This window comes from Sinohyriopsis cumingii, chromosome 1, assembly GCF_028554795.1.
Source record: "Sinohyriopsis cumingii isolate HCF-2022 chromosome 1, ASM2855479v2, whole genome shotgun sequence".
NCBI classification, from domain to species: domain Eukaryota; kingdom Metazoa; phylum Mollusca; class Bivalvia; order Unionida; family Unionidae; genus Sinohyriopsis; species Sinohyriopsis cumingii.
This window is the reverse complement of record NC_142961.1, coordinates 87,494,845-87,566,933: the sequence shown is the minus strand read 5'-3', so window position 1 is coordinate 87,566,933 and position 72,089 is coordinate 87,494,845. Positions and strand designations below refer to the sequence as shown.

Below are 72,089 nucleotides of genomic sequence, written 5' to 3'. Positions count from 1 at the left end.
GTAGAAGATAGGTGCGGCATACCGAGTGCCGATATAGTCAAAAATGGTTTCAAAGCTGGCGAACTGACCTTTACAGATGCGTTGATGTTATTAAAGCCTTAATTTTATTAATTTCTGCATCCAGAGATGCGTGTAAAAAGGATGACCGTTACAGTTATAGACTGTTCTGTTAGCAAACACTGATGCAAGTCATTTATTTCCTCTTCAAAAGATTAACATGTAATGTTAGAGTTTGCAGTAGCATGTTCAGAAATCGGGGGTCTTAACTTTTTTTGTTTCTAAACGTGTTCACGACACAAACATACCATCCCTAAAGATGCTTAGGACATTAAACATTTCCAGGTAAAAACATTATCTTGTCCTATTTCTTGGCTCTACTTTTAAACAGTTTGAGAATCCTTCTCTCCATACATTGTTTTAAAAGCCTCATTTCATAGAAGATCTGCATGTGTAAGTTGGTCAGTCCACAGCGACGCATATGATGATATGACTTAGAAGAAACTTAGCGACGTCATGAATGTATTAGCGTTCTAACCTACCAAACCATATCAGTTTTATTGGGAATGTAAACAAAGCATTGCACCACTTTAGATATACAGTCCCGATTTGTCACGACTTCGTTCCAGTTAGTGTAATCAAAAACGCCTTTGAGAGTAAATTTCCAAGATGGCTACAAAATTCTTTGAAATTGGATACATTCCATAAGACTAATATCAGCCGTTTGTTGTGCTTATAAATGCCTATTAAATGGTGACCTAACCTTAGTTTTATTCAGTGCAACCCACTTGTTTGTTCTTTATGGAAACATAAATTGCAAGTGTTCTGGTTTTAAGAAATTGATTATGTGTGTCATTTTGGGAACTTTTGCATTATTTATTGTAGGAAGCCGGATTCATGCTATCTTCTTCCAAAACTGCGAATTAGATTCTACTGAGTGCGCAAATATTTTCAAGTCCTGTCATTTCCTTGTTAAATACTATATTTAGTTAAGATATGCCGCCTGGCCAACCGCTTTGTATTTTGCAATTCATGTTTTATTCACGTATTATTTTTAATACTTGTTATTTATGCGATTTTTTATTTTCCATAATCGTATTTTTTTGTGTGTGTGCTTCTCGGGACATAAAAGAATCACCATATAGAAAATATAATGGGAATAGTGTCCACGCAACGTATGTTTCTGTAAGGAACTCTCAGGGCAAATTGGGAAAAGAAACGACTAAAATATTTTGGTGACCAGAAGAATCAGACTAGACAATATCATTTTCGTTCAATTCTGTTCGTCAGTATATACTACATAAATGGAACGGAAATTAATTTCTTGAAAATATATCAACTACTTATATATTACACGTAATGTTAACATTTCGTGTAGGGTTCTGCGATTGTTTATGTATGAAGCACCCGTTTAAGTAATAAATTTTAAGACTGCTGATGTACATTTTACCTGGACTTAAATGTCCAAATTTTGGTTTAATTTTCTATTGACGAATAAGCAGCCGATGAAATGAAATGTAACTATTAAGATTATAAAACTGGAAATTACATTCTTGGTTCAACTGTTATAACCAAGATAATTATTGCTTGCATGAAAAATACAAAAAATCGTCAATAATGGTTATTGGTAGAAGAATAAAATAAACTTGTAATTTCACCGTGTTCTTGATATATTAATTATACGCTCTTGAAGTATAAATGCTTTCCGATAAGGTCACTAGCAGCCCATTTTACCTGGACGATGGTCAACCTGGCAGTTTTTACCACAAGGGCTCGTATCATTGCTCACAATTTAATATATTTATGACTGACAGTTAAATTGTAAGCAAAGATACGAGTCCCCGTGTCATGGTCCGCCCCTCAGTTCGCTGCAGACCAGTTGGTCCCGAAGCTTTTGTCCCTCACCACGAGAAAGCCACTACCTTCTGAGTCGACGTCATCACCGACACCAGCCAACAGGTTATTTTAATGACTCCGCATCAAAGATGTCAGCTCTACGGCTGGTGGACATAGGACACAATGTTACTATATGTTCTCTACATTTGTTTCTCAGTACTGACCTTTCCACTGTGTGACAATCAATACAAACCATTGGTTAATCTAAAATACCTTCAAAGATGACTTCACGGTGAAGTTCTCGTCAAAGGTTGACCTGCTCTTTTTTTAGATGCTGGACTGTCAACATAGCAGCATGTAAACAGAACACAGATTTCACTTCAGGATCATCACGAAGGCCTTATTACTCACTGTGCACTGTCGGCTAAATACACAGACAACAACACCCTGAGCTCATTATCAAGAATAAACAGTTACCTTTAAATCCCTACCAAAAATGCATAAATAAAACTCTTCTATCACCACCAAAATGAGAGAGGAAAAAATGTTCTAAAAATAGACTAGAACTCCATTCGAGGGTACTGAACTGGAAGTATTACTTGTGAACAGATTCCTGGTGTCAGACCTCCAATGATATTACTTTATATTATCTACGTGCCATTCTCCCAGTTGAACTTAGTCCAGCATACTAATGACACTAAAATTCATTGGGGGTGACAACTTTCTGTATATTTTAGAATAAATACTGAACACAAAACATAAATTTTTTTTATCACATAATACAGATAGCGAAAGAAAAGACAATTTTAAAATGTACATACCTCAACAGCTGAAACTTGCTCCCGTAAAGTAGACAGCTTCAGGACAAAACTTGCATTGTGACCTTACTGTCTAATTCTAGTCAGTAAGTACCATAGTGCAGTCCACGTCCCATGAGCTTAAAATTATCGGTTATCTTATTGCAAGTACTTTGCTCGTGCAGCACGTGATGAGCCGAACTCAGCATTTTGAAATAATGTAAGACGTAAATAAACAACTCTCAGGTAATTCTGTTCGCGGAAACGAAATCTGAGCACATTTTAGTTCAGGTATAGTGCATAAGCATTAAGTGTACACAGTTCTGTGACAAGAGTGAAGCTCACACTGATTTGTTATGTTTGGTCGCTGACGTTAACTTCTACTCATATGATAAGGTTTTCGACAAATTTTACAAAGAAATTCATCGCGTACTAACACACCCATGTGAATAATAGAGCGAAATGACAAAGATGAAACGTAGGATATTTTAAGGGGGGATGAAGGCTTATAATCAAAGAAATAAACAAATACAGAAACATCTTGCACCAAACCATTAAAAAAAGACGTTCAGTCAGTGCAGCTTTTGCTATAAAAAAAATTGTATCAATACTTTATCAGGAGCATGAAACTAAGGAAAACGATGAAGAAAAATAAAGATTTGTTTTAACATATTAAAAAATTTACCAGTAAGAATTGGTCGGTAAAATTTCTTAGATAAATAATAGAAACAAGAAGAAAGTAACCCACAGCATACATGAAATACATGAAGTTGTTCTCATCAATTATACTTGCATCTATTTTCACATCTTTTAAATTGTTTAACAATAAATCAAACTATACTTAACATGTTACTGTGTATTTTGAAGCAGCTCATAATCGTGTAAATTAAAAATCTGTATAATGACCATTACCTACAAAGATCAAATGTACTGGTTGTACACTGTCTTAAGGAACGTATGTTTACACTATCTTTTCTTTTCTTTTACATAACAAACTATTTCTAAGTTCAAAATTGTACCTTTAACTCGTTGAAAAATGCCATTCATCCTATTGAAATATCTAATTAATTATGAAGGGGGGGGGTACATTTCCATTGCGTCCCCACCTTAATCCAGCACTTGTATCCTTGTCATGGGTCGTAGCCATCGCCAGCACTTATACCTACACATGACCCAATGGGTTTCAAATAAATCATTGTTAAGAAGAGGTACACCTTTATTAATTAAAACGGCATGGTTTGCATTGCTTTGATACGAATGATTACTTTGAAGTTTTACTTCAGTTGCACTGCCTCACTTTTTCTGAACTATTCACTGCTTGTGCATGAATAGACAAAATAAAATCATACCATTTACGCACAGGTCTAGAATTGCTATGAGAAAAAAATTGGAACAGTTGCTACGGCACGCGAGGCTACTGGGAAATGAAATATCTATAAATATATGATTACTCTGTGTGTCAAGCCATATGGTAGAGGCAGATTTTTCGAGGAAGGAATATTTTGTACGACAATCAAACATGGACTAGTACTAACTTTTCAGGAGCTAAGTACTTGCTGAGAAACTCCAATACAGTAAAAGGGGTGTTTGAATGTATGTTTACTACACCACATAATTCCACAGTTGTTTTTTTGTTGTTGTTATAGGATTTAACAGTAGTTAAGGGGGATCTTATAGCGTCAATGGGAATTAGCATTACAGACCCCCTTGGGAACATATAGCGTCAAGGGAAATTTAACATGGAGAAAAATCGTGGGAACATATAGCGTCAAGGGAAATTAACATGGAGAAAAATCGTGGGACTGTTGAGCGTCAAGGGGATTTGAACATGGGAATAGGGGACTGTATAGCGTCAAAGGAATTTAAACAGGGTGGGACTGTATAGCGTCAAGGGAAATGGAACATGGGATTTTTTTTTTTTAAAAATAAAAAAGGGGTAGGCAATTCAAAGACTATCTCTTTTCGAGAAATATGGCTGGCCCTGAAAAGGGCCTTTGGGTTTTCTTCTTCTTCTTCTTCTTCTAATTTCTTCTTTTCCTCCACCAAGTTCTTATTTTATCTCCTACACTCTTCTTCTCTTTCTTTTTTTTCTTCTCCTCCTCTTCTTTCTTCTTCTCTTCCTCCTCTTCTTTCTTCCTCTTTTCATTTTCTTCTTCTTTTTCAATTTTTTCATTCCATTCTCTCATCCTTATCCTTTCCTCTTCATCCTCCTTTTCCTCCTTTGTTTCTTTTAACAGATCACTGATGATTACCTTCATTTTTCGTAAATTGTTTATCTCCATCTTCACTCTATGGGGACTATATGAGTAGTGATCCTCGTTTAGGTTAACCAACATTTGCTCAAACATTCCTAAATTGTCCATGACGTTTTGCAATTTTTCCATTTTGTTAAGGTGGTTTGAAGCCATCTTCTTTTTTATTCTTTGCAGAATGGTTTGAACCACGAATACTGTGGGTTCTTATACAAAAAGCGCGGACGTGATGGAAAACATCCCCTAAAACATAAAATGGATCTTACCTAGATCATAACCTAACATCGCGTGGACGTGAAGGAAAACATCCCCACTTTTCTCATTTCATATAATCAAACCCAAACTATACTCTCCACATACTCTAAGAAACAATAAAGAAACCCATAATCTACTATTCACACCAACCTACTTCATCATTTACAAACACAAACTCACAAACACATACACTTCCACTATTAATAAAGAGTTAGTGTTTATTTTCACACTACTCTACCTACACACATTGGCAAATCGATAGTTATTTCTTTTCTAGAGTATTGGGTAGCCCTGAAAAGGGCTGTTTTGTTTGGAACTTCATGGGCACCTGGTTAATGGTGGCACCTTCCAGGCCTGGCGCCACATACACATCTTATCCCCCAGTTACTTTTTACCTTTTTGGGGGAGAGAGCAGAGGCAGGATATGTCGCTTCAGAATCCCAATTTTCACTCTCTGGGATTTTGAAATTTCTTCTCTCCTTTTCCTCCTCCTCTTCTTTGTTTCTTCTTTCCTCTTTATATCTTCTTTCTTCTTCTTCTTTGTTTCTTCTTTCCTCCTCTCTTATCCTTCCCTCCTCGACAATGGCTTCCGCGGCCAGTTCATTTAATATGCGCCTGGCATATTCCAGATGCACATGAAGCTCCAACAGTTTCTCAAGTCTCGTGTTCATTTTTGGTGTTGATCAATCAACAAGGGTAGCTGGACTGCCGAACGAGTTTCAATTTATACTGAAAGCGCGGACGTGAACTAAAACATCCCCTAAAAACATAAAATCCATCCTACCTAGATCATGACCAAGAAACAACAACAACGCGCGGACCTAAAAGAAACACTTGCTCACTTTTTTATGCTACCCATCACTTCAATAGACTATCCACATACTCAAAGCAATCCAATCTAACCCCAAGTATACACCTCAAGCACCCCAAAAACAAAAAACAAACAAACATCATTTTAATCTACTATCCACACCAACCTACTTTATCACTTACAAACACAAACACACCAACACATACCCTCAAAATTTTTAAGAAAGAGTTAGTGTTTATTTTCACACTACTCTACCTACACACATTGGCAAATGGATCATTACTTCTTTTCTAGAGTATTGGGGTAGCCCTGAAAAGGGCTGTTTTTTGTTTTGCTATGGCATTCTTTTTTAGTTTCTAAGAATGCGATGTCCTCTGAGGATAGACTTTCTGGCAATAGGTCTGCTTCTTCGGAAAGAGAAGAAGAACTCTTTGGTGTCGATACGGCAATCGACAAAGCCTCTGTCAGGTTCAGGTTGCTGCTGCTGCTGCTGCTGCTGCTGCTGCTGTTCTTGTTGTTGCTGTTGCTGCTGTTTTTGAAGTCTGTACTTCTCTGTCCATTCTTCTTTTTCCCTGTTCACTTCTTCTCTGAAGAGCTCTTCTATTAGGTCTTCAGTGATTTTTAACATTCTCACATTCTCTATTTCTTCTGGCTTCGGTATCAGACTGTGTCTGACCCTATGCAAATTCACGTAGGCTTCGTTGAGCTTAGCTAGTTTGGAGCACATCTTCTTAGGAGGATGAGTCGACAATGGATGGTTAGACTGGAAACAACCCCGGTTATTATAGTGAAAGCGCGGACGTGAAGGAAAACATCCCCCACACGGTTTTTTCGAGCCGCAACGTTCATGAGAGGGATAGTAAGAAATGAAAGAGCATCAATTCAACATTCTTATAGCTAAACAAAAGACAAAGGCATTTTTTCAAAACACAACATTTTTTATTCAAAAATCACTTAACACTAAACAACAACATTTCTAACATTTTTAACAATAATCCAACACTATAACATCTAACAACCTTTTTCTAATCACAAACATTTTTTTCTTCAAATACTAACTACTTTGAACAGGGCTGACAACGTTGTGAATGAAATTGTGATTTCCACTGTTGGAAATCATTAGGCCATTGATGGACACTACGTTTCCTAGCTTGAGACAAAAGATAAGCATAATGGTCACAAAACCATCGATCTACTTTCACATCGTTTCTAGCAGAAGAACGAGGATCGAAATGAGTCACTAAATGTTCTAAGGAATAGCCCAGGCTGCGATGATGCAGAAAATACACACAATATTGTCCACACACCAAGGAATCTGTGCCTTGTAATTTCACGTTATTGAATCGGGTGGTTTGAGCATTTCTTCTCATAAAGTCGATGATATCGTCTTCCAAAGGGGGCAATCCGTACGAATCGAAATATTCCACACATCCTTCTTGAGGAAAGTAGACGGCTACCCAGTGGGTTCCTGGGAGATGACTTTCGTCCGTGTTGATCACGTAAGCTTGATGGTCTTTAGGTTTGCGATGAGGGAGTTCATCTTTAGCACAGACGACAGGATTCCAAGAAGCCGTATACGAACTGTGGTTCAAAAGGTAATAAAGTTCCCAGGTATCCATTGATTTGTGTTTTTTTTCTTCTTCACAGGTAATAATAAGTCGTCAATTCGATTCTGACTTTTTGCTTGAAAATGACTGACGAATAAACGGTTATTCGTTCTGTTTCCTCACTCTGATTCAGGAGAGCTTCGATACGATGGATCTCTTGAGTGGTTAATGGTGGACAAGAATGTTCACGCAAGTCTTTATACCACTGGTGCAACACGTCTTTGTTCGAGATGAGACTCCAAGCTTCGTCCAGATACTCGTCCAATTTTTCTTCTTGACTCAACATCAGGCATTTATCGTGTTGAATTTGACTGGGATGATCGTTTTGACATCCATAACAATTTTTCTTGATCAATTCCATCATTTTGTCGACCAAGTGTTTGGCAAAACAGGAGACTAAATGGGCTTCTTGTTCTGGCCATCTTGACTTCATCATGATCACTTCTTCCACAGTCTCCTCACATTTCATGTCCAAAGTTTCTCCACTAGGTAAAGAGGGATAACAGTCTTCCATGGTTTCTAGTAATCTAGAATGACTTCTCTCAAACTGTTGATTTCTATGGTATTGTCGAATTCTGCATACAGAATGACGTTCACCGTTTCATCAGGGATTCGGTCTTTAAACTGAATTTCCACACGAATCTGGCCAGATTTTATAGGGTGGAAATGTCCCTCGTCGCTGCCTTGGTCAGGAGTGAAATCGAAAGCCCACAAAGCATAGCCTCCTACGTAATCCTCGTACGTAATACCGTGACTGGTGTTGGTTCCTAACTGGCCGGTGGCTTCGTACAGGGACAAGTACGATCTCAAGTAATTCTTCTTCTCAAAGTCAGGTTCGAAAGGTCGGGTACACAAGGTCTTGCCATCGCGACTGACTTCGATCTTGGACACGCCAAAGTGTTGAAAGTAGAAAGGATTTTTACCCAAATCTCCGTTGAAGGCTGTATTCTCGACGATACCAACGATTAAACGTTTGGGTAGCTGTCCTTGGAACAGATGATCTTCGATCATGGATCGCTGTCCCTTGGGAATGGTGAACGTTTTCACTTCCACGCGTCGTATGGGATACTTGGCGGTCGTTCTGCTCAACGTCTGACTGATGTCGTTACCCACTTTAGGTAACACTTCCACACGGCGTACGTAGAGCCTGGCTTCCTCGATGACAGTTTTGCAAACAGTAGTACCTATCAAATGGAAAGCGGCACTGCTACGATTCAGTCTCAGGCGAACATTCACCCCGTTTAGCAAATATTTCTCTTGCAACCACATGTCCAGATGTAAACGATCCATCAGTTCTAAACTTTGTCCGTTTTTGATTTTGTCTCTTCGTTCTACAAATCCGTCATTGTTTGGTGTTTTGCTTGCATCAGTTTCGAATCTTTCAAACTGGCCTGCTTCGTCAGCTTCCCATATCACACAGGCATTGAGATGAGTGTTCTTGGCATCTATTCCGTACGTCAAGAGATTTTCCAGGTACGCTCGATAAGGGTAAGTATCCATGCTGCTGCTGACCAGTTTGTTGTTCAAGTACAAGTCCACTCCGCTAAACAAGGAATGCATGAAATTGTTGACGGGAGCTATTACCTCATCGCCATCTAGGGTCGAATTGTCCTCATCGACAACTTTGACCTTCAAGTACAAGTAACTGCTATTCAGATCGATGTAATCTTCGGGCTGTCCTTTGATTTCAAACTCGATGGGAGCTGAGGCTGTCAATGAGGAGACGGGGTGAAATTCCACCCACTGGGATTCTTGCATGGTCATCATGGTGGGGGGCATGGCAAACAGATCCAGTTCCGTCTTGGAACAGGCGCAAGACTCTCGGTGCATCATTTTTTCTATGTTTCAATAATCGAAAACGTCTAAGTCTCGAACGGTTCTTCTTTTCTTGGCCTTTCTCGCTTGAAGTCTGGTGAAAGGGTGTTTTCTGCGTCGTCTCTTTCTGCCTTGTCCTTGCTGAATGCCTGACTCGGTAGCGTGCAGGGCATTTATAGGTGTGTCTCGTCGGCCCAAAATGTCTTTACCCGTTTGCAGCAAGACATTTTTGCCTGCCCTCATGAAGGCTTCTTTAGGGTTTTGTTTGTCGATGATGACATTTTGGAGAAATTCTTTGCCTTGCGTCAGTGCCGCATCTTTCAAAGCGTGCAATCCGCGTGTCACCATCGGTTTCAACACTGGGGCCACCGAACGAAAGGCCGATTTTAACATGTCTCCTAAACCGTGTCCTCGCTGTCGAGCAACCCCTTGGTACACTGGATACATGACTTACTTACAAGTCGTGAGAAAACCGTTTTCGAAAATGGAGTTTCACCGTGACTTTTCCTTTGGTGAATGGAATATTTTGTCCCAAATCTCCTTTTATAGCAATGTTGACCGTGTCCAAATACGACTTGCTGACAGGCAAATAATGAGGATGGACAAATTCGCGGTGGACGTGGTAAGTGTTTCCACCTTCCTCGTCAGCGTTTGTGGCAGAATCCACTTTGAAAGGAATGACACGCAGTAACGGTACGGAGGTGTGTCCCACCACGTTGTACTCCACCACATCGGAGTACACGAACATCAAATTCAGTCCTTGGTTCAGTTCTACCGGGGTACGAAAATACTTGGCAAAAGAATCGTTGTCAGAAATGACTGGTAATTCACCTTTTTCTTGTTCTACTTTCTTCCTTAGCTCCATGTCACCGCCCAACATGTCAAACAATTCATGACAAAATAAGAAAGACATGATTTTGGGCCCCTCAGGAAATTTCATCAGGAAGCGACGAGCTGTTTTGTGGTACTCCAGGGTGACACTTTTTTTGACACTTTCCAAAGCTTTCAGAAACACACTATTAAACCTGGTGGCTATGGTGTTGACCAAATGTTGACCACTAAAATAATAGCCTGGGGGAATGAACAAGTGATAGGTGGTCCACTTTGAATTTGGTGTACGGGTTTTCTTGTCATATTTGCTATGGGTATCCATCCACTGTTGCATTTGCTCGTCATGAACTTCCACATCAAATTTATTTTGATTGGGAAGGACATTGAGGACTTGGGTCGGGTGAATCATTTCTACTAAAGCCACTTCCCAATGGGCTTCGTGATCTAAGGGGATGGCTTGAGGTAATTTGGCCGTGTAACAGCACAATGTGTTATTGGGAAACACCTCCATGGAACTGTCACTGGGTAAGGTTAAGTAAAATTGGTTTTGGTGACTCATAATTCCAGAGTTCTGTGGCTCTCCGAGGGGATATTACTGGACGTCAGAGGCGTGTCTCCGCCCAAAATGGGGTTCTGATTGTGGTTGGACTGGTGACTGGCACTGGCACTGGCACTGGACACAACGTTCCCGTTCGAGGAGAATTTCAGGGAGGGATTGGGAAGCAGGTAACCGATGCAACTGCTCAATAAAATGGTCCACAATTGTTTGTCTCCTTGTTGCAAACTCAAATTGGCGATGGCTGCCCCGATGACACAATACACCACGAAGATTTGGCAGAAAAAGACGATTTGTGTTTTAGGCACACGTTCTCCACACCACACCCACAAGGGTTGTTTTTGTAAATCTTGCACAGAAGAACTAGGGGAAGAAGGAGTGGTCGACGTAGCTGCGTCTGCTGCTGTGTGAAAGGGCATGATGGTCACTTCTTCTTTTTATAGTCGATGACTTGCGAAGCGTCGATCCAAGAATCGAAACTGGGTGGATATCCTTTCCAACGTACTTTGACTTCTTTGACACGTCGTTTGCCCACTTTACGGGTTCTGCGTTCGAGAATGCTTTCGATGTCGTACACGTCGTCTTCTTTTTTGGTGACACGTTGTAACTCGGGCAAATAAAACGTTCCTTTGAGTACTTCTCCGTTCATGTCTTCCAATTTATAGACGGCAGGATGACGGCCATGCACTCGTCCAGTGACGCGAAACAATTCGGTCGTCCAGTTAGGTAAGTAACCTTTGTCGAAAGTGCGTTTGGTTTTGCCAATGCGCACCCAATCTCCTACGGTCAACTCTCCACTTTTCTTGGGGACAGCCCTCGTCGGGGACGTACCGAACAGGCGCTCGAACACCAGCACTTCGTTGTCGGGAGTCACGTCTTGCGGGGCACGTCCGATGCTTCGATGGTAAGATTGGTTGTACGCTTGCACCAGGTGCGGTAAGATGTCGATGTACTTCAGAGTGTGGTGATGCGTAAAATATTTCCACATGCGTTCTTTCAAAGTGCGTTGAAAACGTTCCACGATGCTGGCTTTGGTTTCGGGATTCTCGGTGGTAAAAAAATGAATGTCACGTTTCTTTAATTCTTTTTGGAAAGCTTGGTTCAGAAATTCGGTGCCTTTGTCCGTTTGCCATCGAAGAGGGCGACGACCGCTTTGTTTCAACACCCGTTGCAGGGCTCGCACTAACTCGCTGCTCGATTTGGAAGTCAAGGGTACGACCCAGGCAAATTTGGAAAAGACGTCGATGACACAAAACAAATATTTGTAGCCGCGATTGTAGCTGGCCAAATGAGAGACATCGGCTAAATCGGCTTGCCATTGATGATCGATGCCTTCCACTCGGGTGCGACTTCTGGCAAACTTGCGTCGAATGGGTTTGTGTAAAGTGTAGGTAGCTTGTTCTTGTAACCATCGTTGCACTTGAGGTAAACGGAGACTTTTCAGTCGAGTTTTGGCAGAACGATACAATTTTTGAACTCCTGCGTAACCTGCAGGATGCGAGGGATCGTAGTAAATGCTGGCTAAGACTTTTTCCATTTTTTTTGTGTTTGTGTGTTAATAAGGCACCCACTCTTGGAAGAGGCTACTCTTTTTCTCTTGGGGTATTTTCTTGGATTGCAAGGCTTTGCGTGTGCGACCGGCAATAGGTGTCGAAGAGGAGGATGTCTGAGCAGGGGATATCGGTTCTTGTTTCACTTCTGTCTTCACTTTCTTTTTCTCTTGTGATGAAGAAGGGGTGGCCATCATCTTTTTAATCCATCCAATTCTGGAGGTAGGTGGTGTTGTTAACTTGCGTACTTTTTCTGGTGGAGTTTGAAACCCTTCTTCTTCTTCTTTTCCTTTTTCTTTCTTGACCACTGGTACTGGTACTGGTACTGGTGATGGTGCTGGACTTTTCATCAAGGTCTTAAAATCTTTTAGAGTGGGTAAAGCTGTTTCGTCTAAAGCTTTCTGGTGAAAGAGTTGCAGTCGTTGCAAGAGTTGACCGTACTTTTGCGATTTTTCTGTTTCGGACAAATCTTGGCGATCCATCAAGGACTGCAATTCGTGTTGTAACTGGGACATCTCGCTCAAATTGGGATTGGGAGGTAAATGCGGGGTGCGTTGTTCTTGCCACCGATGGTATTCCATCCATCGTTTGTAAGGCACTAAAGCTAGTTTTCGTCCTTCCATGGGGTTGTCAGGGGTCGATTCTGAGATCTTGGGACTTTCGAAGGCCTTTTTATCTTGCTCCCATCAGTCCTCCCAACATGGTTCCCAAGACTCCTTTCAGTATGGGGCCTAACAAGAGAGGCAAAATGCCTCCACGTTGAACCAACATCTTCTTTTTTTGACGAATGGGAATTTTCTTTTGAACCATTTGGCGAAGAACGTGACGATGTTTGCCTAAGCATTGTTTCTGGTGTTTGGACAAAGGGATCGTGCCTTTCAAAACGTTCAAACAACATTCGCACACGGTATCGATGACCTCTTTGGAGGCCGTTTGAATGAGTTTTTTTCGTAGGGGTGAAGAAGCTTTGGACAGGACAGATAACAGGTCCCCATGTTTGGCTAAACGTGGTGGCAGTCCTTTCCTTTTCTTTCCTTGGGGTTTTCTGGAGGGTGACATCTTTGAGTCTTTAGGAGCACCAAAAGAACACTGATACCCTACTTTGTCACAGGCCTTTTTTATACTGGAACGCGTCGCCACTGATTGTCTTTACGTTTTATCAGTTTGAGGACAGGCATGACACGTCGTGCAGGGGTACGCAACGGACTAAATCGAGCCAGTTCTTGCTTGGACAAATCCAGTAAACTTTGTAACATGCCCGATCTTTCTTGGACTTTGATTTTGGGAGAAGGTACTTTGTGAGCAGCAGCCACTGCCACTAAATTGGAGGGTCCTGCCACTGGGGAAGTTCTTTTGGGGGTCATCAACGGAGATGTTCTTGGTGTGATCAACGTCTCCAAGTACTCTTCAGTTCTGGGTGTCATCAACGGAGAAGTGGATGAACGTGAGGATGCCGGAGACGCAGTCACTGCTGTGGCAGGTCGTGGTTTGCGAGTGTAAGGTTGCGTCCTGGCCGAAGTGCCTCTCTTGCGACTAGTTTTCTTCTGTGGACTTTTCTTTTTCTGGGGACTTTTTCTCTGTTTCTTTTTCTGGGGGCTTCTTTTCTTTTTTCGGGGTGGTGTCTGGTAAGAGGAGGGTCCCGCCACTGGAGAAGTTATTCTTCTTGGGGACCTGGTCTTTTTCTTTTTCTTCTTGGGGCTTCGTTGAACTTTTGTCTTGGGGATAACTTTGGGGGCATTAGGATCCCATCTTAAGAGTGAGCGAATGATGACCCCTCCTAGAGTACCGCTCCCTCCAGGTTTCAAAATGATTTGTTTTTTGGTTTGAGTGTCGATGCGGGGATCGGCCAGTTGGACCAAAGCGACTTTGTTTCGATCGAAAAAGCGTTGGGTTTGATGAGGAATCTGAATGATTCCTTGGAGTAATTGACGTGCCGTCACCGTGAACCATCGTAAGACTTCTTTGAGACTAGCTTCTAAGACACGAGCTCGTGTTTGTGGATCTTTTTCTCGACTGATGCCATACAAGGCACGAATCAATTTGACGGGAAGATGCGACTGAAGGGACGTCATGTTCGCACTGTGTTTGACAGACGAAAAAGGGTCTGAGGTTTTTATAGATTTTTTTCATGGGGAGTGAAATGAAGTCGAGGACGGAGACGTGTACAGGACAGGCCCTCCGTCTTGGCACCAGTGGTGAAACAAGTGGGTACGAAATCGCAAATCCTCGGGGGTCGTAGGTTTCAAATCGACGAGTAAATAGGCGTGTGGCATTTGAGTGGCATCGTCGTACGCCTGAGTCAGCCAAGGCGTTCCTAACTGTTTGGCTAAGACTTGCACTTGCGATTTATCTCGAGTGCTTTTAAACAAGACCACGTAATGCGCATTGAGACTGATGGTACGATGGGCTTTACTTTGTTGAAACAAATTTTGGGTGATGTAAACGACACTGGCATTACGGTGATGCCCTTTGCGCGTGAACCACAATTTAATTTCTTCTTCGTCTTCTCCTAACATGTCGTCGAAAATGACCAAATGGGTTAGACGGGAGTCAGAGACGATGCCGTCGTCTTCTTTAGGAATGCCTTCCACAAACACGATGGAATCGCCTTGACTTTCTCGCAAAAGGCTGTACGCCGATTGCCACTCTTTGTAACACCACACGATCCGTTGAGGGGGCCGATCGATCAAATGATGTTTATGCTCGATCAAACGTTTGACGAATTCGGTTTTGCCTGAACCGCTAGGTCCAGCAATGAGCATGTTAAAGGGATGGCGAAGATACAAAGCCTCCCAACTGGCACGATCTAAGTGTTCGTCGATGACTTTGACAGTAGAGGAAGAGGGAGCAGAGACAGTAGAGGTAGCCATGGTGTCAGAAATGTCACTTGTGACACGAAAACAAACAAGACAAGAGTTTATATACTTTTTCAGAACACGTTTATTGAATGTTTTTTATCAAACATGAATACGAAAGACAAAAATACATAAAAGCCAAAGGCTTAAGTACAAGAATAAGAGGCACATGATAACGATGAACGTGGAATAAACACAAGTGTCTGTACAACAATCACATGTTTTGGGTAATGTTCTAACTAGTTCAACAGGGGGTAAAGTCACACAAGTGTCCTCCCGAAAAGGTCTTTCAGGTCTGTCCACGACAGTCCTGTCTTGGGTGACGGGTTCTTCTGGCACCGTCACTAACACGGGTTGAAAAGTAACTTTTTTCCTTGAACAACTCTCGTGCATACTGGGCCACTTCTTGGGTCCAAGCCTCAAAATCCCATTCTTTCCAGGCACGGACATCTGTCCAATGGGGATGTAAGTCACAAGCTACACACACATCGTCATACACGTCTTGGGTAGCTAAAAGTTGACGAATCTTTTTTTCCTGTTGAGGTCGAGAAGTATCCAGATGAAAACGCAAGGCTTTGAGCAAAAGGAGTTTTTCGTGACCATTTAAGGCCATGGAGGTGGTAAGTACTGATCGTAAAGAGTCCACAAAGAATCGGCTGGTAAACGAAATCCCAAAAAACAAGTCACTAAGACACACACCACTTGTCGTCCCAAATTGAATGGATAAAGTTCTTGTAATAATCGATGGTAATGATCCACGGTTTGAATATGGTCATTGAGTTCCTTCCACGGAATCTGTTGGATGACATGTGACATAAACCGTGGCATGGCAGCCTGTTTTTATATTCTCTTTTTTTTTGGATGCAATACACGTACTTTCTAGCCAGAGATCTTCGTTCTCCAGTAGGGAATCTAAATCTTGCATACTGTAACCGAAACGTCAGAGTTCGTTTAGGTGTTTCCTCTTACGCTAAGCAGATTCCACGTAAAATATGTTTGTAATCCTTTACCTCGTCTTCCTCAATGCGTTGCACTAGGTGAATCTCGAAGTAACCATAATCATGAACATGTCGATCATTAGCGACCTCAAAGTTTTGAACAATGTCTGACCATTGAAAGAATTTCTGACGAATCAGTTCTCTTATACCATTCAGGTACCAGTGGTTAAAGATCTGGTGACGTATCGGATGCAATTGTTCTTTACGTTTGACTTGTATTTTGACCAGCTCTCGGTAAATGCGTTCTCTCAACTCCACAGGCAAAGCACGAATGTTCTCTTGTAAAGTATCCATGAATAGGTTATACTAAATTCTCTTTGGTCTGACACAAGAAATGTACTCTTTGCACAAACATGGTTTTAATTCATTGTCAAATCTAAATCGTTTCACCACTAATCTACACATTACAATTCGTTCAGAAGTTTCCTCTTTCACCAAGTTGACATTGCGTGAAAGATGTTGGTAATTCGTTAACTCTTCCTCTGGAATTCGATGCAGTACGTTTACAATGTAGTAGATAGAATCGTCCATACCAAACCATTCCTTTTTATAACCAGGAGGTCGTTGATCAATGTCTGTCCAATGGAACACTTTCAACTCAATCAGTCCTTGTATAGCCTGAAGGTACCAGTGGTTCAAACACCGGTGACGTAACGGATGCAATTGTTCTTTACGTTTCACTTGTATTTTGACCAGTTCTCGATAAATGCGTTCTCTCAACTCCACAGGCAAAGCACAAATGTTCTCTTGTAAAGTATCCATGAACAGATTATTATGGTAAGAAGTTACTTCAATGTCTCGGTCCCACTAAGGGTAAGTAATGACAATTCGGTGACCATCGAGCATGTTCTACGTAGGCCGAATCTTGCGGTTCCCAGTGGTGAAGTGACACACCGCAACTGAAGCACTTGACTTTATCTCCTTCGCCCAAGTAGAAAAATCCGGCTCTGGCTAATTCTTCGGGGGTCGGTCCTCCCAGATACTTTGGCCATTTTCCTTTGAACGATTGAAGACGATTTTCAAAGTCGCAGTATTCCGACAAACGCACAGGGAACGAATATTCGTCTTTCACAGGTTCGTTTCGATGAGGGTTGAGTGACATGGGTAGGAGTTTGCTCAGGGCTGGATGACATCCGTAGGGGGGTAGACGTGAAGGTGAACATTCCCCTTTAAAACGAAACCCAGTAAAATGTCCAAGAGGACGAGCGGCATCACTTTCGCATCCCACAGGTTTGACACGCACAGCATCACTTTCCATGATAGGGGTAGGGGCACTAAAGTTCCCATGATGCTTTACGGAATCGCTCAGGTCACAAGGTACAGCATCGTACCCATCGCAAGGCTCACAATCGCATTCCACTTCCGAAGCCTCACACTTGAATTGTGCCCTTCTAAACAACTTGTTCTGTGTTTCTCTGAAAGTATTCATCTTGTTCGCTCGGTCTTGGTAGTCACAATGAACTATCGATTTTGCCTAGGGTTCCTTTTTATATACAGACCAATACCGACGTGACCGTACGGTAAGGTGAAATGATTGGGAAGTCGAACTCGCTTCTGGTATATAATTTGATAGATTTTTTCCAAGGGTCGACTGACGATGTGGTGAGTGGGTAAACGTACAATCTTGTTCGGTTGATAGGTGGTCACTTTAAAGTTTCCATCCTCTTCCGATTGCAAGGCTTCTTTCAATACCCCAAAGTTGACCACTCGACTGGTACGATGATTCAGAGTCAGTCCTTTCACTTTGCACGTCGTGTGCACTTCTCCTTGTTTGTCCCGGTATTCGTAGCCGTAATTTTTGGGACCGCCACTGACGAAACTTAGAATCTTGTCGTCGGGATGCTCGTCTGTCCAGGCTCCTAAACGGTCTCCTTCGATGTCAGGGTGATGTTGAATCGGGTGATGGATGTAAATGCAACTGTCCGTGTCAAAGTACAGGACGCGTTCTTCTAACAGTTCTAAAGCTTCGTACAATTTTAAGCGAGCATGGGCTGTCACGTAAGCCGCAATGATGACATTTCCAAAGGGGTCGTCTTGTACAAAGTCCAGATCTTCTTCGTAATTGACTAAGATCAAATCCTCGCGAACGACGTCCACGTGTTTCATGAATTTGGTTTTGTCGTGAATCATCTGGAAGTAGCGGGAAGGTTCTGTCAAATATTCCGTCTTGGGTAAACACGGTCGTTGTGCCATTTTACCCCACAAGCAATTTAACATCACTTTGGCAAACGATCGCCTGCCTTCGTTTTTCTCGATGTGGTCTAAAGTGATGCCTTCTTGTTCGTAGTATTTCTCTTTGAATTGTATTTGGTCTTCGGGAGTGTGACACCAGGAAGGATAGCCACTGGCTTCTTGCTTCAGTTTCAAAAAGGCATCCACGTAGTCTGCGAAAATGCCTTTCTGAGTAGGGTCACCCTTGTGGTATTGTTGTGTCTTGGGAAAGTGGCAAAGTTCGTACACTTCTAACAGCTGGTATCCCATGTCCAGAGCTTTGAACAATTCTACGCTGACCCAGGTTCCCGTCAAGGCCCGTTCTTCCTGGCTGTGATGGCAAGGTTGGTCTTGGTTGCACGTTTCGGCACAAGTACGGCACAAGGGAAACATCAATTTGCCTTGACAATGGTGAGGTAAGACGGGATGGTATAGGTTCGTGGGAGGCAAAACTTTACACTTGATCAAGCCTTCGTATTGTCGAATGTTGACCAGGTCGATGTGTTCCGTCAGCAATTGCGGGTGCCCTACAGGAAAGCGACAATATTTGCACACGTAGGGATACAGCGAACACACGTCCAAGTATTTGATTTCTTCTCCTTTCTCTTCGTCGGCTTGGTACAGCAAACAGGTGGCATTGGTCCTTCCTCCGTACAAACTATCCCTCGGGTTCAGCGGGTCCATGAACTGGTAACTTTCCACGAGGCGTTTAAACTCGGGATCGGTTTTCAAACGGTGATCGTACTCGTGTTCCCACATTTCCACCACTTGGTATCCTTGCTGTTCTAACTTTAGGCGTCGCTGACAAGTGTCCTGGTACAAGTCTTCCATGGTTCGTTGTAAAAACTGATTTTTAGTGCCACGGTCAGGGTAACAAACGGGACATCCGTGAAATAAGCAACCGTTAAACTCGTACACGATCTTGGGGTTTTCTAAGTCCCAGCCATCGACCGAATACGTTCCGATGGTCTTTTCACCCCCTCCGTTGCGAGCATGCTGAATCCACTTGTCTTCCTTGTCGCACAAGTAATGTAACCAGCGTAGGGCTTTGACCGAGTATTGACGCTTGACAAAGTGGGTCGTTTGAGGACTGATGACAGCCACGGTGTTTTCAGGCATGAATCGTTGTCGATACACTAAGGAACACGCTTTGGCAATGGTGCAAGCTTCTTTCAAAGGATCGACCCCTCCGTGTTCCATGAACAGTTCTCGAAATTTTCCACAGCAACGCCGTAAAATGTCCACGTCGGAACGACAATACTTTAACATTTCTTCCTGAAAGTCGAAAGGGTCCGAGGCGTGAGCCTGGTACCAAGCGTAGAAAGCTTCTCGTTGTTCGGTACGCATGTTGTCGGGGTCGTAATAGTGAGCCTCGGGCAAATGGGGTAGAACGGCGTGTTGATTGGCTTCCGTATTGAAAAAGTGTGGAAAGTACCCTTTAGCCATTTCTGTCATTCCAAACGTTTTAGGCATTCGACTCAAAGGCATGGCCAAATAGCTCATCGAATCTTTAAACTGTACTTGTCCCACTTGCATGAAAATGATTTTGGCTCCGTTCAAAGTCACTTTAGGACGTTCGGTGCCTTGTTCCGCATAGTACCTCAAAAGAAACTGTCCATCGTATCCGGAGAAATTGTGAGCCATCACCGTGGCATGGCGATGACAATCTCCGTAAAGTTCGATGTCCTCTTGGCTCCACGTCTTGTCGACGGGGTCTGAGACCCATTGGGCAAAATCGGCTAACGTGTTTGGTCCCCGAAATATTTTTTCACGCCCTCCAGGAATCTTGCTGCAGTGAGGGCAATGACTGAAGATAGGTTCTTGAATGCACTTCTCGCACGCTCGATGAGCCACGCAGAAATTAGGAATGTGAATGCCAGTCTCTTGCATGCATTCGAAATCGAAAAAGATGAAATTGCCTTTCTTCTTGTGACCGTCCTCTTTCTCTGGTGGGGGTTGGTATTTTTGCACGTAACATTCGTGTTCCAAGTCCACGATGTGGTGACAAATGTGACATTTTTTCTTTCCTGAACATACGTGTGCCTTGGTATTATTGGTACGTATGACTTGTTCACACGTAGGGCACAATCTCAGGAGTTGACAAGCACATTTCTTCTGTGAACCTTGCGTTTTCAGATGTTGTTGGTAACAGGTAGGGCTGACAAACGTACGCAGACAAGTTGAACAAGGCACTGGTTCTTCGCTCAGACAGGGTGGAGAGGCCAAACATCCTGAGCATTTCCATCCACAATGCTTGTGTTGCTCTCGATTATTATAACCATGGTCACATTTCTCACAGTAATAACCGTATCCCAGGAATCCAGTGATACTGGTAATGGTATCGAAATGGTCATCGTGATGATAAACATGAATGTATTTTCCGTCCTTAAAATCTTGCCCTCGAAACAACATAGGCCCTCGCACTTCTTGAGGGTGCACTTTCAAGGTGTATCGTGGAGCTAGGGCATCTTGCAATTTTTGCATCTCAGGAATGCCACAGGGTGTGTCTTTGGACAGGCCAGCTTGTTGCAACAGGAGTTCTGCTTCGTTTCGTTGTTTGGCTCGGTCGGATTGTTGAATAGTTTTCCAGGTTCTTTTCCATTCTACCGTGTCGTTCTTGTTGGCATAGGTTCGTCCCACCACGATGGCACGGGCTAAACACATCTGGTCATGAGGGTTGTGAATTTGGACAAGGCTACGCTTAATGCTGCGAAGGTCGTTCACCAATAACATCTTTTTGCGTCCGGTCCCTTGAGGAGGAGAGACGTGGGTCATGTCCAATGTGGCTTTTCCATCGGTGATGTCAAACTGGTCATTAGATTGTTGCACATGTTGAATCTTGTCCATGACTTTGGAAGCGGTCAATTCTGCAGGGGTGCTAAACTCGATCCAAACAGGGGATTTCAAACCGTCGTGTTGTATGGAAAGTCTCAAGCGATCGTCTTCTTTGGGTTGACATTGTTGCTTGAGTGAAGTGAGCAAAGAATCCCACACTCCGGTGATAAACACTTCTGCTTTCTCTAACGGCACTTCAGCCTTGAAATCTTTAAACTTCACTGTGTATTTGTAAGCCGTAGTTCTAAATTTTCTAGAGGAGCGCTTTTCCGTCTCTCGAATGGAATAGTACTTTTCAGGGTTAACTAAGGGTGGTGAACTTGGTTTAGAGGGTTCTGATTCTGGTTCACTCATGTCCTCTTCAAAATCACTGGCATGAATTTGTGCCAAGATTTCAGCCCTGGTACGAGGCGATAGATCACGTTTCTGCCTCTTACTTCTTTCTTCTTCTTCTTCTTTCTTCTCGAATGAATTAGATCGTTTCATCTTGAAAGCAAAAAGTCAAATGACTCAAGTTCAAACACCATGAGCTACTTTATAGTCATAGCATACCAGCGTATATAAAAGGGTGTGTGTCTTGTCCTTTCACTATTCATTTCACTCTCAAGCCGAGCACAACGATGGAAGAGACTAACCAGATGGAACGTTTCGTCAGAGCTTTGCGAGGGGTCATTAGAAAATTCTCTTCAGACCAGCCTACGGACTACTCTCCTTCCTTTAGAGATAAAAGTCAAGATACTTGCTATATCTGTCAGAAGAAAGGGCATTGGTCTTCAGAGTGTCCAGACCGTCAAAAAAGAACAAAAACAGGGACTAAAAAAGACAAAAGTCAAGATACCTGTTATTATTGTAAAGAAAAAGGACATTGGTCTCCAGATTGCCCAAAAAAGAAACAAGAGGAGTCAGAAGAAAAGAAGGATTCTTCAGAAGAAGAGAGGGATTCTTCAGAAGAAGAGAGGAATTCTTCAGAGGAAGAAAGCAGACAGGTGAAGAAAAAGAAACAGGAGAAGAAAAGAAGAAGGGAAGAAAGTAAGGAGGAAGAAGAGGAAAAGAGTGTGACAGTGAAGAAATTCAAAAAACAGAGAGACTAAACAAGGAAAAAGAAGAAGTCAATGAACTTTAAATTAAAGTGTTATGATGTGAATTGTGAATTGGATTGTAAAAAATGGAGAAAAGAATAAATGAATGATATAAGGTAAGAGTCTTTGAGTTTTGATTTTAAAATAAGAAGCTACACTCACGCACTCATACAAAGACACGTACAATAGGGTAAAATGGGTGGGTTATTTTTTTTTTTTGAGTTATTGGCAAATTGAAATTGTATTTCTTTTCGAGATATGTGGGTGGCCCTGAAAAGGGCCTTTTTTCTTTATGATGTAGGGGTGAGTTTAAGCAATCAACTTTAACTGCCTTATGCCTTTGCCACGGCCAAGGCCTACTTCTGGACTGCGTAATGTTGATGATGATGATAATGATTGGGTTGAAATCACTAAGGGTGGTACGGTAGGCTTAGTCACAGGGTTGACGTGTTTAGCTCGGGAAGGTCGTATTCTCTTCGGTCGTGATAAAGAAGTCTGATACATTTGTTTCAGACTTCTTAACTCCGCTAAAATGTCCAACAGTACCGTGACCGTTTGATTTTCACCCTCTTGTTTCTTTGCTGCTACTTCTTCTTGCTGTTGTTTTTTTCTTACCTCTTCTTCTTGTTGCTGTTGCTGTAGGAGAAAAGCCTGTTCCGCTTCCTTTTGTCGTTGTATAAATTTCTCCAATTCTTCTTTCTGTCTCTGTCTAAAATTCTCCACTTGCGGTAATGAAGAAGGTAACGAAGGTTCCGGAACAAATTCTTGCGAGGAGAGAAAATCGACAAAATCCCAATTCACCTCTTCTGAAAGTAAGTCCGGGTTCCCTTGGGCGGTCTCCCCTGCTGGTGCACCCCATTGGATCGTTTTCTGAGTTTCCGTCATGTTGAATCACTGTCGCATAGATTGACTGCACACAAGCGCTAGCGAATCTATATAGACTACGTGACGTCACAGACTGCTCTCTTCGGATTGGATGCGGGCTGACTGAATTCTGTAACGCGTGTTAGGATTGGTGAATGAACTCAATCCGTTTCAATCCTTTCTGTCCCTATAAATAAGCGCAGTTCACTGCATTGATTCACCTATTGTCGGAGCCTCAACATGTGGACAGACGTTGAATCTTCAACCCTTGTGTCAACAATGATGTTCAGGACGGACATGCTCATGTATGTCCGATCCAAGTGGACCGTTGTCCACAGGACCAGCAGCAGCCTGTGGATAAGAAGAGTCTATATAGAGAGACAAGGTTGCCTCAAGAGGACTCTGATGTATGGCCCTGCTGTAAGACGAAGTTTGAGGACAAGAAGATGTCGCAAATGCCCTTTATGTTAAGGGCATATTAACATAAACCAAAGGCCCTTTTCAGGGCCAGCCATATTTCTCGAAAAGAGATAGTCTTTGAATTGCCTACCCCTTTTTTATTTTTTAAAAAAAAAAATCCCATGTTCCATTTCCCTTGACGCTATACAGTCCCACCCTGTTTAAATTCCTTTGACGCTATACAGTCCCCTATTCCCATGTTCAAATCCCCTTGACGCTCAACAGTCCCACGATTTTTCTCCATGTTAATTTCCCTTGACGCTATATGTTCCCACGATTTTTCTCCATGTTAAATTTCCCTTGACGCTATATGTTCCCAAGGGGGTCTGTAATGCTAATTCCCATTGACGCTATAAGATCCCCCTTAACTACTTTTAACGCCATTTTTCAGCACAGGATAGTCTATACATGGCGGCCAGTATAAATGGTAGAGAAAGAACCCGGGAAAACCCCAGAAAGAACCACCGACCCACGAGAAGTTACTGGCAAGCTTTCTCGTATATCCACACTGGCCGAGCCCGAGACTCGAACCCACGCAGACAGAGGTGAGATGGCAGTGATCCGTAACGGTGAGCGCTTTAGACCACTTGGCCACTCGGGGCCCCTAATTCCACAGTATTTCGAGGGGGAAAAAATCATTCGAATCTAATTAAAACAAATGTATGCGTAATTCAATTTACAAGGTTAACATCTAGAAACATAAAGGAAACAATTATAACAAAAGCTAATTCGAATCATACATGTTTGCATCATGTTATAACATATACATAACACAGTTACCACTTCGAATGTTATGCATTCGTAAAATTAGGATATTCTTCGTTAAGGTATGTGTACATGCATGATTTCTTTAGAGCTGTAATATCAGGTGAATGTTTAATATCATGCTGAAAACTTATGGAGGGGGACTGGGATCAGCCTAGCACCAATTCTACTTGAGCTGGGATCAGCCCAGAATACACTGTAATGCCGGGATCAGTCTAGCACCAGTTGGGATCAGTCTTTTACACTGAGCTGGGATCAGTCTAGCACCAGTTCTACTTGAGCTGAGATCAGCACAGAATACACTGTAATGCCGGGATCAGCATAGCACCGATTGGGGTCAGTCTTTTACACTGAGCTGGGATCAGCCTAGCACCAATTCTACTTGAGCTGGGATCAGCCCAGAATACACTGTAATGCTGGGATCAGCTTAGCACCAATTCTACTTCAGCTGGGATCATCCGAGTATACACTGTAATGCTGGGATCAGCCTAGTACCGATTGGGAATCAGTCTTTTACATTCAGATTCTAGCCCATGAGTAGCCTCCAGAGAGAGAGAGCCAACTATTTTATAATATTTTAATTAAGTATTGATGTTATCTTGGTTATGAGTTTGATGCTGTAGAATATTGGTAATAATGAATAGTGACACGTTAGATAATTGGGAGAGAGAATGAGTGAGAGAGAGATGAATGCATACACTCATGTCTCCTGTATTTCTTAAAATGCATGTATTAAATCATTTCTCGTACAATTCAGTATTGTTTTGTTGTGTATAAAGTGATAACTTATTAAATTTTAGTTTATGCACAACTTGATGATCTTGAGTTATTGTAGGTACACATTACTAGTGTTCCAGTGGGGTTTATCTGTTAATGACCACTGAGGGAGGAATTGGTGGTGTGGTAATATGATGTAATGCCAAATTATAAGGCTTAGCCATTGGCTAACACTTGAATAGGGGTGTTGTACATGTACCGTGAAACTGAGAGGCAGAATGGAATTATGCAGGAGACTGTTATTAGCCTCTTACTTGCTGTCTTTATCGAGGCTTGTTGGAAGATCACGGGGGTGGGGTGCATAGAATTATGGCGGCAATCTCCCTCCATACAAAATGATTTGTTTTTGCTGACAGTTATAGGGATATTTAAACGCTTGCCATTTGTCGAAAACCTGATAACGGAATAGTCCGGTCTGCATTAAACGTCCAGAGGAAACTCGGTTGAATCATAAAATGTAATTTTGTGTCACTCACAGATATTACACGAATATTTATTTATTTATTCATCTAAATCAATGTAAGGTTAGCCATGTATATACCCTTTATTGTAAACCGTGGTTTGATTTTCCCAATTTGTGTGTGTGTGTGTGTGTATCCTCCTCCTTTTTTATTGTAAATTTGTGTCCTGTTAAGTAATAAAAGTAAAATGATATTAGACTATCCCCCCCCCCCCATTGTCTAAACATGTTAAATTTAGCAAAATATATAATAATTGATGAATGGCGGCGAAAATCTGACAGTGAGAACGATCGTCTGATTCTCTTCGTTTCCTTACGTTTAGCGGCATCACGACGGGACTCTGAGTGATTTAGTGGTCTAAAGCGCTCACCGTTACGGATCACCGCCATCCTACCTACATCTGCGTGGATTCGAGTCTCAGGCTCGGTCAATATGGGTACGTGAGAAAGCTTGCCGGTAGCTTTCGGGGTTTTCCTGGGTTCTTCCTCCACCATTTATACTGGCCGCCATGGATATCCTATCTTGTGCTGAAAAATGGCGTTTACCCCTGTAACAACAACAACAAGAAGCATCACGAGATTGTATAGACCGCTCCGGTGACCTAGTGGTTAGAGCGTCCGCCTCGGATGCGGGAAATCGTAGGTTCGATCCCCGACCGAGTCATACCAAAGACTTACAAAATAGTACTAACAGCCGCCTCGCTTGGCGCTCAGCATTAAGAGGTTAGTGTTAGGACTGGTCGGCCTGGTGTCAAGATAATGTGACTGGGTGGGATATCATGCTACATATCTTCGGCATGATGCCCCAGTGCTAGACATCACTATAAACTGCCACAATGCAGATATCGTAGCGATATGACTGAAAAATTGTTAAAGCTACGTTAAAAATCCAAAACACACACACACATACATTGATAGTATATAACTTGCACAGTTACTGATAGCTAGATATAGAATGTGTGTTTGCTGTTTCTTTTTACTTTTTCTCTTCTTTTTTTCCGAGAGGATGGGGGTGTCTCAAAGTGAATAATTCTTCAAACAACAACAACACATGTTTAGTCAAGTCAATCTTCCAGTCTTGGACAATTGATCGACGTATAGATTGCAGAAGAGTAGCGGGTGTTTGTAATAGGTATTTCCCTGGAGAGGGCGCTGCTCAAATACTAGTTTTGATATCAGAACCCAGAGATAGGTATGGCGACACTACCCCATAGCAAAAAACGAATTTGCTATTATTACGATGGTAAGTGAGTTTTATGTCGATAATTAATTTGACTAGTATCATTTTAGACACTTTTTAAATGGAATGCAAGTGAAATATTCGCAACAGACTTTTATTTAATAGGAGTTTTTACTGCTACAGTTTCACTTGTATGCAAACACGAGAGTTTTTTGTTCTCGCGCCTCTGCCAAGTTTTTGAATATTCACAATGATGAATTAAACTAATGTCACCCTAAGTTACCTAGTATGTAAATTATACGAATACTATTAAGCGTTCTTGAAATACGCTGTAATATCCTTAATTTTTCTGTTAACATTGTAATATTTAACGATTTTTGTTATGGTCGAGAACACCGCATAGTATGGAAAATTACGGAAGCCCGCAAAGCCGATTTTATTGTACCCAAGCTTCGAAAATTTCTTTATCGCATTTTTTGCTTGTAAGACATCTCACTTTTGGAACTTAACTAATGTAGAATACACTGTGATAACCAACGTTGTACTCCATTTTTTAGTTTCGCAACAATGTCGCTATTTTATTTTGTAATATATGATAGCGTGTAAGGACCACGAACGATTAGCAACTCGTAACTAAATGCTTACGTGATTTGTATCCAGTTTTATTTTAATACGACAGATGAGATTTTTAATATCTATTTGTGTACAGTTCTTAAATGGTATCTTCTCGATTCATAGCGTGTGTTACCGCTGACCTTTCCAATCCAGTGTTAGATGATTGAAAGTTATACTGGGGTGGTCAGTCTGTTTCAAACTGACATGAAGACTGTTTATTTTCTCAGACATTTAAAGGGCCATTCCATGCCAAAATACAGGTGACCACCTTCGATTTCCATGAAATTTTCTCCAGGTCTATAGCTGTTATATTTCAGTATTTTAAAAAATCGAATTATTAATAAAATTTTGTATGATTAAAGTGGAGAGGTGTATCATATAGTTGTTTTCCCTTGCAAATTCATTTGTTTACAGTGGATGATTTTTTTATGGTTGTAACTTTTTTATTATACAAATATAAGGTTAGCAATTACTGTACATATTTGTGACCTGGGGAATATGAATCTGAGCTCACATTTTAAATATCTTTTATAATTTTAGAGATAAAAGCCATTTAGGTTGGCTTTTTTGTTCATGGATTTCTTTTTTTGCTTAAGATTTTAAGGTAACGTTTAAACCTGGTCATGCATCACAATCACCAGATATGATTTTATCTCAAAACTATAACTACAGGGGATTGTACCAAATAATTCTTCTAAATTTATTGTTAAGCTGCATCTGAAGCTCAAACTTGAGACAAATCATAAAACACAGAAATTGTTCCCTCATAGCAGAGAGGGTGTGACTGTGTGGCAGTTTGCTAGCATAATGAACTTGATGTGCCTCAGTGCTGTAATACTCAAGTCATTTTGTGTTGGAACCCCCAATTCCAAGCTAGAGCCAGTGCTGAAAATCAGCATATATAGTATCATCAGAAGGAAAAGAAAACCTTATAAATGTTTTTTAGATTATTGAGTTCCGGTTATTGCAGTTATATTTGGCTGAGTGTGTTACCACTCTGTAAGTGGCATTTTTTTAATCTGATTTTGCTCAGTGCATGAAATGTAGGCATATATCTAAAAAGATCTTGGATGAGATATTATGTATATCTAAACCTGTTGATGGTATATGGTGAAGTTGTATCATTTGCAACAAGTACATCGAAGAGAATGGTGGCAAGCCTCTGTGATTAAAATCTTGTGATATTAGGAAAACAACATGCTGTCTGAAGCAGAAAACTGAACAAACTTTCCAGCGTGTTCGAGAAATGGACTTTAACTAGTTCAAGTGAACTTATTTTAGCAGTTTTTAAAGTCAGGAACATGAAAGTTGTCAGAATAAAAAATACTAACTTCCAAAATTGAAATCAATGAATTGGAAACTATAAAACAACAAGAAATATGTATCGTCTGTTTTTTTTATTAAAAAAATTGCTTTATTTTTCTTCAATTAAATTTTCATCAGAGGTTTGGTAATTGAAAAAGCAAGCTGAAGTAGGAGTCTTTTGAGAGGTACACATCTAAAGTTAAGCCAAACCTTATACTCATTAACCCATCAATCACAAACCAAAATTAAGGTAATTACAAGTTGTTTTAACAACACCTTAGATACAAAAGATCATTTTTTTTTTAATTACCATGACAACCTGTGAGGAAAACCTGGGAAATGTCTTCTTTTTTAAAAAAAATAAAAAAAACTCTGAGAAGTACAATATTGTAGAGAATAACTATAATGAGATAAATCCACATGTAATAATCATCTTTAATCTGATTGGCGGAGCTTGTTATCATTCTGGAAGCCATAATTTTTTATGATTTTGATCACATGTTGAATACATGTATATCTCGATTGCATTTGATAAAATGCAGGATCCACACAGATTGGTAAGATCGGCTTGCATACGATTGTTTGTGCTTGTTATCGATCTTGTGAAAGTATTTCTGAGTCTGTTTTGATAATATTCAGTAAACAGGCTTAAATCAGTAATATCTTGGGTACGTACAGTTACGAGCAAGATCCTTGGATGTGTTAACGATGGCAATTTCTTGTCAATGCGTTTGTGACTGTTGCAGATCTTAAATGGATTTTTATCATCCTAGTCATAAATGACTTTATTTATGAATAAGATACTATGCATGTTGATTATGCCGTTCTATTAGAATATAGTAAAATAGTTAAAGTCAACATAAATTTACAGAGATGGTTTTCATAGGTTGTGTTCTTATAAATACTACATACTGATGGGCAGCTGTTACATTTTACCAGGTGAGCAATAAGGGGACATCTTGGCCTCTTTGTAGTTATTTTTCTTATTTCAGATATGATCCATTGTTATTCAGTAATATTCCTTAAATATTTCAGGGGACATTGGAAATTACTACTATGGACAGGGGCATCCCATGAAACCCCACAGAATTCGCATGACACACAATCTGATTCTGAACTATGGGCTCTACAGAAAAATGGAAATTTATGTAAGTACAGTAATTTTAAGGAAGATGATGACTGATTGGATGCGGAGGCATTCCCTCCCATCTGCTGTGGTGTTCTAGTCACCCTCTGCCCTGACTCGTTTTGTTACTGTTTTATCTCATCAGAAGGAATAATTCAGGTTGATTCATCTGATCCATTATCGGTAACGCGTCAGAAGGGATAATTTGGGTTGATTCGTATGTTCAACTGATCCAAGAGTGTGACCTTAAAGGGAAAATTGCTAGAGGATTAGAAATCAGCCTACACCCAAGATTCACAAATTGTCCTGAATTCGTCAGTGCTTGGAACAACATTCTTTGAGAAGCCTTAAAGGAACTAAACAGTAAAAATGTTTGCCAAACAAAGTAAGATTGTGAGACCATTAATGGCAAGAAAATGGATAAATCTAAAATCTTTAGAAGTACATTAACGAACCCAAAAAATAAATCAAACATTGTACCACACATAATGTCATCTCCAGTGGTCCACCTCTTAAACAGCCACCCCTTCTGCACTGGGGAAAGTGGCCATATAAGATGGGTGGCCTTTCCAGAGGGGGACGATATTTTATACATGTATATGTATGTGTATATAGTAAGAAAGTCACATATAACTAAAGGCAGTTAATATCTTCATTTATAAGTAGCATTATTATTAAAATGTTTTTCTAGTCTTAAAAACAGTTATTTCAGGTAAAATAAGTTAATAGTTCTTATTCTTAGGCATGTTGTCTGAGCGAACAATTGTTGGCATACGCATTACAAAACCATTAAAAAAACATTATTTAAATCTTGGTACATACATTGCATTGTATTTTAAATAATTCTCTTTCCATTTACTGCATTTTCCCACTGCTTCAGAATAGTCTCCTTATCTGTTATGATCTTTTTTATTTGAGTCATCCCAACATTAAATTTTTGGCAGGTGGACTCTCCCCATTGTTCAAGTTGAATAACTTTTACTTTTTCGTCTAATGTATTATTCTTCATTTATGTGATGACATGTTAAAGTTTTCGAGTGATTTATTCATATGTTGCTAATTGCACAGTACTGCAATTTAATTATGCAGACGCAACTTTTGTAGAGTCAACAAAATGCCTTGTATATAAAGTAAGTGATATGTGTACTGCCACGTGATTTTTTAGTCTTTGTCTGGTACCCTGTTTTCTTCAAGGTTAATTTCTGTGTGTTGATGCACACAGTATATATTTAGCCTATGTTGACCATGTTATGATCTTGACAGTTACATCCACTTGTAATCGTCAATTTAAAAAAAATCCGCTGTGTAAAACCCAAAGCTCTGTCAGAACATTGCAGACCCTATTTCCTGTAAACATCGTTGTTAATGATATAATAATAATCTTTGTGCTACATATGCTTTAGCCAACACTTCTTTCAGTAACGAAAACCTGACATCTGGAAAAAGACATCAGGAAAGATAATCAGATTACTTACCGTAACGTAACTATTGGTTCAGGACACATATTAGTCATCGAATGTGGCCGCTTAAGAGGGGTAAATTTTACATTTGTGTACTAATGTGTTGGCCGCTTGTCATGTGTGATGGGTGACCTTTCTTGTGAGGTACTTTTGAACACAAACTTGGTAGTGCCAAGGGATTCTGGCCATTAAGAGTGCTTGGCCGCTGGTTGGGGGGAGGGGGGCATTCATGAGGGGGACCACTGTCTTTACTCACTTGCACTAAATATGGCAGATATTATGTAGGAGAGACTAAATGGGAATTCCAAGTGAGAATAAAAGAACACTTGAGGGATATCCATAATCATAAAGAATTCTGTGTCTAAGCATTTGAATACATCTGACCACAACATAGATTGTGTTAAATATCAGATAATAGAAGTTATTTAATCTGATCCAGAGCTCTCCATTAGCACTTTTTATAGAAAAGATAGAGAACTTTTATGGATATGCCAAGATACACTCTACGGCCGGTAGGGATTAACATCTCTGTTTAATTGGGAGTTGGTGCTTTTAACTTGTACAATTTTATAAATTCAGTCACTAAGTAGTATGTATGTGTCAAGGTTCCCACTAATAAATCTTCAGTATTGTGGAAGTCTGAAAATCCATTATTAATTTAAATTTTATAACTATCACAGCGTCTCTTTTTCACCACTGACAAAGAAGGATTTGTTTGTTTGTTGTTGGTTTTAAAGGCACTTTTAGCACATTATTGGCTATGTCATGTTGAGGAGATGAACACTAAATTTGTTTTGCAAAGACAGCAAATAAGGACAGATAATATGTTAGGAGTACAATCACTACTATATATACCAATATATCAGTTGGGTAAAACTGCAGCCAACATTAACCCTGATCTGCCATCACATAATTCACCTTCAAGTTAGGGTCTGTGCTGTTTGCAGTTTCACACCCACCCACCCCCAACAAACAACAGTACATTTCAGATTAGCAGAGATCATATGGAGCAAGTGAATTTATGTGCCTGGTTTTTTATTATTGTTATTGTTGTATGGTTTAACGTCATTTTTCAGCACAAGATAGGCTATACGTGGCTGCCAGTATTAGTGGTGGAGGATGAACCCGGGTAAACCCTGGAAAGAACCACTGACCCATGAGAAGCTACTGGCAAGCTTTTTCACATACTCTCATTGGCCGAAGCCAAAACTTGAACCCACTGAGACAGAGGTGAGATGGTAGTGATCCATAACAGTGCGCGCTTTAGACCACTCAGACACTCAGGGCCCCTTTTGTGCCTGGTTTAAAAGTTTAACAGTATCAGTTGAGGCAGTGGTTGGACCCAGGACTTTCTTGTCCAGAGTAGAACCTTCAAACCACAAGACCTTCTGAACCTTACTTAAAATTTCTTTATTCTCATTTGATCTTAACTAAGCTATTTTGGTCATTCTTTCTGTTACAGAGGCCGCACAAGGCCACACAGGAAGAGATGACAAAGTTTCATAGTGACGACTACATCAAATTCCTCAGGAGCATTCGACCAGACAACATGTCTGAATATAATAAGCAGATGCAAAGGTGTAAGTATTAGTAAAATATTTTTCTCACAGAGGAATTCTTCCTGTGAGTTGCTTTCTGTTACAAAAGGAGAATATAAAATTGCATTCATTTTTAACATTAAAGTGAAAGATAATGTAAGAACAGTGCATCATGATATAAAGGTCAGGCTGATCTACTTTACAGGGTGTTAAATAAGTAAACCTTTTTAAAGTCATTTTAACTTTGTATCAGTTACATAAAACACATGAATGACCATTTTCAGGTTTTTATTGTTAAAACTAAGGTTCTCTTGTTATTCTAAATCATTCCCGGAGTGTCTGTAGCAAGATTTAAATGTTTATTTTGTACATAATATAAGCTGTCAAAGTCGGTAACAGAATCTGAGCCGTGTTTTTACACTGATTTTCCTAAAAGTAACCAAATTTTGCGTTTGAGTAATGAGCTTGACTACGAATAGTTACTTCGGTCAGATCATCTGCATGTTTGGTTGTCTTTTCAGTCAATGTGGGAGAAGACTGTCCAGTGTTTGATGGCATGTACGAATTTTGTCAGTTATCCACAGGAGGCTCTGTTGGTAAGGAAACCTTAATCCTGATTCTGTTCTTTTAAAGGCCTTCCAACCATGTTTTTATATATGCAAGTTGAGTCAAAATAAAACTTGACTTAAAAAGTTATAAAACATTTGCTCTCCAAGTTCAACTTTGCATGCAGGTCATTTGCTAATATTAAACTGGAACTACCCTCAAGTCTGAAGCAGTGTTTTCAAGGCTGTAATCATATTTATGATGGTTGGAACATGAAATGATTGCATATAATCATCATTAATCCATGTGCATGCCAGAATTGGCACTTTGCCAATTATAAGTTCTTTTTATTAGGGATATCTTATAGAAAAAGCAATGTCTTGTTAATTGAGTACAGAAAAGTACTTTCCACAATAATTCCTTCATAACACCATTTACCTTAGTTTCCACTCAGATTTTGACAGAATAATGACCACTTCATTTATCAAGAGACTTTGCAAGACTAGGTCTGTTATGAAATACAGACTGATCCATTACTGTAATGATTTCATAAATGACATAATATTATCAAAGTAAAGCAAGAGTCAAAACTTACATTTCCAAATAGGTTGAATTTTTTCTGGTGTGTAAATGTAAATTTATTTTGGTATGTAAATTTCCTTAAATATCAGTTGAACATGTAGACCATAAGGTACAAAAATGGTATTCCATGACTACACTGTTCAAAACAAGTTAAGCTCACCACAATATAGACTCAGTCAGAAGGCTGAACTGTGCAAATTCATGAACAGTTGGGATATATGAAAAGCAGTTTATCATCAGCACCTATGCAGACATAATATGTATGGCATAACTGTCCATTGTATAATAATAATAATAATAATAATAATGAGGACTTTGTATAGCGCCTGATCTTTAGAAGCTCTAAGTGCTTTACAACATTAGACAACACCTATAAGATAAAAAACATATAATGATATTACAAAAACAAACACCATGAAATTAGAAAACATTTTTAAAAAAAACATGCTGAGAATATTTAAGGTAGGAAACATTATTAGGTCTTTAAGTTTGTTCATGCAGTCGAAATAAGTGAGTTTTGAGAGCCCTTTTGAATGTGATCACTGTGTCTTTATGTCTAAGTTCAGTAGGCAATTCATTCCACGTTGCTGGGCCCTGGTATGCAAAAGAACGCTGTCCAAATGACTTTGTTTTCATAGTAGGAATAATGAGTATACGATTGTCAGAAGAGGAGCGTAAGTATCTTGCTGGTGTGTACTACACATGGGTGAGGTCGGATAGGTATGTTGGATTAGAGTCCGACAGTGAAACGTAGCACAGAGAACACATTTTGTATTTGATTCTGGATCAAATGGATTGCCAGTGTAGGGTACAGAGCAGCGGGGAGGTGTGCTTTGATCGTGGTACTCTAAGTATGATCTGAGCAAATGTGTTTTTAACTTTTGAAGTTTCTGGAGCAGCTATTGAGATGAACCAGACAGAATTGAGTTACAATAGTCCAGTCTTGAAAGTACTAATGAACACACAAGTGTTTTAGTGGCATCAACTGAAAGATATTTGTGAACTGAGCTGATGTATATCTGCTTTAAAAACAAATCCCCACCAGATGTATATATTAGAGGCATGATTTATGTCTGATCATTCTAATTTCTATGGAACCAAAATTTTGTAGAATTTCTTTATAACAGACTGTTAAATAAAGTGTTAAAATGTAAAATGCATACCCTAGTCAATTCAAAATGATGTATATGCACACATATATTTATAGCTATATGCATTTTTACTGATACATCTTGTGTTTAAGTGCATGATCTGCAATTTAAATCAGATTGGAACTTGCATGTTATGAGACAATGAAGTTAGACAAGATTGTCATTTTCAGAAATGCATGTTTTCTATTTCAAAATTTTGCTAATTCTATTCTTTTGGGCCATAGGTTAAGCTTGCGAAAATTTGTCTCATCTGGGAATAATCTTCAGATGTGGGGGAGCGCCGTAACTAATATTGCAAACTGAACTGATAACTGCATTATACTTACATATATACATACATACATACATACATACATACATACATACATATCGAGGCCACTTGTTAGTTTGAGCATGGAAAATGCCATTGAGATCTTTACCGGCTGAATGTGAGAAGTTTTACTCTTGAATTTCTGTAAAATTTTTGTTTGAATCTTACCCTAATACCATGAAACTTCCTGTTGTTTCCAGCTGGAGCAGTGAAACTGAACAAACAGGCAGCTGACATTGCTGTCAATTGGGCAGGGGGACTTCACCATGCCAAGAAGTCAGAAGCCTCGGGGTTTTGTTATGTCAACGACATTGTGCTAGCCATATTGGAACTTCTCAAGTAAGAAAGAAATTCTTGCCTCCCTTTTTACTTACTATAATTTTACCAATGCAGTAGATAATAGAACAGTGTTATATTGTTTAATAAGAAAAGTAAATATACAAGTTTTGGAACTTTGTTTCTGGAACTTTCAAGTAAGGATTTCTGTGACATTTTAAAGTTTTTTTTTATGTAATCATGAAATAAACTTGTTTTGACTTCTGTTGAAAGCAAATAGAAATTTTGACATTATTGGACATGTATAGATCTTATATGGATGGACCAATTTTTAGCATAGCATAGAGCTGAGAACCAGGGTCCATGTTTTTTCTTGAGTGTGCTGATGAATGATTGCACATGGCAAACATTGTATGATTATTATTTTTAAATGGTCATTTAATGCAAAAATTTGGACATTGTGATCAGGGATCCTTGAATTCTAACAGCTCTTATTGGATTTTATCTCTTTCCGAAACTATGCTTTAGAATTTCATCAACCAACAGTATTTAATTTTTTTTTCTGCAGCTTTTAAATGTGTTATAAATTGACAAATTACTAGATTGAAAAAGTCTAGCAGATAAGCTTTGACACTTATATTTTATGCCATATAGCTACAGAGTTTAAATAGAAAACATATTGACCAAACATATCAGCACCCTATGTGCATTGTCTGACAGGTAAAGCTAGCAAATGATCATTTGAAATCACTTGTTATAGTCAATTAAATCAATGGCAAATCCAGAACAGATGGCAACACATTTTGTTGAACATCGTATATGAGAACCTCTTGTCAGTCCTACATTGATTAGCATAAGTTTGTATCACTACACATCCTAAACTATGTGGTGGATTGTCGTGAACTTTTAATAATATGGACTTAGTGCTATTCTGCAGATCCTCCAAGTGCATTACAGTATTAGATAAGACATAAAAAATATACAATGACAAGTTTACTGTTATGTATATTTGATTTAATTTTCATTGTCTGATGTTTTAATTTTTTTATTTTTTTTTATTCAATTACATGCTATTGTAATGTAATATAGTTTATTGGACTTGATTTTTGTAAGAATTAAGTTTGGTTCTGTACGACATGACTTTTCTTAATTTTCTTTGGTAAACACCTAACAATAGAAACTGTATCTAGTTTCTGACCTTGATTCAGAACCAATGACGGTTTTAGTAAACAACTTTTTGTTTTAATTCTTTCCCAGAGTAAGAATTATTAAGTCAACTCAAGACCATACCTGGACGACATGATATTTATCATGTAACAAACTTCCATTTCTAGAAGGTTGTCTACCATTGGGGAATCTGTGTCTTAGTTAGACTTATTACAGCAAAACTGTTATGAGCGACCTCTGCTATAAGCGACCACCTGTCATTTCTGACCACAAGCATAATGGACGTATCAATTTTATTATATAAATGCTCTGTTATGAGCATCCACCTGCTGAATGTGACCAGCAACCGCGATGTCTTGTCAAAATATGCATTTCAACACTGCTATGAACTACCGCATCACAAAACGAGGATAAACTCTACCAACCTTTATTTAATAACTGTAAAAACCACTGCTCATGCCGTTCTAAATGTTTAAAAAAAAAATAGGCTGGCTACTGATGTCTGAATTTTTTTAGTTATGCCTATAGTGTTTTATTGTTTCCAACTAAAAAGATGCAAATTTTAGGCTGGAGAAAATAATTATTGTAACTGAAAGAAGTGAAATAGAGCAGACCACTTGCGAAAATGCAGTTTAAACATCGGTAAAACAAATTTAGGTTGTTATAAAGGAAAACGAGTAATTCAGAGACGATTTCATATGCTAAAATATGTGTTTTCTTGTTTGATGATAGAAATATATCTTTATTGCTATATAATTTTGTTTTTAGATGAATGCATACAGTATTTTATCAAGAACTACTAATAAAGGAATATATATACAGTGATTGTGGTTATTTTTATTGAAATTGTTCTGAAACTGGTCGTTTTCGTACAAATCTGCTATGAGAGACTGCTTTTTGTTGGAAGAAGGGGTGGTCTCTCATAACAGGTATTACTGTACTAATGTTTTGAGAAAGAACAGACAGCTGTGCTTTAACACTTGAGACATCAGGGTGTTTTATGTTGTGTCCAGTTTGGGGCTAGTTTTATTTTCTTCAAATTATTGAATTTCAAGTGATTGTTTTCCCTGGAAATACTAGTGCTCTAAATTAATTATTGGCCAAGGACATTTATTGAAATTTATACATAATTAAAAAAACTGGAATATTTTCTGTGATTCAACAAGAGACTGTTGACACTGCAGCACTTTGCAGGTTACAAAAGACATCGGTTTCCATTTTGGATTTCATCTGGATTCAAACTCAGTTCCATTAGGGACTTTTTATTACTAGGACTTCCACTTTTTTATTCTTGGATTATTTTTGGATTTGATTTGTAAAACCATAAGTTCTATTTTCTCATTTTTCACTTGATATTCTTGGGAAATAAATTATTTGTTAAATTTTACAAAGCTGGTTGTTTTTACTCATTTCTGTTATTTTTTGTAAGAACCTAGACTTGTAACAATTACAGAAATGTACACCATTCAGTTATAAAACAAAATGATGTTGGGTTTACATGAATGTCGTGCATTAATTTGGTTCTATTTGCTGGTATTGTATAAGGGTTTCTCTTTGTAGCAAGCAAAGATGGAGGGTAGGGACTGATATGGTGACATGGCATATGACACAGAGGTTATCTGATGCAAGTTCATGGGAAACCAATGAATACTTTGGAATATTATCATCAGGTCTATGAAGAATCCTATGTATAATTTGACCGTGTTTATGGGTGGATTAGAGAACTGACTGTTTGAGGTTGAAAATGTGAATTGAATCTTGGAGTTTTGATGTGTATGGATTTCCAGGACAGTCAACATGATAAATTGAAATGTTCAAGAATAATCATGTCTTCACATCGACTTTCTATAATCCAAGAGGTTAGGAAACTGCTCCAGATAGAGATTTAGTCAGCTGGTTCTTTTGACTAAACGGATGGCAGTAGAAGGAGATAAAAATGGACTGTCCTTTGTTCCATTGTGAGTGAGGTTTAGACTAGTTCAAATGACTTGTCTTTGAAATTGACTAGTAGTTAAGACAAAGACTTATAGAGTTCTTTTTAATGACAGCAATCAGCCTCCACAAGAGTGGCATGGAGGATGTTAGATCCACACTTTGGCTCATCTCCTGATGTTTCATTTATCACTGCCATTTACATTTAAGTATAGATGAATGTAGTCCCAGGTTGTTAAGTCTAGTGCACAATGTTGTATTGAACTTCCAACTAGTTTTTTACTTTGATTAATGAGGGTACACTTTAGCATAAATGGGTTGACTGACATGTATAATGTCATGTGTCATGTTGAAAAGAAAAGATGGTTGTAATACAAGTGGGCAAAACGTAAAGGAAAAAATCTAACATTTCTCTCCCCTAAAGCAAGTAAACCAAGAAACACTCCAATTGAACAGTCAATTCAAGATGAAACCAACAATGTAGATGAACACAGTCAACAAACACATGACATGTGAAACTGCACAAAAATCCAGAGCAGCTGCCTCAAGCCTGTTATATGAGATTGGCTCTTTTTAATTGTCATCATGTCTAGCAAGTTATGCATAGAAGATACTTAGAATTGTCTGCATTCAGTATTTTTATGTTACCATGGGAATGAATTGTAGCATAAGTAAAGTACTTTCCTTGTGAGTCTTTACGTAGGCAGGTGACTGATGGGAATATATCCTTCTTTAGATGACTTTTCTTTAGCAATTCACAATACCTTGATCAAACATAAGTAACACTCATAAGCACGTTTTCATTGTGGTGGAATTTTTGAGACCATTTACAACTGAGCAGGTTCAAGTTTAGGATTCAGCCAATGTGGGTATGTGAGAAAGCTTGCCAGTTGCTTCTCGTGGGTCGGTGGATTTTCCCAGGTTTTTCCTCCACCATTAATACTGGCCGCCATACATAGCCTGTCGTGTGCTGAAAAATGGCGTTAAACCCAACAACAACAACAACAACAACAACTGAGCAGATAGAAATAGACTGCTAAGTCATCCCAAATAATTTGAAATATTCTATTCTTAAATTACGCCGGCAGAAAATGCAGTACACTTATTGATAGAAATGTATTGCCTTTTTTTCTGTTGTAAAACCCATTGTCCCTAAGATGAGAATATGACCCCTACCTTGCTTCATTATGGACCATTTTGAATCCCCCCCCCCCCACATTTCATAGTCTCTCTGTAACATATTTATGTAAGATGATATTTGACTGTACATTCTCAAACATGTGGCTGCTAACTTGGTTACAGATATCATCAGAGAGTGTTGTATGCTGACATTGATATTCATCATGGTGATGGAGTGGAGGAAGCCTTTTACACCACAGACAGAGTAATGACTGTGTCTTTCCACAAGTATGGAGAGTACTTCCCTGGTACCGGTGATCTTAGGGTAAGTTCTGACAAGAGAATTACATCTTTCTCCCCACCAAGGAAGAAATACATATTTGTTACGTGTTCTTTGTGCAACTCTGTCAAACAATATTGAAGTCAAGATAGCTTTAAAATTATTGAACCAATCAAAACCAGATTGATATTTAGATGCAATGAGTCATTTGAACATGATTAAGTTCTGATGACTGGCCGTATTTGTAAATTTGTACACATTTTTGGACTTCTTTCCAACAAGATCTTGTAAGAACATTTAAACAGAATTAAAAGTGAGATGGAATGAAATAGGATGTTTTTAATATATACATGGCATGATTAGTCTTTCAGACAATTAGCAACAAGTTTTCCGTCATATATATATATATATATATATATATATATATATATATATATATATATATATATATATATATATATATATATATATATATAACCAAACAATAAGGATTATTTCCCATTGAAGATATACTAAGTAAAACTTAATAAAGGCAGGCAATATATATAGTGTAAATTATTTTCAGTGTATCCATTTTACATCAGAATATTCTCCATTGTAAAAGGATTGACAAAGCTTCTTTCTGAGCAGGAGTATATGAACAATTGATTTTTATTTGTGTAGTTTTTATCTTAAGTTTTTCTATATATGAATAGATTGGATGTTGATAGCAGTGTAATGTTAAATTTTATTGCTAAGGCCTTTTAATAATCCCATGATTTCTATACATGCTTATTAGTTGGTTCCAGCTACAGATTGCGTAGACATTGCATGATGTGCCAGCAGATCTGGATCAGTTCTGTTTGTTGAGCAATCAGGAGAACAAACAACATAGATCCTGATCTGCTGGGGCATTATGTGATGGCAGATCTTGGTCTGTGTTGCTTAAATTTGGACCCTTGGAACTTATAAACCAGCATAACTGGTGTATGTTAAAATATCAGTGTTAAATGGTTCCACAAATTATAAATATGTGTATTGAGGTTTGTTTTGTGTTTACTTTCTTATGTTTGTTTGTTACTTCAGTTTGATTATTTACATTATTCTGTTGCTTTTAAATTACTCCTTGATAATTCTTACAGGATATAGGTGCAGGAAAGGGCAAATATTATGCTGTCAACTTTCCACTCAGGGATGGAATAGACGACGATTCATATGAATCCATTTTCAAACCGGTAAGAACACTTAATGCCAACTTGACTGTTGTAACTGAAATTGACATTCCTTGAATTAAAATTCCCTTCTAGCTTCCCTTAAAAATATGTAATTCATTTTGTGATTGTTTTTTTTTGTGTGGATAGGATTACATCACTAGGAATTTTTGTTTTTTTGTAAAACTTTTTGATACCTAAATTAGACTTATTTTTCACAGATAATCCATCATAACTATGTAATTTTGCTCTGAATTTCTATAATATGGTGGATAGTTCCTTTCATTAAATATGTGAAGAGCACACGCATGTATCATGCAAAGATTTTACTCAAATGAAGTGATTTGTTTAATGTTGATTTATTTACATTTAATATGATGAACTGCGTTTTGTGAAATTGCTAAAGAACAGCACAAATATTTTTCCTGTTAAAGAAAAAAAAACAACCTAGAAACCATGCCAAAACTTGACCCATCAAATTTTGAATTGGCCTGGTAATGACATGTACAAGGACCACTGACCCCATATCCCAGAATCCTAGATTGAATGACAGATCAAGGTCAAAATGTTCATTCTTTGTACTGAAGTACAGGCCACAGTCCAGATTTTTTAATATTTGTTAATGTGGCTCACTGTAAAATTGACTTTCCATATCAATAAATAACACATTTTTTGACAATGAACAACTTGATTGAGATTCAGGTATAATGGATGTTATGGCAAAAGATAGACAGGACAACTGAGTGATAGTGGTTTGAATATTTTCAAAACATAGTTTACACTAGATTGGCAATCTGCTGGCTAATTGCCGTGCTAAATAATGGCTGATTTACCTTAGTCATTAAAATCTACACCTTAAACATGTTTTGTACTTTTTCGAGTGTAGGGTTTTAGCATATCACCAATTAACATAATAAACAGATCTATTAGCCATGAAAAAAGATTTAATTTGGTTTATTTGATACATCGTGTATGTTAGCTTTGATAGTTCCCAGCAAAAATTTAGGATCCAACAGATTTGATTGGATTGGAGTTTCACTGATCCATCTGCAAATTTGCAAATTCATTGATGCCAGATTAATGACAAGATGTCGGATTAGTGACAATATCAAGCTCTGTGTTTCGTATATATATATATATATATATATATATATAAGCAGTTTACTCTAAGTAATTTAGGTAGGAGTTAGATTTCTTTCAAGATAAAATGCTTCATGGAAAATAGGGACCATCCTGGAAAAGTCCATATCGTTGTAATAAACACTACTAATGAATGTATTCCACCCTTAGAAATAGATCAGAGATGATTGTGGTTCAAACTTCCACTCTTAATTAAAACAATGAAGAACAAGTTCTTATGCTATGATATTAATTCTTGTGTGTCTTTTAGGATTTTCTTTTGTAATTCAAGTAATTTTGATCGCATTGTTATTGATAATATATTAATATAATGTGCATGTACCAGACATTTTAAATTTAGTGTGTTCCATCATGGACAGAAGATATTTGTTTTAACAGTCAGTGCTGTAAAATCCCATTGTAGGCCATGTAGTGCCAGGAAATAATGCCACCAAGCAAACTTAGTCCTGACCTCAGAATTATGGTAAGTTAAATTACAATCTGGAATTCACAGCATCAGACTTCTTAAACTTTATGAATTATTCAGTGTACCATATTCAGTGTAGGCAGCTTGTGGCATATGACATCTAACTTCTGGCATGTATACAATGTATATAAATCACTTGTAAGCTGGGTTCAACTCCAAACAATTTGACCCTGCTCAACTGGTGCATAATAGACTGGCAGATCAGGGTCTCTGTTTTTTGTTCTTCTGATTACTCCTAACAAACTGCATTGACCAAGATCTGCCAACGTATTAGGAATTCCATTTCTGGAGTAAGTTTTAATGGCTTTTATGGTTAGTACAGACCATAAGTTTAAATACTGAATGTAAATTGATTTTACATTGCCAAACATTTTTTGAAGATTCTATGTGTATTTTTGCCTTATGTAGGTGATGACCAAAGTGATGGAAATGTACCAGCCAAGTGCCATTGTGTTGCAGTGCGGGGCTGACTCCCTGTCAGGGGACAGACTGGGCTGCTTCAACCTCACACTCAAAGGTTTGATTTTTGGCAATTATTACATCAGAAACTTCATGTCTAGCTAACCTGGCCATAAAATTAGGTTTTAGAACAAAATGAATTGATGTTAGAGATGATGTATAATTGCAGGCTAGCATAAACTATGTGCAGTTTTGTAATTAAGGGTATTTTTTTTTTATAGTTAAAGATATTTACTTGGAAGTAATTGTTTTTTTATAATATTGGTTTTGCTCTATGAAGAACATATTTCTTTTTAAAACCTATGTCCAAGTTTATTACTTTTTTGCAAAGAAGTATTTCTGTATAAAAAAATTGACACATTTGAAAATCTTAAATATTTTGAAATAAATTTGATGATTTTGATGGAATATAGTTTAATGGTAGGTAGTATTGCAGTATTAAAGGGCCTGAAACATTTGTCAGTTATGTTATAACTTACTTTTACACATTATTGTATGGCATTACATAAATACTCGGTTTCATGACTCACAAATTATTTAAAATTCCTATTTTATATCATTGTCTTTTAATTTTAACAAATGATTCAATATGTTTTTCTCCTGATCACTTCCAAATTTAATTTCCAGGAGTAAAGAAACCCCATGTCCTTCAAATTTGAATGAAGCCTAAATTTTAAAGTTAAACACCTGTAAAGGGCAAATTTGTCCTTTATAGGCAGGCATTCTTTATATGAAGAGCAGTTCTTTTATGCAACTTTTTGACTGGTCTTTTATAGTTATTTACTTTGTACACTAATGTTCGCATTTTTATTGTGTATAGTGTGTACATTAACATAGATGTATGGATAGTACCATCTTTTTGTATTAAGTCATGCATTGAAATGTTATTAAAGAAAAACTGTTCACATATAACAAATTGCATCAATTCACTTTTCAAGAGAAGGCAGCCTCCATTGCTTATTTGTTGATTTCTCCCAGGGTTTTTTTCAGAGTCAGTACATATAACAGTATGAAAGATACTTTTGTCATGCAAACCTCATAAATTGAATTTCAGTGGTATGATAAAACAAAGCATTGTTACATCTTAAAACTGAAAGAACCAGCTATGGCTTATGCCCCTGGGTATACATGAATGCACAAACTTGGGATCAAACTTAAACCACCAATACTGTACTCATTATAAAGACTGACTTCACAATAAAATCTGAAATTATTTTGACATGAAAACCATGCCGCTTGTTAAACGATAAAATATTGTTACTGCCATAGCAGTTTAAAAAATGGTATTCAGTTTTTGTTATTATTTATGTATGTGAATGGTTCTCTATTCTCTTCATTTTCTTTTCATATAGGTCATGGAAGATGTGTGGAATTCATGAAAAAGTGGAACCTACCCATCCTGTTGTTAGGAGGTGGTGGATATACCATCAGGAACGTGGCCCGCTGCTGGACCCATGAAACTTCTATGGCACTGGGTGTGGAAGTTGCTAATGGTATGTATAGATACACCTTCCATGAAACTATGGTAAGCCCACAATAGTCCACTCAGTTTTACAGCTATATGTATGTAATGGTCAGGTGCAAGTATACCTATTTTATTTACCAGTATATACAGCACTGTTTATTTTTAAGTTACAGTATGATAACCTTTCTATGGAGAAAGCCTGCTTATTAAGTCGAAACGAGTTCCAGAGAACAGTTTGCAGAAGGGGTGAATAATTGTATGTATGGTACCTATTGTGTGAAAGCATTTCAGGAAAGTTTCTGTTGTCTTCTCTAAAAATTTGCCCCTAAGATGGACATGTCTATTTCTGTTACATGTGGCAAATGGCATTATTTTAAGAATCAAATGAGCTTTTTATGGAGCCCATCTTGGCAGAAGATCAGCGTCATGATCCGTTATACAGCTGTGTGCATGTCTATGAATACTGCTGCAAGTCCATATGTACAGCTTTCCACAAGCAAGATTAACCTCAGTGTCAAAGTTTTTATTTTCCATTGATTGAAGTCTAATATAGCTCATGGTGGGCACAGCATGCAGGTCATGACTATTTTCAGTATAGAATATGGAGATCATTCACAGTTAGGTTAGTATTAATGTATTGCTGGAGGATCATGGAAGATTCTGAGTATCAAACTGTTTGGAATTTTATTCTTACACCATTCCAAAAAATTCAAGTGTTTAAAAAAATAAAAGCTTTTGTCCAGTTATAACAAGCAATTCCAGTATGTAAAACAGCTGGCAGTGTGTACATGGTTTCTGTGCAACACTTTATAAATTGGTTGAATGTTTTAATAAAATAATTTATTGAATTAGCAATACAGTTTAATCCCAACGATAGTCGCCAAACAAAACTCTATAAAACTTTATTTTGTAGTAAAACTGATATGTGTAACCCAGGGGTGCTCTCTTAGAATAGAGTAAGTTAATTTTGACACAGTGAAAAAACAAATGCAAAAAAGTTTCTTGCAAGATGTCACTGAGATGTATGAATTAAATCATTTCTCATGGAAGTGTTATGGATGTAAGAGCAGTCCATTGTGTACATTTGTGTAGTTTCTTTATATTCATACTTGTCAACTAAACCGCTCATGTGGCCTAGTGGTTAGAGCATCCACCTTGGATGTGGGAGGTCATGGGTTCGATCCCGGCTAAGTCATACCAAAGACTTTTAAAATGGTACTAACAGATGTCTCACTTGGCGCTCAGCGTTAAGAGGTTAGTGTTAAGATTTATCAGTCTGGTGTCAGGATAATGTGACTGGGTGAGACATGTCTGCGACATGATGCCCCAGTGCTAGGCATCACTATAAACTACCACACTGCAGACATCGTAGCAATATGACTGATATTTTTTTAAAAACTACGCTAAAAAATATTTAAAAAACCACAAAAAACAAATACTTGTCAGCTCTGGTGTGTGTCTTCTGTGTGATTTCTTCTTGAAATACTCAATTTTAATATGTTTTGAATTCATCCACTACCATGCAAATCTGGCCCATCCGAGGCAAAAAACATGTTTGCTGCATCTGTTTGTCTTAGAATAAAGTGTTAAAAAGCCATCTGCTTGCCAAGACAGAACAATCATTGACCTGGTGAAAAGGGATAGTGTCGAAGGTATTTGAGGTCTTTTTTTTGAGCATGCTGACATATCACAAGCAAATATAGTAACTGATATATTTCAATATATCAAGGATCCATATATTTCATTACATCAAGTATCCATATATTCGGTATATCAAGTATCCATATATGTCAGTATGTAATGTATTTGTGTATTTCAGTATATCAAGTATCCATATATTTCAGAATATCAAGTATCCATATTTTTCAGTATATCAAGTATCCATATATTTCAGTATATCAAGTATCCATGTTTCAGTACATCAAGTATCCATATATTTCAGAATTACCATATAATGATTACTTTGAGTACTATGGCCCAGACTTCAAACTTCACATCAGTCCCTCCAACATGGCAAACCAGAATACACCTGAATATTTGGACAAAATCAAGTAAGTTCATTTTCATAACACGTACAGTACTGTTACAATTTGCATGGAGTACCATGTTGTGCATTAATATTGTTAAACTTGTATAAAATCTTTCTTGTAGAGAAGATTGGTAGCACCCCAAATATGCAAACACCAGTCACAAATAGAATTGATCTAGATTTGCAGTCATAATGCATTGGCAGATCAGATCGTCAAAGTTGTTTCATTCTACTTTGATTTTGAGGAGACAGAATTATCTGACACTGCCAGCCCATTATGCTTTTTAAATTTGAGTAAGCATTTTTTTAAATTGTAAGTACAATATGAGTTCTGAATGAATTCTTTTGTAACCTTTTTCACCATTATTATCATTTCACATGCCTTCCAAGCTTGTTTATGAAGTTATTAAACAAAAAACTCATGTATTTTATGGGATAGCATTTGACCAGTGTTTGAAGGGGAAGTAACTGTGTATGGATAATGTTTAATAATAAAATATTTATAGACTGAATTGTGAGAACTTTTTTCATTTAGGATTTTAGTAAAACTAGAAATGAGGTTAGTCATCGTGATTGTTAAGGGGATTTATGAGATTTGAAGTTACTTTTTCATATTTCCAGAACTCGTCTGTTTGAGAATCTCAGGATGTTGCCTCATGCACCTGGTGTTCAGATGCAAGGTGAGTCTGCTCCAGGTGTTTTACTTTGTATATTTTCCCACTGCAAATTTGAAGAATATCCGTAAATTTTCATTCATGTAAATGGCATTCTTTAAATAATATAATGGCATCAATTTTAGGACAGTTCATGCCAATGTAATTTCAAGATGCATACTCACATGAGATAGATGAGTCCCACATAGCTGTTCTATGCCCTGTCTGTAAAGTGCAATGGAGGTATCTTTATTTGTCCTTGTTTATTATCATGGATCAGCTTGTTAGCATGGTTATACAAAAACAAATTGACAGTTCAAATTTAGCATATGCCTGTATTGATGACATTATTAGATTTTGTGACAATTTGGTAATTCTTAACTTTTTAAATCTTTTTTGGATTGGGACTGTTTTGATGAGAACCTTTTAGCACAATTCAGCGTAAACCACTTGACCTATGCATCAGAATAGGTGTATGTATGTTTATGGCGTTTCCTCATGCACATTTTTCCATAACAGCACCATATCCTTTTGGGGACCCTGAGAGTGCATATTGTCCACAGTTGCCTCTTGTGTGTCCCTTTATTCATAGCTGCTTGAGTCTTGGTAATAGGTCCCCTTAGGTGCATTTGTAATTGAATAAAGGGTCACCATGGACCATTAATTAAAATTTGACTTTCTGGTAACAGTCTGAACAATAGGGTTGTGTAGCACCAAACTTTCTGTAATATATTGTGATAGTGAATATAGTACGAGGCGTACAGGTCATGTAGGTTTTCAGTACCAACCATTTCAGCAATGGGCGTATTTTTAAAAATGTAATAATGCATTCCTTGAAATGGTGATTATTTACTTTATTTCGATCTTAATTTATTCATATTCCTTGGAAAGTCAGTATTTGTACACCCTGAGAAATAAATATGGCAGAATCAATGTTAAAGTATATGGACAGTTTTGGACAAGATCAACCTAATGGTGTGATCCAGTACAAGCTAGATTGAATGTTGTGTGCTATGATGTCACAATGAAAGTTGTGCATGTTGAACAAAATTTGTACTACCCTGTTAGATTAGACCCAATAATCTCTTTTCTTGACCCAGTTTACTACCAGGCTACTACTGTAAAAGTCCATTGTGATAAATAATTTTCATCTCAGAATTTTTGGATGAAATTTTAAGGTGTAGATCATTCAGCAATCAGGTATGAATAGACTTTGGTTAAACTATTTTAGTCTATGGATTTAATGAACAAAATTGGGATGAGTCATTATTCCACGTCTTTTATTTTAAAAAATGTCCTAATTTATTTATCAGCATTATAAAAACAGTCATGGTATGAAATTTTTCTTCATAATAGATGTTGAAATTTCCTCTTTGCAAATCCTAATTCTAGAATACACCCAGAAATATGCAACTTGAAGATTTTAACAATTTTTGACAACAGAAAGAACACAGAGAGCAATAATAATAATCATGAACAATTAAAACATAATGTGCCCTTTTGACCAAGAATTGTGTATTAAACTTGCTCTTTTGACTATTAGGTGTGCATTTACTGTGCCTTTTTGACTGTAAGATCTGCATATAATGTGCCCTTTTGACTATGAGATATGCATTTAATGTGCCTTTTTGACTGTAAGATCTGCATATAATGTGCCCTTTTGACCATGAGATATGCATTTAATGTGCCCTTTTGACTCTAAGATCTGCATATAATGTGCCCTTTTGACCATAAGATATGCATTTAATGTGCCCTTTTGACTGTAAGATCTGCATATAATGTGCCCTTTTGATTGTAAGATCTGCATATAATGTGCCCTTTTGACCATGAGATATGCATTTAATGTGCCCTTTTGACTGTAAGATCTGCATATAATGTGCCCTTTTGATTGTAAGATCTGCATATAATGTGCCCTTTTGACCATGAGATATGCATTTAATGTGCCCTTTTGATTGTAAGATCTGCATATAATGTGCCCTTTTGACCATGAGATGTGCATATAATGTATACCCTTTTGATCATTAAGATGTGGATTTAGTGTGCCCTTTTGACCATGAGATGTGCATATAACGTACCCTTTTGATTGTTAAGATGTAGATTTAATGTGCTCTTTTGATTGTTAAGATGTGCAGCTAATGTACCCTTTTGAATTGAGATGTGCCCTTTTAATTAAGATCAGCATATAATGTGCCCTTTTGACCATGAGATGTGCATTTAATCAACCCTTTTAACCAAATTCTGCCATTACATTGTTTTTTGTTGAATAATTACCATGCCTTTGCTAGCTCTTGGATGAAACAATAATTTATATGCATTATTAGGTGATCTGACAATTTTTGTTTTGCTTTAATGATTCTTTAGATTTTATAACAGATTTATCAGGGTTATTTTGTACTTGCAGGGTAGATAGTTGTTTTGGGGGGGGCATATGTATATAATATGTTGCTGTCCTATCTATCTATGCATAAATTACTGTACATTTGCACCTTTGGGTTGGAGGGTTTTGTTGTTGTTGAGTTTAATTACAGTAGCGTTTGCACAATTGTGCATGTGCCACTTTTTTCTGACTGCACCGCAGCCTGCTAGTTGTTCCTGGGGAAGAAGATGGTGCCACCTCCCCCAGGCTTTTATGGATTCAAGGAACCCTGATAGTTTGGCCTCAATCTGTGGGTCCATAAAGGTCCCTACAGTTGAATGGTTGGCTGTCATTAGTGGGAAGGAGAGCTCGGGAACGGTCCTGCTTGCTTTACATCATTATCAAACTATCTTTATCTTGCTCATTATCAAACTTGTATGCGATTTTATTTATATAAATCCATATCTCCTGTTATACTGAAAGCAGACTTCATAGTGGCAACAAGCAGTTGTTGACAGAGAGACAATGCACAGTGGAAAGCACAAAATCCACTATGGACATAGAACAATACAATCAAGGCATAGAAAATGGTTGGAGGGTTATTTGTAAGGACTTAATGGAAACGAACACTCCCACCATGATCAGTACTACTGCTACTTGTCCATGACCTTGCATTTTTTTTCCAGGGTTTATTTTACTAGAGGAATAGGTAGTTTTGTGGATACATTGTGCATACTAAATGAGATACTGCAGATCTATATTTTTATTGGACTAGATCCTTTTTTTATTGTATACAACAAGGAACCAGCAAGGTCCTTCTGGCTAACCATTTAAGGATGATATTTTGCATTTATTACTTGCAGCCATTCCAGAAGATGCTCTAAACAATGAAAGTGATGATGAAGAGAAAGATAATCCAGATGAGAGAATTTCAAGTAAGATGTTTGCTCATCAGGTCATAAGGTCATGTCAGCCTGTATCTGTTGTGCATTACCCATACATCACAAGTTGCTATTTTCAACTTCTTCCCCAAAACTACTTGACAAAACTTTACAGAAAGCATTCAGGCATAAAGTGCTTTTTTATGTATGCAAATGATGCTGATTCACTCCAGATATGACCACCATTACTAAAGAATAGAAAAACCTTTAAATGACTTCTCAAAAACTGGTGAGTAGAAAATTATCAAATTTGACAGCATCCTGGTATGAAAGGTTTTGAAAATGATATAAATGATGCTGATCCATTATCACATATGACTAATGTTACTAAAAATATTAGTAACCTTTCAATGACTTCTTGTAGGTAACCACCTAAAGGACTTTTACCAAATATGACAACGCATCCAAGGTTCAAGGTCATCCAGGTTTATGCAAATTATGCCAATCTGCCATTAAATTTGTCTGCCATTACTGAGAACAGAAAACGTTTCAACGCCTTTTAAAAAATCCTACGAAAACAATTTGACAAAAAACATTCTGGTATGAAGGCCTTTTCAATTTGCGTGAAAATGATGCTAGTGACCCTATCAAATTTATTGCTGCCATTACCAGAGAAACTTTTAAGAAGCTTATCAAAAAGTGCAGAACAGAATTTAAATAAGTTTGACCAAAAGGTCCCTGGTGTCAGTGCTTTTTAGTTTCATATATAAATGATGCCAATCCAATAACAAAACATTTATGAAAATAGAAAAAAGAAAAGTAAATAACAAAAATCACAATTAAACTAATCAAATTTTACAAAAAGCTTCCTTTCATGAAGGCTTCTCAGATTTATACAAATGATGCTTTTCCTTCATCAAATGTGGCTGCTGTTGCTAAAAATAAAAAATCTTTATCGTAACTTTTCAAAAAAGCATCCATTGAATAAGACCAAATTTGTATTTAAAAAAAAGCATTCCAACTTTAAGAACTTTTCAGATTTTTGCTAATGAGACTGATTTACCATTAAATGTAGCAAGCATTACTAACAAAAGATATAAGGTCTGTTAATGAATTTGTCCCCAAAACTGCCACTCTGGTGGCCTAAGTGGTTAGAGCATCTGCCTTGGATGTGGGAGGTTGCAGGTTTGAACCCCGGTTGAGTCATACCAAAAGACAAAAAATGGTAATTGCAGCTGCCTTGTTTGGCACTCAGCATTAAGAGGTTAGTATTAGGACTGGTCAGTCTGTTGTCAGGATGATTTGACTGGGTTAGACATGATGCTACATGTCTGTGGCCTGATGCCCCAGTGCTAGACAGCACTATAAATGGCCAAACTGCAGATATCATAATGATGTGATTGAAAATTTGCTAAAGCTATGTTAAAAATCAAAAATCACACACAGACATCTCAAAAACTTCTCAACAGAATGTTTGCAAAGAAAGAAATCATCCGGAGTAAAATCCTTTTAATATTGAACTGATGCTGATGAATGATGCTAATCTGCCATCAAATATGGATAAAAAGTAGTGAAACATTTAACAGTTGTCTTGATAAAATAGCTAATCAGGAAAATTAGGAGAAATTTCTATGGAAAGCATTTCTCTGATCCAGATTTCTTGGTCATCTGCTTTTACATTCAGCTGTTAGCATATAAAATCATCCGTGTGAGTGATATCATTCTGAATTCCACTACTTGTTTTAATTGGCTACTTTACTTGGTAAGATTCAATTCCTGTTTGCCAACCACAAGGATTATTGTTTTTATCATTGTACATTTGTCCTTAATAGGATGAGAAAATTTGACCAATCATTCATCTTCCCATCATGTTAATGGCTGTCAACATGCCAATTGGAGATGATCGGGTCATAATGACATTGTCTTGATGGCAATATCAACTTGCTAATTGGAAATTACCCTGGTTACAATGAAATTATCTTGATAGCATTATCAATATTCCACTTGGAGATGACCTTGTTGTAATGACATTGTCTTGATGGCAATATCAACATGTCAATTGGAGGTGACCTTGTTGTATGACATTGTCTTGATGTCAATATCAACTTGCTAAATGGAAATGACCTGGTTACAAGGAAATTATCTTGAAAGCATTATCAATATTCCACTTGGAGATGACCATGTTGTAATGACATTGTCTTGATGGCAATATCAACTTGCTAATTGGAAATTACCCTGGTTACAAGGAAGTTTTCTTGATAGCATTATCAATATTCCACTTGGAGATGACCATGTTGTAATGACATTGTCTTGATGGCAATATCATCTTGCTAATTGGAAATTACCCTGGTTACAAGGAAGTTTTCTTGATAGCATTATCAATATTCCACTTGGAGATGACCATGTTGTAATGACATTGTCTTGATGGCAATATCAACTTGCTAATTGGAAATTACCCTGGTTACAAGGAAATTATCTTGATAGCATTATCAATATTCCACTTGGAGATGACCATGTTGTAATGACATTGTCTTGATGGCAATATCAACTTGCTAATTGGAAATTACCCTGGTTACAAGGAAATTATCTTGATAGCATTATCAATATTCCACTTGGAGATGACCATGTTGTAATGACATTGTCTTGATGGCAATATCAACTTGCTAATTGGAAATTACCCTGGTTACAAGGAAATTATCTTGATAGCGTTATCAATATTCCACTTGGAGATGACCATGTTGTAAGGACATTGTCTTGATGGCAATATCAAACTTGCTAATTGGAAATTACCCTGGTTAGAAGGAAATTATCTTGATAGCGTTATCAATATTCCACTTGGAGATGACCATGTTGTAATGACATTGTCTTGATGGCAATATCAACTTGCTAATTGGAAATTACCCTGGTTACAAGGAAGTTTTCTTGATAGCATTATCAATATTCCACTTGGAGATGACCATGTTGTAATGACATTGTCTTGATGGCAATATCATCTTGCTAATTGGAAATTACCCTGGTTACAAGGAAATTATCTTGATAGCGTTATCAATATTCCACTTGGAGATGACCATGTTGTAATGACATTGTCTTGATGGCAATATCAACTTGCTAATTGGAAATTACCCTGGTTACAAGGAAATTATCTTGATAGCATTATCAATATTCCACTTGGAGATGACCATGTTGTAATGACATTGTCTTGATGGCAATATCAACTTGCTAATTGGAAATTACCCTGGTTACAAGGAAGTTTTCTTGATAGCATTATCAATATTCCACTTGGAGATGACCATGTTGTAATGACATTGTCTTGATGGCAATATCAACTTGCTAATTGGAAATTACCCTGGTTACAAGGAAATTATCTTGATAGCATTATCAATATTCCACTTGGAGATGACCATGTTGTAATGACATTGTCTTGATGGCAATATCAACTTGCTAATTGGAAATTACCCTGGTTACAAGGAAGTTTTCTTGATAGCATTATCAATATTCCACTTGGAGATGACCATGTTGTAATGACATTGTCTTGATGGCAATATCAACTTGCTAATTGGAAATTACCCTGGTTAGAAGGAAATTATCTTGATAGCGTTATCAATATTCCACTTGGAGATGACCATGTTGTAATGACATTGTCTTGATGGCAATATCAACTTGCTAATTGGAAATTACCCTGGTTAGAAGGAAATTATCTTGATAGCGTTATCAATATTCCACTTGGAGATGACCATGTTGTAATGACATTGTCTTGATGGCAATATCAACTTGCTAATTGGAAATTACCCTGGTTAGAAGGAAATTATCTTGATAGCGTTATCAATATTCCACTTGGAGATGACCATGTTGTAATGACATTGTCTTGATGGCAATATCAAACTTGCTAATTGGAAATTACCCTGGTTAGAAGGAAATTATCTTGATAGCGTTATCAATATTCCACTTGGAGATGACCATGTTGTAATGACATTGTCTTGATGGCAATATCAACTTGCTAATTGGAAATTACCCTGGTTACAAGGAAGTTTTCTTGATAGCATTATCAATATTCCACTTGGAGATGACCATGTTGTAATGACATTGTCTTGATGGCAATATCAAACTTGCTAATTGGAAATTACCCTGGTTAGAAGGAAATTATCTTGATAGCATTATCAATATTCCACTTGGAGATGACCATGTTGTAATGACATTGTCTTGATGGCAATATCAACTTGCTAATTGGAAATTACCCTGGTTAGAAGGAAATTATCTTGATAGCGTTATCAATATTCCACTTGGAGATGACCATGTTGTAATGACATTGTCTTGATGGCAATATCAACTTGCTAATTGGAAATTACCCTGGTTACAAGGAAGTTTTCTTGATAGCATTATCAATATTCCACTTGGAGATGACCATGTTGTAATGACATTGTCTTGATGGCAATATCAAACTTGCTAATTGGAAATTACCCTGGTTAGAAGGAAATTATCTTGATAGCGTTATCAGTATTCCACTTGGAGATGACCATGTTGTAATGACATTGTCTTGATGGCAATATCAACTTGCTAATTGGAAATTACCCTGGTTAGAAGGAAATTATCTTGATAGCGTTATCAATATTCCACTTGGAGATGACCATGTTGTAATGACATTGTCTTGATGGCAATATCATCTTGCTAATTGGAAATTACCCTGGTTAGAAGGAAATTATCTTGATAGCATTATCAATATTCCACTTGGAGATGACCATGTTGTAATGACATTGTCTTGATGGCAATATCAACTTGCTAATTGGAAATTACCCTGGTTACAAGGAAATTATCTTGATAGCATTATCAATATTCCACTTGGAGATGACCATGTTGTAATGACATTGTCTTGTTGGCAATATCAATTTGCTAATTGGAAATTACCCTGGTTAGAAGGAAATTATCTTGATAGCGTTATCAATATTCCACTTGGAGATGACCTTCTCATAATGAATATCTTGATGGCATTAAAACTCTGATCCAGCAACAATTGTTGACAATTAACAAGGACTGGAAAAGTTGTGTAAAAATTATTGAGGATCAGCATGCTTGGAAACTTGAAATATTTAAACTTGAACATTGCATGAGCTGTGTTGAAGCAGGTTTTATCCTCTTTCCTGGGACTTGTAGTTGTTACGTTGTTATATCACATTCCACTTTTGCTAGTGTTTTTGAATTTGTGTTAGAATGATGTATAATTACTTCAGTTTGTGATTGAATGATGTATAATTACTTTAATTCATGATTGAAAGATGTATAACTACTTAAATCTGTGATTGAAAGATGTATAATTCATGAAATTCTCAGAATCAGTGATTGGTAGAAATTTTAGATTCACATTTTAAACACTTCAGTAATGTAGCCAAAGATGAATTTCATGCAAAACTACATATGTATAGTGGTCAGAGGTATTACCAAAGTTCAAATGTATGAATGGTTGGTTGGTAGTGTTACTTTAATTCAGACATGTATGTATAAATGGTTGTTGGTATTACCCGAGTTCATACATATATATGTATATAGAAGCAGCTGGTTGTATGACCAAAGTTCATTGTATGTATGGGTGGTCTCTAGTATTACTTTAGTTTACACATGTATGTATTGATTGTCAGTGGTATTACATGAATTTGTACTGATGAATATATGTATTGTACAGATGTATGTATGTATGTATTGTACAGATGTATGTATGTAGAAATGGCTGGTAGTATGCCTAAAGTTCATACATCATATGTTAGGTGGTCGATAGTATTACCGAGGTTAAATATATATATAGCTGGTCATTTATACATGTACCAATGTTCATAGACAATTACTATCTTAGTTGCATAAGCATGGTGTTACATAGGTATATATTTTTATCCATAGTGGCAGTGGCATCAGTATTCAAGGTCTGTGTTGAAATTTTTGCATGTCTGATAATTTTTCGGACACAGGTGACTTTACACAACACATTTTACTTGTACCAGTTAGGGCAAGTGACAAGCGTATCCACTGTGATGAGGAGTTTTCAGACAGTGAAGATGAAGGGGGAGAAGGAGGGGGACGTAGAGATCGTTCTACTTTGAAGCCAAAGCCCAAAAAACCACGAACAGATGAAGAGAAGAAAGAAGGAGAAAAAGGAGCTGGAGGTTGTTGTGAACTCTGCAATGCTTATACATTACTACGGAAATTTCTAGTTCTTAATATATACAGTACATTTACAAATCTAATAGCAACACCCAATTTTGCAAATATTGTTTTATTTTAAAATTTACAATTTTAACTTAAGTTAAAAGATTATATACAATTATATTTTCAAGAAAGCATGTACTGTCTTTATTAGCCAAAAACTTTTTTCTGGGACTTTCCATTTCCATAGCTGGCTGCTGAATGCAAACATGATTATGTCAATGTCATTTGTGTTGTATCATTCTTTAAGATGTGTGCTATTCCTGGGATTCTAACATCTCTAAAAAAAATTATATTAATCTTGCTGTATTTCATGATTATTGTACTAAATTTGGTGCAGTTTTACATTTTTACATTTAGTTTGGTTTCCACCATGCAGTAACTGTTGTACTGAAGTGCCATAAAATATGTTGCTACATGCAGTCACACTGTTCCCCAGAGATTGTATGATTTAATATCATGTTCTTGCGTCCATTTTAAATGACCTTCTCAGATACAGGAATTGTTCTTTTCATATTTAAATTTATTTTGGCCACTGATAAATGCATATGTTTTAATAATTTTCAGATGCAAAGGAAGAGAAGAAAGAAATAAAAAAGGAGTTTTTAGATTCCAGTGACAATGCCAAGACTCCAGATAAAAGGTGTGTAATTCACATTGAAATAATTAAATATATTGTTCTAATATGCAGCTACATTTGAAGAGTAAATGGCTGTCTGTTTTTCCCAGCCTCAGCTTATTCTTTCCATTAGTCTCTTCATCTGCCAAAACAATCTTGTGAATGCAACTAGTCCCTTTTTATGGATTTCCAAGAAATTTGGCATTTATTATGGTCATCATCTGAAGATGCAAATCACATTGTTCCTGCAATTTTTATTGCCCTTTTAAACAGGTTGTCTCAGTTTTCAATTGGTTGCCATGAAACTTGGTAGAGATTATATGGTCAATACCTGAATATGTGCACATCAACATATCACATAGTTGCCACAATTTTTGTATGCTATATCTATGGAGGGGTCATATGTTACAACCAGTGTCTGTAGGTCCCATCATGTAATTACCCATGTATTTATGTCCCTTCATGTATTTACCTACATCTGTTTGTCCATCATGTAATTACCCATGTCTGTATGTCTGTAATGTAACGAACCATGCCTGTATGCCCCATCTTGTAATTACCCATGTGTGTTTGTCAATCATGCATTTACCCATATCTGTTTGTCCTATGTAGTTACTTATATCTGTATGTCCCATTATATAATTATCCATATCTCTATGTCCATCCTGTAATTACCCATGTCAATATGTTTTTTTAATGTAATTACTCATATCTGTATTACACACCTTGACCACTCTGGTGGCCTAGTGATTAGAGTGTTTGCCTCGGATGCGGGAGGTCGTGGGTTCGATCTCTGGCCGAGTCATACCAAAGACTTAAAAAAAATGGTACCAACAGCTGCCTTGCTTGGCCCTCAGCATTAAGAGGTTAGTGTTAGGACTGGTCGGCCAGGTGTCAGGATAATGTGACTGGGTGGGACATCATGCTAAATGTCTGCGGCATGATGCCCCAATGCTAGACATCACTATAGACGTCGTAGCAATATGACTGAAAAATTGTTAAAGCTACGTTAAAAAATCCAAATCACACACACACACATTACCCATCCTATAGTTACCCATGTCTTTATGATTTATCATGCAATGACAAGTACGTTATTAATTTCATTTTTGTTCAGTAACTTTTAAAGGGCTTCTTGGGTTGAAATCAAATCTGGTATAAGGATTTACATTAAGAAAACCTGACAAGAGTTTACAGAGTTAAATCCCTATTTTTCATAGAACTTTGACTTTATATTTCATTTCCACTTAATAACTTTTGAAGGACTTATGCACTAAAAACACATTTGATATGAGGCTGTACATTGAGATGACCTAGATAAGATTTTATATTCACCTTTCTCCTTCATATACATTCTAGTCTCCATCAAATACATTGTAGTCTTTCCGCACTATATATCATATAGAAAAAAGGGAGACTCTGCCAAATTAACTCCATTGCCACTGCTAGCTAGCCACCTGTGTAAGCTGTTGCTGCAATACTACCAGGATCACATCACTTCTTGACATCTGTTAGAATCACCATTAATCCTGCCAATCTAAATTAAAACTTGTACACATTGGTATAGGGTTCCTGCATGGGTCTGGAATTCTGTAAAAAGTCTTAAATTTGAAAATTTGCTTTTCCAGGCCTTGAACAGGTCTGAAAATTTCTTCTAAATGGCTAAAAGGTCTGGAAAAAGTCTTACATTTTCATTGTTCCGGAAACCAGAAACCTGACTGCTTTTGTCGGAGTCTTCAGGCGTTACTGTAGAACGCAAGATCTTAAGTCGTCTATAGCTGGTGACTGGTATTTGCTGACTTGTTGAGGATTATTCTACCTTTTCCATTTCATGGATTATTTCAGTAATTTAAATTTTGTGTTGTGCAAGTGAGTATTCATTTTATGTTTTAATTTCATTGGATTATATTTGATTTGACATTCTCGGACTGATCTTTTGTTAGTAAAAACCGTAACTCTTCCCAGCACTTGGGTCTGTAAAAAATGTAAATAATGGCAATAATGCTGCATAAACTGAGTTCATAAACACACAGAAATACATTTTATGACAAAGTGATCATTTATACCATGGAATCAGACGATCGATACACATGGTTTTATTTATTATACTAAATGTATTAAAAACATTGTGTACAGTTTTTCTGTGTAATGTATTTTTGAGGTTAGACTCAGACTTGTATATACAAATGATGTGTGATATCTATAGGCATTGGTAGGCCTACTTAATTTAAAATTTTACAGTTAATGCAAAAATAAGTAAATTTTAAATTATTTTGAAGAAAAGAAAACCAGTTTATGGCATATATTGTGAATGTCAATCTATTCTGAATATTGACAGTACAAAGAACAAACAGTCAATCTGTACATATCACTTTATTTATAAAATAAAATAATCATAAATATTTTGTGAGAACTCTGTGACAGTTCCTTCTCTTGCACTGACTGATTTCACAATTTAATACTACTTCTTGAACTGATATTGATCAAAATTGATCAGAATTATTACGAAAGTACAAAAAATTGACACCCAAAATTCAGTGTTGCAACATGCACACTTTACACCATAGAAATGCAGATTTACTGTAATAGTGGAAAATCTGTACAAAAGAGTGAATGACCCATCATTAGGGTATTTTATGAAAAAAATTATTCTGGGAAGTCACTTAAACAAGGCACAGAAAGGCATTAAGAAATACCAGAAACAATGAAAAGGTAAATTTATTATTAAAGCTGAATGTTCACAAAATATTTCTGTATTACCATATGTAAGAAATTTCAGCTTGAAATAACCACGAGGTTAAGATTTTGCAAAAAGTGACCAAAGACCAATATTAAAATGGTGGATGGTGCATGTGTTTGGATGCATGGTCTGAATTTTTTTTAAACAATATCATAAAGATGAGTTCATTTTTGAATTCTCTACATGCGAATTATGCATAAAACATTAGATTTTAGGAGCAACATATAATTTCAGCATGTGTATGACTCAGGAATACAGTATTTCATACAAACATAGTGGGGAGCCATTTGATAAAAATGCACAGAAAGGCTTCTGAACTACCTGGAACACAGTAAAAGTCTATTTATTCTTATAGCTGAATGTTCATCCAACATTTCTATATACCCATATATAGGAAGTATGCAAATGTATATAGGAAGTATGCAAATATATATAGGAAGTATGCAAATATATATAGGAAGTATGCAAATGTATATAGGAAGTATGCAAATGTATGTAGGAAGTATGCAAATGTATATAGGAAGTATGCAAATATATATAGGAAGTATGCAAATATATATAGGAAGTATGCAAATGTATATAGGAAGTATGCAAATGTATATAGGAAGTATGCAAATGTCAGTTTGAAATAAGATGGGGTCAAGATTTTGCAAGTGACAAGACAAATATTAAAAATGGTGGATGGTGTATATGTTTCATTGCTTCCTGAGAATTTATCAGAAAAGATACCATGAAGATGATTTCAGTTTTACATTCAGCACACACAAATTATGCAGGAAACATTCAATTTTTATTTATTTTGAAATTATGAAAATTTCATCCCCTCTTTCTATTATTACCAATTAGGTTAATAAACTTGTCACATGGTTAGGTCTGGAATTTTTTTATTTTTTGGTCTGGAAAAGATCTTAAATCTTTTTCTAACTTTGTGGCAGGAACCCTGTTGTTAATTGAGATTACTTGAATGAATTGGTAAGTATATTTTTTATTATTTCAAATGCAATAGTTTAAGGTTTCTATGGACACTAATGAGATAAGTTCCCGAGTTTTTGTCAGTTTCGGTGTTTGTTGGACATGGTTCACTGTGTTGCAGAAAATTTTAAATGGCAGAGAGAAACAAGTGAAGTCTGAGTCTACAAACAGTGACAATTATTGCCAGTATAGGTGAAGAAGCCATACTAGCCACTGCTATATCCAAGATTCCTAGAACCTGACCTTTAGTAGCTATCCTGTCCAGCCTGATGGAAATGGAAGATCAGTCTGCATTAAATACATTTATGCTATACCCACCGAAGTGACTGATTGAGTCTTAGATGAAGTGACTTGTGCAGGAGGCAAACATCTGGTTGCTGGCATCATGAGAGTCTGTATCCAACCTTTTATTCAGGTTTCTCCAATATGGACCTGGAGATAATGAGAAATTGTCCTCCCTCAGTTTGGCATCCCATTGGGTTGCAATCTCCCTATCTGCCTGAGCAAGGCCAGAGAACCTTCAAGTCTTTGATGCCAACATTGCAGGGCTGAATTACCAGTCATCTTTACTATCTGCCACTACTCTAGATCCCATTACAACCGCTAGTGACCAGAGGTCTGTCACGTCATCAAGTTTTGCCACATAACGGTTGACCATACCGTCATATACAGCTTCCAAGGGGAACCCTCAAAAATGGTCCATCTGTTGCACTGCCCAGCCATTCATCCCAACAACACAAACTAGTTGCCTGGCTGCCTGTTCGGTCATTGAGTCAAGTGTTGATGGCATTCCATATTGACAGATACCACAACACTCCCAAGGATGATGGCACCACTTCCATGCCACCGGGAATGATATACACATTGATTCCTGTCTTGACATGTAAAGCAATTTCTGTCAAATACATTCCCAAATCACATTAACGTTTGGAAATCAACTCTGCTACCTCTCAAATCCAGTCCTCCAGTAAAGACCAAAATATCCTATCTATATACCATATAGAGAGAGGGAATATAACTTTCACCAGATTTCTTCCCCTTACATCACTGTGTGACTAACCAAATATGTTATGTTAGCTAGTTTTAGTGTTCACTGTGGTATAATCAACATTACAATTCATCATCTCTTATTATCCATCAGAAATCAAGAACTTCATTGCTAAAAGTCACTCTCGACAACTAGGTTTTAACTGTTATGTCTCCTTAAACCATAAAATGCACGATGCACAATACTGCTGAAATTTTTTCGTTGCTTCCTTGCACTGCATTTCCTGAATCCTAAAATGTTTATTCTTCTGTTGACAGTACTTTCAGAAACTTGGACACTGACAGACTCAATTAAAGCTATGGTCATTTCCAATAAAGGTCATCTACAATTGTCCAAAACTGCAATAAACAAGATGAGAAAATAGATGATAACCTCATATTGCTTTTGGCCACCTGCTTATTTCTCAGTTTCTATAAACTTCTTTTTGTGAAACCTTTTCAAAAACTTTACGAATTATAAAATATAATATTCCAGTTGTCATATATTTTCTGCAACTTAAATCTTTCTTGACTAACTGAATTTGACCATCAGTCACTTTCTCAAGTTTTTGTTTACATCATTAGGGATGTTTTAGTATGGCACTCGCTACAAATTTTAAATTTCAGACTTCAGTTGAGAGATTCTTTAATGCACACAGATAAAATCAAGAATGCAGAATAATCCTTATCCATACAGTGACCATCTAAAGTCATTTTGCCATTTTCCTTTGGTGGCTTACTCACTTAAGACTCATCCCAGTAGGTGGAATGCTGTTCCATCTGCTTCCAGTCTCTTTACCAACATGGAGCAGCTAAAGCTTCATGGTCCAAAACAAATTCTGCTTTACTCTTTCCTTATGTGGTAAAATCATGTTAAAAAATGAACAATAAAAATTCACTTATTTTAATATACATTGCTAGAAATAGCTTCAAATTGTTGTTTTATTGATCCTTGAGCTGTTAGTTTGAAACAAAATGTAATTGTTTATTTCTTTCATTTTCAGTGATGAAAAAGCAGATGAAATTGCAGAGAAAAAAGCAGAGAAAAAAGGTAAATTGATCAATATTAATACTTGATTGATATAATCAGCAAAATTTTCAATAAACTGTGTTTGTGTGTTTAGATATATATTGACACAAACACAGAATAGATCATTTGATGGGAGGTGGGGTTCAGAAATGCTATAATAGAATGTTGTATCAAAATTCATCATTTATGTTTCAGAATGTTTAGTAAATGATCTATACTGGTAAGATTACTGTCGTAACTCAAACAATAACAAAATTTTTTAACAATTTACATTTGTTTAAATACATGCCATCTTGATAAAAAATTATGACTGAGGAAGGTTTGACATTTTTTTTGTTGGACTTGTTTACTAATAAATTAGTCCTTTATTTGGATGGAAAGAAATGGTCAATAGTCATCTCTTATTAATCTGAGATTTTTTGTCGACATGTTTTCATTGAGATGCAAAAGCATATAAAGAATACCAGGTGTTATGCTGGGCTTGTTGGTACAGTCTCATGCCCGATATGCTAACTTGAACCTCACTGGCCACAGATACAATGGCTGATATGGAATCATTGTCATCATTGCTTCCAGTAGCAGAAGCATCAGTAGCTTTCCTTGCAGTCACTAATTTCACACAGTCTTGTACTATCGCGAGAGGAATATCAGCAGCAGCATTGATATCTCTGTTGATAGACCGCTCTGGTGGCCCTAGTGGTTAGAGCATCTGCTCCAGATGCAGGAGATTGCAGGTTTGAACCCAGGCAGAGTCATACAAGAGACTTATAAAAATGGTACTAACAGCTGCCTCGCTTGGCGTTCAGCATTAAGAGGTTAATGTTAGGACTGGTCTGCTTGGTGTCAGGATAATGTGTCTGGGTGGGACATGATGCTACATGTCTGCAACATGATGCCCTAGTGCTAGATGTCACTATAAACTGACACACTGCAGACATATGGCGATATGACTAAAAAAATTTTAAAGTAACATCAGATATCAAAATCACACACATACATTCTAGTCTATCACCTTATACAACTCCTGCCGTCTTTTGATTGAGTCATAGAGTCAGATTTGGACCTTTTGGTTATCTTTTTGTGTGTGTCGACCGTATTTGCTATTTGGAACATGTAACATCATCATCGACTTTTATTGTGGCATTCCTACCCATTGGCCATGTAACTAGTTGGGACCAATCGGTGATTGAGTTATGCCCCTTGATATATACTTAAGTGTCTATGCTCTTAACAAAATTAACAGAAAAGATTTAAGACAACAAGCTTTGTAAAATTTAACAATTTATTTCCCTTGAATAAGAAGTGAAACAAATGAGAAAAATGAAGTTAAGTATTTATGAATTAAATCCATAGATAATCCAAGAATTAAAACACAAGTCCTGTCAGTGAAAAGTCCTAAGTCAAATCCTGATGAAAGTCCAAAATGGAAGGCGATGGCAACTGTAATAGCGTTGTACTGATGTGTCAATAGTCTCTTGTTGAATATCAGAAATTATTCCAGTTTTTTATTCTGTATAAATTCTAGTAAATGTCTGTGTCCAAGAATTATCAGAGCACTTTTGTATTTCCAGGGAAAACAATCACTTGAAATTCAATAATCTGAAGAAATTAAAAACTCGGCTCAAACTGGAACAAACAACATGAGTAACAAGTGTTTAAAGCATGACTGATAGAATTCTTATTATAGCATCACTTATAAGACTAACTAAAATGCAAAACAGATTCCTGGATGGGGGTCAAGAATTCATCCTTCTGGAAAAAATTGAAGTTTGTTTATCAATTGATACATGCTTGATGTCACATAGTCCAGTTATGACCTTGACTCAACTTAATGATTCTTACTCTGAGAAGGATAATTTAAAAAAATATTAAAAAACTGTTTACTAAAACTGTCACTGATTTTGATACAAGGTCAGCAACTAGATATATTGTTTCTATTATTAGCTGTTTACATCAAAAATAAAAATAAAAAAGGTCAGTCAGAACTGAACTCTATTCTGGACAATATCAAATCCAGTAAACAATATTACATTTTACATTACAATAGCATGGAATGGAATTTTTAAAAAACAACAACTAACAAGCAAACAATTAAACTACATATACAGAACTATATCGACAGCTAATCACAAGCTCATATTGTGTTTCTTAAAACAGTTCTTGTTAAAAAAAACTTTAGTTGATTTGAGTGCATTATTATTATTAGTAATATAACAGCTGAGGTACCAAATGTTTGCCTTGTGGCAAAAGATATACAATGCAGTAAAACCGGTATTTGTGAGATTACAAACCCTTCTGCCAACAAAAAGAGGTCACTCAAGACAGCTGGTCTCTTATAATAGGTCTTTGCAGGAGGCCCAGTTTTCTGGGTTGAAATGTAAATTGGTTGAAGAAGGAAAAACACCCATATGCAAAGTAACACACTATAGTGTAACACTTATCCTGTCCATAAATTGTAAAGTTAACTATGCTAACATTCACTCATTGAATTTATTTACAGCTCAAAACCAGAACCTAAGTCACCCACAACATAAACAATAAATGGGTCATCTCTGTGAGAGGGACAAGATTTCTGACCATGGCACATTTGGCCTTGTGTAGGAATTAATAATAGTAATGTCAGAGCAAGAAAGAAAACAGATGTTTACAATAATTTTAAAACTTAATTCATCCAGAGAATGCAGATAACTGAATATGAGTTATGTATGGTCATCTCAACAGACAAATGACGCTACAGTGAAGATTGCAGGATGACGTTATATGTATTGTTTGGGTTTTCACAACAAGTAAGCATACATGATTGGCAATCCTTTGAAGACTGAATGTTTAATTGTAACACAGATTTTGATGCGTGTGGCACTATAATGGCAGTCTGACATGTAAGTCTGGTTTGTTGTCTTCTGCATACAACTTTACCTTACAATTCTAACAAAACTGGTAACCAGCATATCTGTTAGAAACAACTGAACTCATCTTGCAGCCTCTACTACGTAGTCATGGTTACAAAGGATTAAATAAGGGTTCGTAGTATTTGTTTTTCTGGTTTTATAATGTGGTTATTCATAGCAGTATTGAAACATATTATGCCAGAAGTTAATTTCTCTGGTCACATTAAGCAGGTGGTCACTCGCACTAGTTTTTCAATCAATACTGGGACTTGATGAGATTAAAATACATATTCAGGTTTTTTATTCAGATTTCAAAACCTTTGTAGAAAGAAGAAAAAAACCAAATTAACTGGTACTGCATCTTAACAAACCATGGGTTGTTGATCCACTTCATTTCACATCTACCCTTGACATATTAGGTAGCTGAAACAGTGTCTATGGTGTGTGATTTGGATTTTTAACATAGCTCTAACAATTGTTCAGTCATATCATTAAGATGTCTGCAGTATGGCAGTCTGTAGTGATTTCTAGCAATGGGGCCTCATGCCGCAGACATGTAGCATGACATCCCACCCAGTTACATTATCCTGACACCAGGCCGACCAGTCCTAACACTAACTTTTTAATGTTGAGCGTCTAGCGAGGTAGCTGTTAGTACCATTTTTGTAAGTCTTTGGTATGACTCGGCATGGGTTCAAACCCATGACCTCCCACTTCTGAGGTGGAGGCTCTAACCATTGGCCACCAGAGCAGTCAGTATCCATGGCACTGCTTCTGATTCGATGCAGATGTAAGAAAGTTGTACAGTCAGATCCTTGTTAAATTTTACGATTTAAATGTTGGTGATTCTTATGAATAATTATAGTGACATCTGTGTGCAACAACACGCCACAAGCAAGTTTTCTCAATTTAACATTGTAAGCAGCCTTTAATTACAAGTCATTGCCTGTGGACATCATCGAAATACCTAACAGGTCACATAATAAGCTTTCTCTCATTGGGTAGTTGATTTCACTTGCTACGGGCCCTTGTTCAAAACACCGTTTCAGCTAGCTAAGTAAGCCAGAGGTTGATGCAGAAAACAGTAGACTGATGACCCTTGACTAGCAAAGATGCTGGAATTGTTGATGCATTTAATGTCATAAATTGTATTTTCACTTGTAACTTATTGAAATTACAGATGCTGACTTAGAGAAGAGTAAGGATTCTGAGAAGAATGAAAAGCTGGAACCAGAGAAAATGGATCAGTGATAATTTTGTGCATATGATAACTACAAATAAAGCATTTCTTTGAATAAATGAAAACATCTAGATTTTATTCGAGAGTGGTGTTTAGCAAGGTTGTGTTTTATGACATGTCTTATGTTGGGTTATCATTTCATGACCTTGTTTATTACTAGCAATAAAGGAAAAAGTTTTGATGGACATTGTTATTTCCAGTCACAGAATTGTTGTTCGTGTGGGGGAGGAGGCAACAAATGAGATTCATATGGTCTGTATCTCAAGAAAAAGTTACATTCAGGGAGATTAGAATAGAATAAAAAGAGATAAAAGTATCAGTTTGACCAGATGCTTGTAAAAGCAACATGGTTCTGTATCAGAATGTTCATATGCCCCTGGTGCACTAAATGTTCATCCACATTTATATTTCCAATCCATTTTAGCATAATAACTTGGTTGGACTTAAGACTCCTGAAATTTTACACACTAGTCATAAGCAGATGACTTGAGAAAATTTTCAAGCTTTACCAGGAATTTATTTTTACACATTTTTAAACTTTGGACTTTTGTTGGACAAACATTTTGCAGGCACAATTAGCAATTATCACACTTGTTAGACAAAGGAAGTTTGGTTTATATGTTTGAATGAATAAATAGATGACCTAATCAGATCTTGATGCAATTTTTCAAGTTTTTCTAAAGGTTTTTTATTTGTTGGACTCCTGCTATTTTAGTCGGCAATGAGGGCATATATGTTTGACATACACAAATCTAGTTATTCAGACAATTTCAAGAGAGATCATATGGCTTTCCAGATTTAAACATTGATAGGTCCTTAAATATAAATAAGTTATAAATTATTGTGACCATGCATTGACCAATTCGTGAGTTTTTTCTTGTAGGGTATGGTAGTGGCAAATTTTTGGGTTAAAAATGGTTGTTTATTTTTTGGGGTATGGCTGTTTTTTTTATGACTATTATTTGTTGTTCCCAAATAATTTTGTAAAGCATTTCAAAAGTTCTATAGATTTTGTCTAGTGGTATGTCAAAAGCATCTTGACATAAAACATATTGAAGTATGTTTCAATAACATTTTTGTGGTAAGTTATGATTAGAAATACCTGCACAATGATATTGCATGAAACTGGTGTGTTTGAAAAACCAATTCCTTTATTTATCAATCGCATGAAGTTGGCCAATTAATGTTATCCTAACCCAGTAGTATTATATAAAGGTGATAAATTAATGTTATGCTAAACCCAGGTTATCACATGAAGTTGAGAAAGTTTATTCTGACATTGAGGTATCACATGAAGTTAACTCATTGGTATGACATGACATTGACAAAATGATGTTATTCTCACCCAGGTTTATTACATGAAGTAGACAAATTAAGGTTATCATAATTCAGTGGTATCACATTATGGTGACAAATAAATATTATCCTAACTCATTAGTATGACATGACATTGACAAAATGATGTTATTCTAACCCAGGTGTATTACATGAAGTAGACAAATTAAGGTTATCATAATTCAGTGGTATCACATTAAGGTGACAAATTAATGTTACTCTCTACCAGGAGTATGACATCAAGTCAACAAATTAATGTTGTCATAACCTTGAGGTGTTACATGAAGTTGACGAATTAATGCTATCTTAACCTTGGGTTATCACATGAAGTTGACGATTGTTATTATAACCTTTGGGTTTCACTTGAAATAAAATATAATACTGTCTAGAGTAGAAGCATGATGTATTGCAATAGGTTACCAAATTCACATACATACAATGAAAACTGAATGCATCACACATACCCTGAAATGAATAGCATTACAGGGAAAAACAATATGCCAATGAATGCAAGTAAAATAATGAATGCATTTTGAATGAGGGAAAGAAAACAAATTTGCAGCCAGATGCTCTAAAACTAGATTTTCTCACTTTTTGAAGTCAGTTATATTTTAATTTATTATAAATTAATGCCATGTTCTGTGCATTTCACTATTTCATTAAAGTGCACTTTTAACAAGGCAAGATATGAAAGCTGTTCTTCTCATTACAGTAAAACAGAAAACCTGACTTCTGCAAATCCATTTCCATTTTGTTGCATTGAGTAGAACAAAAGGAAATGATGGATGAAACAAGCAGTAAAAGCAAACTCTGAATTCTGAGATGATAAATGAAAAATTAATAGCTGAAAAATGAATTGGTGATAAATGAAAAATTAATTGACTAATCAATAGAACAAACAATATAGACCCTGATCTGCAGTCACATTATGCCACTTCTGATCACAATCTTTGCAATTGGACTCAACTTATAAGTTAATACGTAAAGTAAATGCCAGGTACACACAGCTGCAGTTTTCTATACATCAGGAAATATCTATAAGAAAGATTAAAGGTCAAGGGCTGGTACCATGTACTCACTTTTAAGTAAGTCCAACTACAAAGAACATAGACCCCCATCTGCCATCACATTATGCATAGGCAGATTAGGGTCTTTGTTCTACTGATTACTCCAAATGTACTGCAGAGATCCAGATTGTAAGGAGCATTATGTAATGACAGATCTGGGACCATGAAGTTCATAGTTGGAGCTGACTTGTAAGCAAGTATTTTATGGTATATTTTATACCATAAGATACTTGCTGTAAATGATTGTATGTTTGGATACAGGTGTAAACCCCAAGTGCAATAATAACATGACACTAGTTCGGCAGTACTTAAGTCACAATTACTTTAAACATACAAAGTGCAAAAGGCTTAGCTGTGCTGAGGAAAGGGTTTGTATGTATGGTAAATGTTTATCCAGTTCATTGAATAAAATTGAATTTTGTTTTTGTACAGATTCACAACCATGTTTCGTATATGTGTAATTTAAAAAAAATAAAAATCATTTTCACATTTTCATGGACCATTAATAAAAGTATTGAAATAATAATAACATTTGCTTGCTTTTTAATAACCCAACTTGTATTAAAAAATTTGCATTATGAAAAGTACCAACAGAATTTGTCATGTATTAATGTGGGATGGGGAAATTCCAACCAAGAATATTTATGTGGGCAGAAATGAGGCTTGCCAAGTTCCTGCTCAGTGATTTTCAATCAGAGAGTGGGATTTTCTTATCTCGCATCAACATACATTTTTAGGTCTAACGGCCATAGACCAGGAGAGTTTGTGATTGCCAGTGGTCTTGCATCTGTTACTGTCGTCCATCTTCCTGTCTGTATGTTTGTTAACACTACTCCTCAATAACTAATTAGATTTTTGCCATGAAACTTTGTACACATGCTAATCCCAGGGTCTAGTTAATCCTAAATGAAAGTAGTATTGCTTGGCTATCCAATATGGCCACTACAAGAGCCATCTTAAAAATCTTGTCATACCTGATTGGATGGTCATTTAAACACTGTTTTCACCAAGAGACTTCTTATTATGTCATGTTGGTCCTAAATGAAAATTGTCACCATGACCACTATCTTTATAATCTTGTTATCACTCCTCCTGAACAGAAAGTTACGTTAACGTGGGGTTTTCACCAGAATTCTTGTTAATGCATCTGAGATTCTATATGGCTACCATTACAGCCATCTTGGAAATCTTGTTATTGCTGCTATTTTTGAATGGCTGGTCATCTGGACATGGGTTTTCAGCAAACAACTTCTTATATCTAGTTGGTCCTAAACGAAAATGTAAGTGATTGTACAGTCAGTATACTCAAATATATCAGATTTCTTCAAAACTTTGTCATTATCAAGAAGAAACGGACTTATCTTGGATTTGTAGAAGTTCTTTTTGGTCAGTTGAGCACGAGTCCCTTCCAATGACTGTTTACATTCCTGGTTAAAATTAGAGATAATAAAATATTATGGTACACCATTAGTATAAATAAAATTTTACAATTGCAAAATATCAATGGGAATATTTTTTATCTTTTCAAAAGTGTAACATTTGGTTTGCGCAAAAGAATTAGGTGTGAACTCCTAGAGTATATGGTTCAAATGCAGATACATTGTTTCTGATAATTGTAAAATATTACCTGATGATTGTGACATCATGACAATGACAATGTTATAATCTGTCAGAGTCGCAATGCTTTATAGTCTACATGCTATTCTGATAAAGTCGGGTAACGGCCACATGAGGTAAGATTTTAAAATCTAACAAGAGTGGGGGAAATATATTCTTAGCACTTTGGAAAACAGGAATCCTTGGTAATATGCTTCTATGATTTTGGGGAGAATACATATGATTTAAAGGGCAGCATTAGCGTTAGCATCCACCCCTGTAATCTTGTCCTACAATAGGGATTTTACATAATTATGTTTTTTATATTCCACCAAGCATGTCCTTTAACAATTTTGTTTCTGCACAGTGCTCGGGTTGTCAGAATCTTCATTTACCATACTTTGTTGATGGCTTGCATTTGGGGTAAGGTAGAATCCCATCAAATTCAGGATGAAGAGGTCAAAGATCAAGGTCATGTTGACTAAAAGATGACATATTGTTTTGGCACATTAACTTAACACCATCTACAATTGCCAGACTTTGTATATCCC

At 37.1% G+C, this 72,089-nt stretch overlaps 1 protein-coding gene across 1 annotated transcript; it reads left to right on the top strand.

Annotated features, from left to right (window-relative positions):
* Positions 1-26,701: 26,701 nt before the first annotated feature.
* On the top strand, positions 26,702-70,471 carry LOC149807294 (putative histone deacetylase 1-B). Its single transcript, XM_089964920.1, has 16 exons — positions 26,702-26,853; positions 29,746-29,858; positions 32,759-32,876; positions 33,356-33,430; positions 35,624-35,762; positions 40,101-40,242; positions 41,319-41,411; positions 43,402-43,510; positions 44,805-44,945; positions 46,860-46,968; positions 47,568-47,626; positions 50,819-50,890; positions 56,824-56,985; positions 57,593-57,668; positions 63,387-63,433; positions 67,481-70,471. The coding sequence occupies exons 1-16, from the start codon at positions 26,805-26,807 to the stop codon at positions 67,549-67,551; spliced, it is 1,575 nt and encodes a 524-aa protein (XP_089821046.1). The 5' UTR covers positions 26,702-26,804; the 3' UTR covers positions 67,552-70,471.
* The last annotated feature ends 1,618 nt before the right edge of the window (positions 70,472-72,089 follow it).

Bases quoted from the DNA above. Each gene is read 5' to 3' on its own strand.
- LOC149807294 (XM_089964920.1), top strand. From the start codon at position 26,805: ATGGCGACACTACCCCATAGCAAAAAACGAATTTGCTATTATTACGAT. The intron at 33,431-35,623 runs GTAAGGAAACCT...TGTTGTTTCCAG, and splicing joins ATCCACAGGAGGCTCTGTTG to CTGGAGCAGTGAAACTGAAC. The intron at 43,511-44,804 runs GTTTGATTTTTG...CTTTTCATATAG, and splicing joins CTTCAACCTCACACTCAAAG to GTCATGGAAGATGTGTGGAA.